This window comes from Dermacentor variabilis, chromosome 6 (genome assembly GCF_050947875.1).
Source record: "Dermacentor variabilis isolate Ectoservices chromosome 6, ASM5094787v1, whole genome shotgun sequence".
NCBI lineage: Eukaryota > Metazoa > Arthropoda > Arachnida > Ixodida > Ixodidae > Dermacentor > Dermacentor variabilis.
The window spans coordinates 72,782,708-72,854,796 of NC_134573.1; the positions used below are offsets into that span (position 1 = coordinate 72,782,708).

A 72,089-nucleotide genomic window follows, 5' to 3' on the forward strand; every position below is an offset into this window, starting at 1 on the left:
ACATTTGTTTACAGTCTGTGTGTGCTATCGCCAATCCCAGAGCTAACGATCGCCCTTCTACGATTTTCGCTCGACCCAGACACTTTTCCGCACGCTATCGCAACCCGACTGAGTGGTGAACTGCGGACGACCAGCCGATATGTTTCACCTGTCGCCGCATTGGACATGTCCCCCGACACTGTCGCCACTCGTGGCCCTCAAAACCTCGCACGCCGACCGACCTCAGCCGTTTTGATGGAAATATCCGCAATGTATCGCCCTCGTCCGGGTCTAACAGCGCCGCCAACTCTGTTCGGAACGCGTGGTACAGCCGCTCACCATCGCCACGTGGACACCAGTCTCGTTCACCGCAAGCACGTCGCCCATATTCTTGTTCGCCGCCGCTACGTTACCTTTCGTCCCCTGTGGCTTTTGGCCGCACCCTTTCGGAAAACTTGGAAATTCAGTCCTGGGAGGTGGTGCTGCATTGCCGCCCACTGCAGCAAATCCTCTGTCTGTGCATACAAGGAGGAATGTAATTGACGTCAAAATAGACGACGTGTCTGTCCAATCACTCGTCGATACTGGAGCCCACGTATCTGTGATGTATGCTAGTCTACGTAGACGGTTAAAGAAGGTCCTCACCCCAGCAGCTGCCCAAGTGCTTCGTGTGGCCGACGGCGGCGTGCTGGTTGCTCTTGGAATGTGTACCGCGCGTTTAATTATAGCCGGCCGCCCTACTTCTGTTCGCTTTGCTGAAATCGACAGCTGCCCTCACGATGTTATTCTCGGATTGCACTTTGCACTTTTTGTCCACTCATTCTGCTATCCGCGACTGCGCGACCGGCATTCTTTAGTTAGAACTGCCTGAACTCGCGGATGCCCCGAGTACAGCCCCACCGTGCTTGTGCTCGCTTCAAGATGGCGTCTGTCACCCGAGGCAGTTAATTTTATCACTTCGACCGCCCAACCACAGACTCTTGACGGTGAATATGTGCTTCATCCTCTCACCGACGTGCTTTTGAACCAGAACGTTGCTGTTCCGCATACGTCCGTCACGGTTACTATTAACAACGTCTTTCTTCCGCTTCTTAATTTCAGCCTGTGCCCTCAAGTGCTTCCGGCCGGTATGTTCTTGGCCAGCGTTTCTAGTGGTTGCGAACTCGACATTGAGAGCCTGAATGGCGAGAGTGGCTTATCGGCGCCAATTGCAGCTGACAGCTGTGGTTCCTTAACAGATGACTTCGCGAAAATGATTGCACCTGACCTCACTTCCACACAGGCCACGGGCATGCAATTACTACTTGAATCGTACATTGACATCTTTGTCAATGTCAATGTCAATTAGGTCAAACATCTGTTGTTTACCACCATATAAACACTGGAGATACGAATCCTATTCGTAGGCGTCCCTATCGTGTATCGCGTGCTGAACGTCGAGTCATCAAATTAGAAGTGGACAAAATGCTCCGCAAAAGGGTCATCGAGCCATCAGCCAGCCCTTAGGCTTCGCTTGTCGTCCTTGTGAAAAAAAGAGATGGTACCTGACGTTTTGGCGTTGATTATCGGCCCTTAAACAAGATCCCGCGAAAAGACGTCTACCCACACCACGCATCCATGAATCTTGGACTGCTTGCACGGAGTTAAATACTTATCGTCCATCGATCATCGATCCGGCTACCGGCAGATTTAAGTTGCTGAAATGGACCGCGAGAATACGGCCTTGATCACGCCGGCTGGTTTATATCAGTTCAAAGTCATGCTCTTTGGTCTATGCAATGCTCCCGCGCCATTTGAACGTATGATGAACTGTCTCCTGCGGCGCTACAAACGGGCCGCCTGTCTTTGTTACCTTGACGACGTCATTGTTTTTTCTCCTACCCTCGGCAGCCACCTTACCCGACTCGCTACAATTCTTGCGGTCTTCCGACAAGCCGGCCTTCAAAGGAACTGCACGAAATGTCAATTCGTGCGCCGTCAGAGGACCGTGTTGGGAAACATCGTTGACACATCCGGTGTCCAACCAGATCCGGAAAAGTTCGCGCCGTACGCAGTTTTCCTTTGCCACGTTCTGCCTCTGGCGTGCGCTGCTTCGTCGGTCTGTGTTATTACTTGCGCCGTTTCCTCAACAACTTCGCCGACGTTGCTCGGCCTTTGACAAATCTTCTAAAGAAGAACACGCCATTCTCATGGGGCCCGAAGCAGGCTCACGCGTTCGCCGCTCTCATCTGGTTTCTGACCACCCCTCCCACATTTGCCCACTTTGATCCTTCCTCACCGACCGAAGTCCAAACTGACGCAAGCGGCCACGGCGTTAGCGCTGTTCTAGCCCAAGACCAGACTGATACCGAGTGCGTGATAGCTTACGCCAACCGCCTGCTATCACCTGCCGAGAGAAATTGCTCCATCACCGAGCAGGAGTGCTTGGCTTTAGTTTGGGATGTCGCAATGTTCCGGCCATATTTGTGCGGCCGTATGTTTTAGATCGTCACAGACCACCGCGCACTCTGTCTTCCTTCCGGGACCCGACGGGACGGCTTGGTCGCTGGGCTTTGCAGCTCCAGGAATTTTCATTTAGTGTCGATTACAAGACTAGACGCCTCCACAAAGACGCTGACTGCCTCTCGCGTCACCCCGTGGTACCTCCCGATAATGTTGCGCATGATCCGGTGACCTGCGTGTAGGCTTTGACTGACATGACCGACATACGCGCTGAACAGCAACGCGACGCATCCTTACAGTCCATCTTTGCCGGAGTGCACTTTGGCAGCACCAACGGCACGCGCCGCATGTTCGTGCTGCACGGCGGCATCCTCTACCGCCGCTATCTCAACCCTGACGGCCCTGAGTTGCTGCCTGTTCATCTGCGACCCGTCGTTCTCGAACAACTTTACGATGCACTGACGGCGGGACACCTTGGTGTTTTGCGTACATACGAGCGCGTACGACGCCGGTTCTTCGGGCAGGGTCTCTACCGCTCTGTGCGTCGTTGTGCCGCAACTTGCGAATTGTTTCAGTGTTGGAAGAAACCTCCCCTGACACCTCTCGGACGACTCCACCCCTTGAAGTTCCCTCTGAACCGCTCTTTCGTGTAGGTCTTGACCTGCTTGGCCCTTTTTCGACAACGACTAGAGGGAACAAGTGAATCGGCGTCACTACTGATTACGCGACGCGCTACGCGATAACAAAGGGGTTACCGACCATTTGAGCTATTGACGTCGCCGATTTTCTCCTTCACGACGTCATTCTCCAGCATGGTGCAACCTCGACAGTTACTTACAGATCGCGGCCGCTCGTTCTTGTCTCGAGTTGTGGACGACCTCCTCAGCTCTTGTGCCACTGAGCACAAGCTGTCCACCGCCTACCACCCACAAACGAACGGTCTTACAAAACGTCTGAGTGCGCTCTGAAGTCAACGAACGCTCTTACGAAACTGAGTGCGCTCGTGAAGTCATCGATGGCGCTCGCATGGCACGTCAAGTCACGCAATATCGTTTATTTGCCTCACAGCATATGCAGAAAGAACTTTAACGACCACTGCCATCGCGACGTTAAGTTCGCAGAAGGTGCTTGAGTGCTCCTCTTGTCACCATATCTTCGGTTTAGCCTCTTCCAGGAGCTTCTCTCTCGCTACGCAGGGCCTTATGAAGTCCTACGCCAAGTTAACGACGTCAATTACGAGATTTCGCCACTAGACTGTGATGCATCCTCAAGTCAGACGCCTGTCGACGTCGTGCACGTTCCGCGGCTGTGAGCCATACTTCGCTCGCAATTTTTCGCCTGCTATGCGCCGAGACGCGCTTCGCCACCCGGGAGTCCTGTTACGGAAGGATGAGAGAAGAAGAAAATCGGAGACGCTGGCTGCTGCGTGTTGTTGGTGGTCAACAATCTTAGCTATTTTGACTCATCCTGTGCATATATTGTAAATATAGTTTTTATATACTCGCAACATCCCCGTAACTATATTAAATAAATTTTTCATATACGCTGCTCACATAAATGACTAAAGCAAGGGCGCTACAATAGACTTCGTGGAAACATTTGATGATTACACTTTGGCCTCGCTTACGCCAACACCCAGTACACTGCGAAATTCTCCACTAGCAAGCTAACACACTATAGCATAAAATCACGCTCTGACGAAATAGGCAGCGTAGGCTTTTGTGTAGCAGAAGAAAATGCACTTCATCACCACTGTAATCATGTGACAAATTTCATGATATCGGCACTTGTCATCCCAGCTATACAGAAACTACTCGCTTGAATATGTTGTAACTGGTATTTTACTGCGGGATGCGCCTGTGATTAAAGGTGGACTGGCACAATACGTTGTCTTTTGTAGAGTAGTATGAGCAGCTCAGTTTTGCCCAATCATGCTGCACGAAAACACGCTGTAGACACGCTGCTAGCAACGCGACAAGTAGCAGCTGACATGTAGCAGCTCAGCCAGAATGTCGCGGATAATTCGGCTATCCGAGGAGTAGTACTATAATTTAGCTTCAGGATGGTCAGTCTTATCGTATTTGCAGATGGCCCCGGCGAGATACCTTGAGTGTTCTATACCTTATGCTTCAAGGAATGCAAAACGCCGGTTCGAAGCTACGGTAATAATGCAGACCAGACGTTGTCTCTGTCCTTTTGTTTAGGCAAATTTCACCAGCTATGGCTTCTTAGTGGCTATGCTGTTAGCGTACAAAGAACGGGGTTGCAATATTTATCCAGTTCATGGCGGTCGCATTCAGATTTGGGCGTAATGCGAAAACCCTAGTGCACTTAGATTTACGTGGAAGATAAAGAACCCCTGGTGTTCCAAATTATTCCGGAGTCCTTCGCTACGACGTGCCTCATAATGAAATAGTTGTTCCGGTCCCAAATCTTCTAATTTAACTTCTAAACAAATTTTATCACAACTTTTATGCCATGCTAGGAGTATCCATGAAACTGCTTTATGTAGTCATGAGATACATGTCAATTCATCTAATAAAACGAAGCTAGATCTATGCCCGCCACCGTATGATTCTCAATCTAATTAAATATTTCTAGGGGTTTTTTGGCTTGATTTATTTAAATGTTATGAAAAATACAAAGCTCTGCTCAATTCATCCTGCCAGCAAAAAATTTCTGTTTATTCTGACGCTACGCCTCGTTCCTGACGTCAGTGGCACTTCTGGAGAGGCTGTGGACGCATCAGCACCCACAGGACATTCAATTGGTCTGAGGTCATCAATTCGAACACACGAGCTGCTTGAAGTTTGCACGCAATTCCTAGATTCACTCATAATATTGCACCTAATATAAAGTACACAAAGTAGGACTACTGGGATAAACCGAAGTAAATGGCGCAATTTCCACTAGTAGGATACATATTCCCGACGTGAGCGCAGCATATTTTTGTCGGACATGTCATCTGAAAATTCAAGCGACATGATTGCGACCTTCAACATACTGTCTACTTAATAAAACCTCGACAGCAACATTGTCGCTTTTTCATGTGAATTTTTCATAAATTAGAACAAGTTCCAGGACAGGCGCCGCCAGTAATAACTTTCCTGTATCCTCGATAGCGTCCGGAGAATCTGAGGTGCCCAGCGGTCGGATCGTCATCTAGGGCGTGCAGTATTTCTGGTTGCAGTGCCGACAGAACAATAAGGAGGTAGTTGGCGCGGACTGGTGAGAAGTTTTTCTTCAAGAGCAGGTCGTTTTGTAGCGTGAACGAATACGATCCGCGCTTAAATGCCCTAGGGACAACGCCGGTGTTTTCTTCCAAATATTCGACGAGGCCCTTTAGCTCCGGGTCTGCTCGTTGCTGTTTAGTAAAGTCTTCCTCGCTTATTATTCCGAGGAACACAACGCGTGATGCCATACAGGTAAGGACGGAATTTTGCTGTAGCCCTAATGATGGCGACGCATTCCTTTTCAGTCGTAGAATAATTGCCTTCTGCTTTAGAGAGCGACCGGCTAGTATAAGATATCACCCGTTCGAGTCCGGCTTTCCTCTGGACTAGGACGGCACCGAGACCTAGGCTACAGGCGTCAGTGTCGACTTCGGTATCTGTGTCCTCGTCGAAGTGCCGAAGTGCCGGCGGTGACTACATGCGTCTTTGAGTTGATGAAATGCCTCGGCGGTGGCGTTTTCCACTTCAACTCGACATCACATTTGGTTAGATGTGTTAGCGGCTCAGCGATGTCTGAAATGCTTTCACAAAGCGGCGGGCTGAACAGCGTCTAATTCTCCTGCAATCTGTTCCCAGGTTGGTTATACGACCTTTGTACAAGACTTTGTACCGTTTTATTCTAGCCGCAACTGCTGCCCAGCTATATTTTCCTGTTGCTCAATTCTATTGTCTTGTGCTAAAGAATGCCGTCAAACGCGGAATTATCCAAAAAAATTGATACGCTTTAATCCTTGTTCAATGCAAAGATGGAAACCTTGGTAAGCGTCCTAGCATCGAAAATCAAGGATCAACTGTCCGGCGAGGGCTTGAACCATCATATTACCCTCAGTGCGAGTGTCGAACACCTAAGCGGTGTCTTCGATGAATTGATGACGAAACAGGGCGAACTGCTTGCAGCGAACAAGGCCCTGACAGCACGCAATAACGAGCTTGAAAAGAAAGTCGCGCATCTCGAACAGTGTTCTCGAACGAATAATATTGAGATTAAGGGTGTCCCGTCCACCGATGGGGAGGATTGTGTCGCGATTCTCAAATTAATGGGCGACGTGATTGAATGTCCTGTTTCGCCCTCTGACCTAGACACCGTACATCGCGTGCCTACGAAGTCTGGCGAAAAAAACATAATTGCCCGCTTCTGCTGCCGCGACAAGAAAACCGAATTTCTGCGCAAAGCGAGAAAGGCTCGCCTACAAACTAACCAAACTGGTTTCTCAGGCTCCACTCCACCCCCAGCTCCAGTCTTTGTAAATGACCATTTAACTCCCGACAACAAGAGGCTTTCCGCGAAGGCACTCGCGCTAAAGAAGGATAGCAACTGGCAGTTCCTGTGGACAGATAATTGCCTCATTAAAGCTCGTAAGACCAGTGGCAGCAAAGTATTCCGCATTTCATCTGAGGCGGACCTGCGCATCTTCGCCTAACCGTCTTTCATTCATCTTTTCCTCGCGCGTGCGCACCTTAATATGCCATGTCTTTGATATCCCCACAAAGATTTAAGTATCAACTTTCAAATAATAATCGTTCACTGATCCATTTTAACGCTCCAAGCCTTAGGAGGAATCATGCTAACATTAGTAACTTTATCAACAATCTTGATCACTCTTTCTCGTTTATTTGTGTTTCTGAGACCTGGCTTTCTGACAACGACTTCAATTTATACGGTTTTCCATCTTACAGTTCTGAGTACTGTCATCGTTCGTCTAATAATCGTGGAGGTGCTGCTATTTTCATTGCTTCGGACGTCACTTACACCCGTAGGCACGACCTTTCAATAAATGTTAGTTCCTGTGAGGCTATTTGGATTGAGGCTGAAGAACCTTTCTTTGCACATAATCGGAAAAATCTTATTCTTGGTTCCATCTATCGCTCCCCGTCATCTTCTGTCACTGACTTCCTACTTGCTCTTGACGTCATACTTAACAAATTATCGTTCGAAAACAAGAATATTTTAATCGTTGGCGACATTAACATCAACTTACTCGATACAAATACCAGCGCATATTCTGCCTACTCGGACTGCTTTTTCGGATATGGCTACGAGTCGCTTATTAACTGCCATACCAGATGTAGCCATAACGGAACGCAAACACTTCTTGATCAAGTGTTATCTAACATAACACCGTCCCCTGTGTCGGGCGTAGTGCGTACTGATATAACCGATCATTTTCCCATTTTCGTTAAATTTAACAGTCTAATTCCAACCCCCAACCTCTCTTTCAGTACATAAGTATTTAACCAAGATACATTTAATGATACCATCAGCAATACTAATTGGACTCAGGTCAATCTATTGGAAGATCTGGCAGCAGCAGTTGATAAATTCTCTGCGTTGTTCTTACATGCCGTATCAATAAGCACCCGGACCGTTAGGTGTAAGAATAAATATAAGTATGCCTGCAACCCGTGGATGACGTCCGCATTACTGACCAGCTTAAGGAAGAAAGATAACCTATACAGGAAAACTAAACGGCAACCTTTTAACTCTAAGCTGGCTCTGCGTTATAAAAAATATTGTTATGTTCTTAACACGCTACTTAAACAGGCTAAAAGGCGCTACTATGATAATGAATTTAATAAACACAGCAATAATCCAAAAAAAACAATGGAAGCTTCTGAACGAATTCATGAATAAATCTTCTACGCCTGAACAATGTTCTAAAATTAACCTGAATGGTACAACACACCGCGAGCCCACTCATGTTGCCAATGCCTTTAGCGACTATTTTGCTCTGACACAAATAAATAACAACCCAGTCACTCAGCCAACTTTGTCTAGGTTACCTCACTCATTTTTTCTTTCCCCTGTTACTGTTCCAGAGGTGTATTTAACAATCTGTAGCCTTAAAAACACAAGTCCAGGTTTAGATAACATTTGCGCACACCATTTAAAGTTAGTTGCTAATATTATTTCTGAACCAATTTGTATCATAACTAATCGCATTTTCGAATCCGGCACTTTTCCTCTATGTCTAAAGATGGCTAAGCTTATTCCCGTATTTAAGAAGGGTACCAAAGACCTAATTTCTAACTACAGACCAATATCTATTCTTTCGTCTTTAAGTAAGATTATTGAACATTTATTATATAAACGTTTAAACAACTACCTTGAAAAATTTAGTATAATTAATCCCTGTCAGTTCGGATTCCGTTCCGGAAGTTCTACTTGCTTAGCATTGCTCTCTTTAACCGATTTTATTAAGAAATCTATAGATTGTGGTAAATTCGTTGGCTCTGTCTTTTTGGATTTCACCAAAGCTTTTGACACGATTAACCACAGCATTTTGTTCACTAAACTTGAAGCATACGGTATTACTGGTCCCGCTTTAACTATATTAAAAAGCTTTTTGTTGGATAGGCAGTACGTGGTTTTTGTAGCGGGTGCCCTTTCTCAAACTAAAATAATTAACTTAGGTGTGCCCCAGGGCTCCATTCTCGGTCCATTACTATTTATTATTTACATTAATGACTTACCCGACCTTTTAGATTCATCTCACTGCGTTTTACACGCCGATGACACCACCATATCATTATCAGACACATCGTTAATATCATTAACAACAAAGTTAAATGCTGCGCTAACTGACGTTGTAGAATCGTGTCTAAGTAATTACCTAATTATTAATCCAGAGAAAACTAAATATATTATATTTAATAGTGTTACAAGGTCCTAACTACTCCACTAGCGTTAACACTTGGTGCTCATCAAATTCCACCCGGTGACTTGGTTCTATTCCTCGGTGTTCTCCTGGACGCTAACCTCAAATTTGACTCCCACGTTAACAATATTAAGAAAAAAACGGCATTTGGCATTCGCGCTCTAATAAAAGCACGCGCCTTCTTTTCTCGCAAGGCTCTTTTATCACTTTACTTTGCTTTTATCTATAGTCATATTAACTATGGCATCGCTACCTGGGGCAACACGTACAATTGCCACCTGTCATCAGTTCAGCATTTACAAAATCAAGCCATTCGTATCCTTACTAGCAGTCCTCGTCAGTCAAATGCATCCATTTTGCTCCGTGAAAACCTCATTTTAACGACCGCGAACTTGTTTCAACATAATTTAACAATCTTATTTTTCAAGTTACTTAACAACCAATTGCTTTACGAATTCGTTAACCTAAATGATTTACATAACTACAATAGAACTAGGTTTGCCTTTAACAGAAATTTTTACTGCCTCGTGTCCGTACCAACTATGGTAAACTAACATCATCTTTCGCTGGCATATCTTTATGGAATCACTTACCATCTAACATAAAATCACTCACATCATTCTATGCCTTCAAAAAATCCCTTAAACAGTTCCTTTTGACGCAGTGACGCAATTATGGTTCCAAATGTTTTTTTTATTATCACTATTTCTCTTATGTTTTGCTGTTCACATGCTTGCTGCTGCCTTTAGTCGTTTTGTTCATAATGCTTCTTTTTATGTATTCTCATGTTTTTTGTGTCTGTTGAAATTTTGTATATGTATATTTCTAGCACACTTATATTTTTACTTCATGTTCATCTCGGCCTGCCGATCGATCACATTTTTCTCTATTTCGTTCTGTTACTCCTTTACATAATTTAAAAGTTCTGTTGTACGCCGATATTATTTTTATCTTTTGTTAGTAGTACTGTACATTGTAATCATAATCACTTTCCTGTTTCACTAGAGCTCTTCGTTTCTGTTAGTGTACATGCTATAAATTTTATTTCTGTCCTGCCACCTATGTAATTTTTTTTCTTATATTTACCCACCGAGGGTCCCGGTTACAGTCTTCGACTTTGGGACCCTCGTCTGTAAAACGAGAATGTAACCGTTTCTTTGATTGTAATGAATAAACTTAATTTGATTTGATTTGAAAGCGCCTGTAGTAGGCACACATGCCAAGGAATCTACGCACTGCCTTCTTGTCGATGGGCTGGTGGAACTTTGCGATGGCAGCTCTCTTCTGCGGGTCGGTGCGTACTCCAGCTTTGGTGATGACGTGGCCTGGGAACAGGAGCTCATCGTAAGCGAAGCGGCAATTTTCCAGCTTAAGAGTGAGCCCTGATGACTTGACACTCTCTAATACTGTCGCAAGCCGCCTAAGGTGATCGTCGAAATTTCCGGCGAAGACAACGATGTCATTCAAGTAAACAAGACACGTCTGCCACTTCAATCCCGTGTCCATGACGCGCTGAAACGTTGCAGGCGCCGAGCACAGCCCGAATGGCATGACCTTGAATTCGTAGAGGCCCTGTGGCGTGATGAAGGCCGTCTTTTGGTGATCTCTCTCGCAGATTTCTATTTTCCAGTAGCCAGACTTGAGGTCCGTCAACGAGAAGTATTTAGTGTTGCAGAGCCGATCCAATGTGTCGTCTATCCGTGGAAGGAGGTATACGTCCTTCTTTGTGATCTTGTTCAACCGACAATATTTCACGCAGAAACGTAGGGTTCCGTCCTTTTTCTTCAGCAGGACAACAGGGGATGCCCACGGGCTTTTCGACGGCTGGATGATGTCGTCGCGCAGCATTTCGTCGACTTGTTCTCTTATAGCTTCACGTTCTCGCGGCGAAACTCAGTAAGGGATCTGGCGGAGTGGTCGAGCGCACTCGTCGGTGATTATGCGATGCTTGGCGACTGGTGTTTGTCGAATCCTCGATGACGTCGAAAAGCAGTCTTTGTATCGTCGGAGAGGACTTCTGAGCTGTTGCTACTTACTCATGGGGAGGCTTGGATTTATGTCGAAGCCTGGTTCGGGAACTATGGTCGTCGGCGTAGATGTGGCAGAATCCGACAGGACAAAGTCATTGCTGGTTTCCACAATTTCCTCGATGTACCTGATTCTCGGGCACTTGCTGATGTGCTTGAACTCTTGGCTGAAGCTGGTTAGCTTCACATCTGCTTTCCCTCCGTGCAGTCGAGCTATCCCTCTAGCGACGCAAATTTCACGACCGAGTAGGAGATGTTGGTCACTCGCGATGACGCCGTCTACGTTAGCGGGTGTTTCGGTGCCGACGAAAGTTATAATGCTGGAGCGCGGCGGGATGCTCACTTGATCTTCGAGCACACTCAAGGCGTGGTCACTACAAGAGCTCTCCGAAGGTATCGCTTGATCTCCCGACAGCATTATCGATTTCGACTCGATGATTGCGCCTTGTTGGTTCAGAAAGTTCACGTCGAGAATGACGTCTCGTGAACACTGTTGGAGGATGACGAAGGTGGCAAGGTAAGTTCGGTCATGACCGGCAATTCTTGCCGTGCAAATTCCAGTCGGTGTATGACGTGCCCTCCAGCGGCCTGAATTGAGGGCCTTCCCATGCAGTTTTAGCTTGCTTCAACTCGGCGGCGATGTGTCCACTCACTACGGAGCAATCTGCCCCTGTGTCCACTAAGGCGGTGACTGCATGGCCATCAAGAAGCACGTCGAGGTCGGTGCTCCTTTGTCTTGTGTTACAGTTAGGTCTTGCCGTCGGATCACTGCTGCGTCGCGTTGACACAGCAGTCGTTGCGGCGTTGTTCAGGTTGTCTTTCGTCGGCGTATTGTTTGCTTCCAGACTTCGTCGGGATGGCGGCGTTTCGTTGTTATGTCGTCGAGACGTCCTTGTCAGCGGTGGAGGATCCTCGTCAGTTCAACATCAACTGCACCTCCATCGGTTGCTGCTTTTACATTTCCGGATATGGGCTCAGTGACCGGCCCCGGCTGGGCCACTGTATGGTCGGCGCTGCGGCGACAGCTACGTAGACGCCTAGCGTCACCAGGCCGCTAGGCGAATGTGGCTTGGTGACGGCGAACGGGACAGTCGTCGAAGGCTCCACTGAGTGGTGGTGAGGTAGTCGGCGATATCGCCAGGTCGTTCGCCATTCTGTGGCCCCGGCGCGTTAACGATGAACCCTCGCAGTCTTATCTCCGGGTATGGGCATCGGCGGTAGAGGTGACCCGCTTTCCCTCAGTGGCAAAAAAGGGTGGTGGTCAGGGTCGTGCCACACGCCTGTCTTCCTTGGGTAGCTTCGTTGGCGATGGGTGGGCGAGCTGGCGGTGGCGGTGGACGGCGGAACTCCGTCGTTACAGTGCTCGGGCGGGGGCGACCGCGGCGTAGGTCGTCGCTTCAGGCGGCCTGTGGAGATTTCGGCTGGCCTTCGGGAAGTTCCAGGGACCGCTGGATTTCTTCTCTCGCGACGTCTGCGATCGACGCAAGCTGAGGCTGGGATCTTGGGAACATCCTGTGATGTTCCTCTCGCGCGACCGCTCTATTAATCTCGCGTAGGCCTTCGGTGGCCAATGCTTGAACTTCGAAGTAGTTTGCTGCGCTTCGCAACCGTTGAATTGCCACTTTAGCATTAACAGAACATTCTTTATGCCTGTAGCCTCGTGAAGAAACTCTTCGACGCTTTTCGGTGAATTTCATATCATTCCGGCGAAACGTCCTTGCTTGACGCCACGCATGAGTAGGCGAAGCTTTTTCTCCTGGGACATGTCGACGTCGGCGTGGCGAAACAGGCGCGTTATTTTCTCGGTGAAGATCGCTATGTTTTCGTTGGGTAGTTGTACGCGGGCTTCTAGCATAGCTTCGGCCCTTTGCTTACGCACTACGCTCATAAAGGTCTGCAGGAAGGCTCTACGGAGCAGGTCCCACGTTGTCAGGGTCGACTCCCGGTTCTCAAACTACGTCCTGGCAGCGTCTTCTAAGGCGAATTATACAGGCCGCAGCTTGTCGTCGGAGTCCCATTTGCTGAAAGTAGTGATTCTTTCATATGTCTCGAGTCACGTTCCTGAACCCTCAGGCGATAATCCATGAAATGTTGGTGGGTCCCAATGTTGTTGCAGGAGAATGGGGGACGCTAGGGCAGCCATTGGGGTTTTTCACTTGGGCTTGATTCCTCTGGCCTTCTCGGAAGGAGGTTCGCATTCCGGTCGCACCATTGCTGCCTACGGCTTGCTCGCTGATCCTTGGCGACGTTAGTATTGTCTTCGGGTTTCGGACTTGGATCGCGGGTTTCGGTGGGCGTTCGGTATATGAACGCACTAGCACTTCCATCAAAGTGTCACGTAGATGTGACGGTGAAGAAGGCCGGAAAACTCTGAATAATGAAACTAGTGTTTCATTGGGCGAACCTGTGCCCTGAAAAGCAGGCTACACTCAAAGAACAACGATAGCGATGAACATACTCGGCGATCGTCGAAAATCTGATCAGCTGGTAAAGCGCGTCGGCTTTTACACATCAGTCGTAGAACGTTCCAGCGTAATTGCTGGGACCCGCGTGTCTTCCACAAAGTTCTACAATATTCGCGTCGCGCATACATGCAATCAGATAACACAAGGTTCGGTGACAGACAGCGGATGGAACCACATCGTGTAGGGCGTCGCAGACTAAGGTCAAGAGTGACAGATTTGAGGCCATACGTTTTAATGTTGGAACCATTGATGGCAGTGAGAAAAGGTGCGTCATGGTGATGCCTTCTGCGGTATTGCAAAGTCGAAGGAATGACACAATTTTCGGCACCAGTGGGTACAAGATAGCGAACTTTCGTGACAGGGTCGGTGACGTAGAAGAGACGGATTGATGTAGAGCCAGGAGCAACTAGCCATCATCAGTGACTTGCTGAATGTTTCCAGGAAAGTTGCAAGGCGGACGGCACTGCCGTGCACGAGTGTCAAATCTTGCGGGATACCAAAAAATAGACGGAGACGCAGGGCGTGACACGTTTTCGTCATGAGAGCAATCCCGATGCTGATGGTTAGTCGCCACAAAGCATAAGGCAGCCAACTGGTTAGTTAGCACCTCTACTTGGGCAGCCGGGTGCGTGATTGAGCTGTGTGGTTCTTCAAAGTAATGCAGTAACTGGGCTTGTGTCTCAACGGGTACATTACAATGGTGAACAGTGGATATCACAGAATAAAAAGAATCCACAATCTGGTCTGCCATCGTCGCTAAGGCCTCGACAGACGTCGTAGTAGGTGAGGCACATAAAATTAGGCATACCTGGTTCTGTAGACACTCGCAGGAGAGCTCTTGAAAGATTTTCGAGTCTGCTGATGATGGGCTGGGTCTCAGGAGTGGTGTCATGCGGCGAAGCAGCTAAGTCGGTTTTCTGTCACTAAGTTCCGCCGATGAGAGGAGCTGTTGAATCCGTCGGGACCGAGAGTCAGTGGGGCGCTGTAGTAACTCCTGCTTAAGGCTATCGTACTGCTCAGCAAAATGTCGTGGACTAAAGCAGCACTGGTCAGTTTACGTGTACTCACGACGTTGTCATACTTGGCCGCCTGAGATGGGGCTCGGTGACGACGAAACTTCGCCTCGATGTGGGCGAACAGTCCGATGGCCATAAATCAGGAAGTTGCAGTGCGCCGACGGAAGACGTTCCGTTTTCTTCCAGACATCTTTGGTCGGCAGCCGGTTCTATGCTGTCGAAAAGAAACATGGCAGATTTGTACAGTTGTGCTGTGGTATCACGTCCATCGTCACCAACTTGTAGGAAGAAGAGGCTAACAAAAATTGCATTTAATAAACAGATGACTGTGTTGATGTTGCCGCTGCCATCGTCGAGCCTATATGCCTGATGGCGCAAGTCCAGTTTCTTCTTCAGCCACCGCGGGGCTCTATTAGTACTGTCCACTACAATATAAAAGGCAACTAACAGCACAAATGACTTGATCGCCTTTAGAACAAAGGCGGAAGAAACCTACTGTGCTCCCCTCAGCCCTAGAATATTGCCTTCACTTGAGTGGCAAAGTAAGCCCAAGTGATTCTTATTAAAGAACGTAAACATTCAAAATTTCGAACATTACGGAGCATCTGCCATTTTCTGAGACATCCATTGCATATTCTGGAAATTTCGTCACAAGAAATTGTTCACAATAAGAGGCAATGACTTTGGTTGGTGCATAGACCTAGCTGGCAGAAACACCATAATATTCTTTCAAACGATGACATGCCCTGGCAATCTCGGCGTTATTAGGGATACATCAAGCGCTCACTTCATGTGAGGTTATTTGCTAGAACTATCGTTGAGGCGTCATCCGCTTTAATATTTTTTTTGGAGTGGACCGGAAGGGCTCTTATTCAGTTGCATTCTGTACAGAATAAAGAAAACTTTGGACCCTTAAAGGTGCTGCATTGTCTGATGGTTAACACCTTTTGCATTCAGTCTGTTAAGAATTTGTGGTAGTTGACAGCCAAATGTGGCAATACGGGTATTAGTTACAACATAGTTGAAAATTATGTAGTAGTTCAGACCTCCTCGAGCGAACGGAAATATCTGGCACAGGTGTATGATTGTGATAGTCGCTGAAGGTATTCAACCGTTTTTGTACCCCGGTCGCACCTTTCATCGTGTTTCATCAAAAAATGTCGCCAAAAAAGGAAAACCTGATTGGTCCATATTATTCAATGTTACCCATTTAAGGCTGCTTAGGGGGTTTTCCGACTTAGGTTTTTCCCACTAGGTGCCGTTTTTTCGCCCCGCCTTCTAAAAGAGATTGATAATTGTCATGTGTGCCAAAACGAACTTGTACGGTGAGCCGGCCTCAGCTTCTTCAAAAACAAACGCCATACCCTAGAAGGGGTAAAATAAAGTACCTGCTTATTTTACAAACATATCATGTGGCGCTGCTAGTAATACAAAAGCCTTGTGGTATAAAAAAACCTAATCAAATTCATGTCGGGAAGGCTACGTAGGCCTTTGCATTCCTGAACGCAACACCCTGTTTTTTTATTGTATTTTATGCTGCTACTACGGTTTCTCTCTCGGCCCATGTCGCTGATATCACTCCGTTTGTCTGAAGCTGTTCATTTTGCCTCTAATTAAATTCTTGGCTGAAAACGTTTTTAGAGGTGAAGTTATCTCTTTCTATTCGCGTGATGGGATGTCTACTTCATGTCATATGCACTTATATTTACAACAATATTTGTGTGGCAGAAAATCACTATCTCGTAACGCCTTGACAAGGCCTTTTCTATATCTAAGCACTCAACCGCGAAGTACATGTCATTCTGGTGGACGGAATAAGATGCACATGCAGGCACTGCGATATGTGAGCCGCCCTATATAAATAAGTTGTGTGGCAGTGATGCATATCGCTCATAATCAACTTTTTCTCAAATATAACCAAATCTATAGGTAGTGGAGCAGTATTCTTGTTTTTGATTTTGATACTGCAGCAATATTTTAAATAATATATAACAAAGGGTTATTTTTAATTAAAAGTGTTCTTACAGCTGCATGTAGTGTTATGATCATCATCGCACGGACTTACGCCCATCACAATAAAATATGCAAAACATATGATATTGAAAAGTATTATCTTCTATTGCTTCATTATTTAGGGATTTCCCATATGCCTTTTAAAGTACTTCGCAATGAATCAGTAGGAGGAAGTGATACAACATTGAAATTTCTTATGGCGTATTTAATTAAAGTATGTTTGATTCTTTGATAACACGAAAAATGAGTTTTCTTTTATCCAAGGACCGCTTTACACGAACAATCACATCTGAAATTTTCTACAAAAAGAGACAATATGTTTCGGTGTCTGCTATCTTCCGTGCCACAACGCGGAGAATATAAGGGACACTCAGTTCGATGTTACTTTCGGTAGGCCCAACTCTGGTAAAACAGCATGCAGCGCTTTTGCTTTCTGGTTGTTCACGTCATTGCTCTGCAGCTGCTGCTTGCAGCAGCTCAGGAAACCAGCGATGTTCCAGACAGCTTCAAGGTAACTATTGACCCTTGTACCGGTCGCACAGAGTAGAGCGGTACTTTGACATTACTTTGTAAAGATTCACTTGTAGCCTTGTTGGTTCGACATCTTTCTAGTGCTTAGCGCAGAACTTTGAGACAAGACGGCCAGATGCAAGCGCGACAATTTTGCTGTACAAGACGTAACGTAAGAAGTACGTAATGAGGAATTAAAAATGTATTCTGCTTTAACTGGTTGTTTAGGCTTTCGACCAGAGACAAAAACAGTTTAATTCGACCCCCTTTGTTCCTAGTCCTAGATATCTCTTTGAGCATTGTTCTCAATAGTAAGAGCTTTACATTATTATGGGCAATAAGAGCCCATTTCGCTATTTCTGGGCAAAATCAATAGTAAGACAAACACTTGTTACGACGTTCCGTACTTTCAATTTCGTCCACCGATGGTATAAGGAACGCTCTCACTTCTAACGCACGAAGGACCTACTCTAGTGTGGCTGACAGCTTTCTTTCATAAGCAAAAAACTTCTAAAGTAAGCAAAATTGGCAACGGCTGCAGAAGGATTAATTCGTGGGGCGAAAAGAACTGGCGCGCACCTGAGACCATGTTTCCGGCCGACAACTGATTTTAGCATGCTCCTTTTTGGTGGAGGACCTTCATGCTCGCCATAATGGATTTTATTTGCTTGGCGTGGTTGCAACTCGCGAGAAATAGAGCGCGTTGACTTCCCTTACATTATTTACGCATTCAATACCCAGGCACTAGACATGGACAACTTAAGCATGTCGTGGCGTGAAACTAGGAAAGCTCGCCTGTTTATTGTCTCTATCTTCTGTAGCAAGCATACTTAATAAGCTGCCACAAACAACTTTATTGATTATGACTTTCTAGAATAACCAATCATAAACACATTTCCTGGCCTTGTACGCAGATCTTCGAAAACTTCCCATTCGCTGTCGCGGTCTCTGACCAGGATAACGACACCATATACGAATGCCTGACGGCGAAGAGAATGTGGCTGGCACCAGAAGAAAAGAAGGGCGAATACATTTGGTTTTTTGGAGGCCATGGTGGCATACCGAAGTGAGTTTACCTTTCTTCATCTACAAGCATGTATACGACAAGTTCATTTATGGGCGAAACGATGTCTGATTGACCGAAGTTGTGCGAGCACACTCACAAGCCCGCCTCCCCCGCCCCTAAAGATATATCTGCGTATGTTTAGTTCATGTGCTTCCCCAGCATCCCGTGTAACATGCTACATTTTGCAATAAACGCATACCTAACGCAGATATTTTAAGGAGAATGTTAACGTCACAGTATCACCAACTTCTGTCAAATATATTTACAGTGTATGAAACAGCTACTTTTTGATGCCGATGTCTATGACGTTACATCCAAGAATTCGTGCATTTCAAAAACATACCTATCGAATGCGCTGTTTCTTTGGAAGGTATTTCTTCTGAATCAAATTTCACGTGATGGTGACTTTGAAGAACGCAGTAGCAATACTGTGATAGACAAAACAAACTTTTATAGGGCGAACCTGTGCCCACAAGAAGAGGCTACACTTATAGCACAACCATAGCGGCGAACACGGTCGGCGATCGTCGAAAACCTGCTCAACGGGTCAAGCGCGTCGGCTTTTATACATCAATCGTCGAATTTTCCAGAGTAATCGTTGGGACCCGCGTGCCTTCCACAAAGTTCTACACCATTCGCGTCAGGTGATAAAATCAGATAACATAAGGTTCGGCAACAACATATGGCAGATAGAAGCATCGATAACTTTCCATAAACTTCGAATACATGCAGGTGCGTCCCGCGCTGTGCGATAATATTTGTTAGGCGGCAAAACATGGTCGCCCGATAAAGATAAGTACACGTGTCAATATTCTCCACCCTGCCATTAAAACAATCCGAGCACAAAACCAGCGTTCGATTTAACGAAGTTTGGAGGAGGTATTACGAAAATTTGAATTGCAATATATTCAAGCCACATCGAAGCAATTATTCTGCTTTTAAAAGGAAATATTTTCGGTTTTTCTTGTGTTCGAGAATATCCGGCTCCACATTGTGGATGTTAATTTATTGATCCTTCTAATTTTTGTATGCAGACGGACAGTTGCGTTCTACGTATTCAATGGAAGCAGCCCTGACACAATTCGATTCACAGTGGGCTCAGGTAAGAACCCAGTGGCTACACAAATACTTTTGATATGATAAGCATTGTTAGCGAACTAGACGCACTGTTCGTTATCTATCTATCTATCTATCTATCTATCTATCTATCTATCTATCTATCTATCTATCTATCTATCTATCTATCTATCTATCTATCTATCTATCTATCTATCTATCTGTCTGTCTGTCTATCTATCTATCTATCTATCTATCTATCTATCTATCTATCTATCTATCTATCTATCTATCTATCTATCTATCCATTCATCCATCCCTCCATCCATCCATCCATCTATCCATCTATCTATCTATCTATCTATCTATCTATCTATCTATCTATCTATCTATCTATCTATCTATCTATCTATCTATCTATCCATCTATCTATCTATCTATCTATCTATCTATGTATCCATCTATCTAACCTTTTTCCGGCAACCTTGCGCCTCTGGGTCGCTCTAGGCGGAGTTTGTAGTCCGTCAGACTGCTGTGCTGAGGGAACAGAATTCGAAACCTCTAGTTGGATCCACTTGGTGCACTTTGTGGGTGCCATAGTGCACCTATTTTCTGTTCTTCAATGAAGCTATTTGACGGCGACTTCGTTCATTGCGAATGGGGCACTGGGCATATACCGCTGTTCAATGTATCTCTTCACGCTGACTTGAAGTACGGTGTTTGTGGCGCTCGGTGTGTGCTGCTGTTCAATGAGCCTCTCCGACACCGACTTCTGCCAGTGTGCAGTAGGAACAGTGCAGCGGTAGAAAAGCTCGACTGCATTTCTGTTATTCGTCTTCATGGTGGGTATTCTCGACCAGCCGAATGCGTCATTGGAAAACATTTGCAATTTTACCTATGCAGGGTGAAGCCCATCCATCTATGCGCCATAGCCGCTTTTTTGAAGTTGAGCCATCCTTTGACGTACGCGGCTGTTGACCCACTCGTAGCTCACACCAGTTCAGCTTCCACATTTTTCTCTCCCGTGGTTTCCGTTTCTGGTTCTTGCACTTCCGGTATTTTCGGTTCCTTAATTTTCCCTTCGTACACGCTCACTCATTACTGCAGTAGTAACGTCGCTTCCATCTAAAACCAGAAGCTGTGACTACGTTAGTTCTACCTGATGCGAGAACCTGAATGGTGAGTGGGGAAGGGGTGCGCAGATAGAGGGTAGGTTCGCGGCACTTATCCTAGTGGCGAAAACGTATATGGAAGGGCATTAGTGCTGGACACACTGCAACATACATCACACGTTTTTCCCATGGACAGTAGCCCAACGCTTTAGGAAGCTGCGCCACATTGTATTTGTCGCTAACTAAGGTCACTGGGTATTTTAACTCAGTGTGCCGCCATAGAACCATAAGCTTCTCCAAATGTTTTATTCAATGCTAAGTACGTTGCCTTCCACAGTCATCCTGAGATGGATTGCGCCAAAGGGTTTCTGCAGGGTCATAGCGCGCGATATTTCCAACATAGATCAGCTCAAAAGAAGCAATAGACAGAAGCACAGAGATGAAATAGTCAAATGCTCAATGATTTTGATGTTGCAGTTATTGTCTTTGTCTTAGGTCATCTGCCGCAGACGCTTTTTAATAATTCTGTGGAACCCAAAAGAATCACTCTGTTTAGCTCATGCCTTGGCGAGACCTTCTTCGTAGAGGCTTCATTGACATCGATGCCACTGTCTGGGCTTCGTTCCGCAACGCATATATGTCACAGGTCCTATTGCCTACAAATAAGCTTGTGCACGCGTAACTTACTAAACTATATTCAGAAGAGGATGTATCCTAAACAAACGCCCACAAAATGGTTGGCGGTCGCATGAAATGGCGCTGTGGTGCGAGTAAGTTTGGTTATTTTTCCTTGACGCTGCGGATAGTTGCAAAAGTTTTAGCAGACAGGACCTGCAGTAATTGAAGTGAATGTCATTCAAGTGGGTTACAATCCACGTACTTAGGAGTATCCATAAAGCAGTAGTGACTGACCAGACCGCCTCTCCCATAAAGCTAAACATTCCATGTAATAATGCGAACAATGCTTAACAAGTTCAGCCCAGTATTCTATAATGGTGATCTGGAGACCATCTGAATATTTTTGTAGACATATCCTGAATATAGTAAGTGTAAGAACATTCTTCAAATTTGAAGATAGTAAAGTTAAAAACTTGGCCAATTCTTAAGATTGTTAACCATCCCGAATGCAGAGGGATGGTCTGCAGATATTAATAAATGTCGCGAGGCCTGACTTGCCCCAGTCAGGGACGGTCTATTATCCTGCCTTTGAATATTTTCTTACTAGATAAAAATAATTCAATCAGGTTGGGTTCGTATAATACCTGCTAGGTTGCCAGCATATTATTCTTCTTAACCTTCGGTTTTAGTGTCATAAACAAAGAGATGGTTTCGGTAAGGCCATGCACTTGGTTGTATTCAGTGTATTTCTAGGTAGTTGTAGCGTCTTAGGCAGCAAGAAGTACTGTTGTGTGCTGCTTGGAATATTACAGCATAGTAAGCCTGCAAAATCTTCTGCTCTACTTTGTTGTACCTATGCACTGGCAGTCTGAGGCTCTCACAGGGTCAGTCGCCGTCAGCCCTAATTCCCCCTTTTTCCCTACTTTGTCCACTTGACAACTGACTGTAGGCGCAAAATACCCATAGATGGTTATGTTCACTCGTCAGCTGACTGTACAGTGCACATGCGCAAGAGTAGGCGCCGTTCTTCAATGAAACTCCTTGATGCCCATTTCGGTTTGTACCACTGAGTATGTGTCGCTCTTCAATCAACCTTCTTGAGGTCAACTTTTTAAGGTGATTGTTTAATGGGCGCCCTTCCTGCGTGTATGCACCGAAGGTACGCGGCACTGCATCTGTGCTGCTTTTCAATGAACGCCCCTGATGCGCGTTTGGGTATGTGCCCCTGGCTATGTGCCACTTGGGCAATGAGGTATGTGCCAGAAGGTATGTGCCCTAGTGACCACTAGGCGCGCGATGGTTTTGTCCGTCAACTTGGAAGTGAGATGTTCGGGACCAGGTCTTCCAAAATCACAGTGTAGATCGACTGCTCCATTTTAAAAGCAAGACACCTAACGCCAGTCCATGTAAACCGATTCCTACTCTCCTTCACTTCTCTGTTCATTTCCCCGTTGTCCCGTGTTACGGATCTTGTGCTTCCACTTCATGTTCATTACAACGCGTTTGAAACGTGCTGCAATCCCGAAGTAATGTGCGTCGGTATTTAGTGAAACTCTTTCATGCCAAGTTCGGTTCGTGGCCCTCGGTATGCGCCGCTGTGTACGCGCTGCTCGTCAATCAACGTTTTAGAGGCCGACTTTAATGACCGGAAAATGTGGGACGTTTCTATGTCTATGCGCTACAGCTACGGGGTACTGCGTACGTGATGCTTTTCAATGAACGCCCCAACACCAATTTGGGAGCGTGCCACTTGGGCTACACGGTGTCTGTTACAAGGTATTAGCCGTAGTTGCCACTGTGTAAGCGCCGCTCTTCAATGTACCTATTTGACACTAACATGCGTCACTAGCTATAACAACAAACCGAACCTTCCTCTCCACTCGGCATGAGTTTGCAACACGTCGCAAAGTAATAACCGATCGTTGTAGAGCAGTTGTATCTTTAATAACAACCATTCTCTTCCTAAGCAAGCATGGTTCGCATTAAGTAGATGTCAATTGTTTTCTTAAATTGATTTCACCCTTATGCATGATTGAGCAGCAGAAAGGTTAAATATTAAGAAGTTAATATATATTTAAGAAACGAACAGGAAAGAAAAGAATAGAAAGAAAATTGAGGAACCATATTTCTCGGTGAAGGTGGATGAACAGAGAAGCTGTGGAACATCACACAGGTCGAGACAACTGTACATGTATTTCTTTTCAACATTTCGTACTGGTGGTGAAAATAGCTTTGTGATTACTGTGATATAGACTGTTTGGTCCGATTACAACCTTAGGCAGAATCTTCGCCAAAGTTAAATCTATACACGACCGTTGTTGAATAGTTGAGCGACTCAGATGGGTGTGTCACTTCAAACGAAATTCTTCTAGCACGAGCTCAGTGAACCATTTATTTTCTGGTTTTGAAATGGCTGCATTCATGTGTCCAACAACAATCACAGGGCTATTGTCATCACGGCTAAGCAATGCAAGGTGCCTGGATGTGAGCTTCTGTAAATCACACTTAAGTGCGCCTGGAGTCCACCGAAGTGGTGATATGGCAATTTCTTATTTAGTTTGCATGGCACAGACACAGACATTGTCCTCTTGCGAGTCGAGGTTGTACAGTTGTAGAGACATCTTGTCCTCTCCGTATGCGGCAATGTGTCCTACTCGTGAGTACGTGCGCTGTTCACAAACAATTCCAGTGTACCCATCGTCATCAAACAATCCATTTGGACTAGAATAATGTCATAATCATCTTTTTATTATTATTATTATTATTATTATTATTATTATTATTATTATTATTACTATTATTATTATTATTATTGTTGTTGTTGTTGTTGTCGTTGTTGTTATTATTATTATTAGGGGTGGAGTGCTTGAAGCCCGCTTCACCTACGCCGTGAGTCGGACCGGTATTTCAATACACATTTGTGCTCACCACCGACACGAGAAATCCATTGGGCAGTTGAGATATACAGCTTAGCTGTATAAGATACAACTGTCTTGTGAATGCCAAGTTGGGGTAGCGCCAAGATGACGCTGACAAGTTGGTGTATTAACATTTACATTTTATCATTATCTCATTTTGTCTTCTTCACCTTCCATAGTTATCGGGCTTTTGCAAAGGGGTCTGCTCGGCATTTGGCTTCCCAACGTAGACAATGAAATATTAAAAAATAGTGAGCTACCTGCCGTGGTAGCATATTGGCTATGACGTTGTGCGGCTGAGCTTGAGGTCCCCAGTTTGACTTCGGCCGCGGCGGCCGCTTTTCTATGCAAGTGAAATGTAGAAACGCTCATGTACATAGGTTTAGGTGCAGGTTAAGAGACTTACAAGTAGTCCAAATAATCTGGCAATTGATGTGCCTCAATATACGATGGTCGTTTGGGCTCGCAAAATCCCCAGCATTCATATTTTCGGCAGTAGGTGTATTACACGAGTTGCTAAATGTGCAAGAATAACGATTCCATCAAGAAAATATGTAAAGGGCACTTAGTTATCCCTAGGTGGATAAATGCGAAAGCATGGTGGCTACCTGAAGCGCAGCGATGTCCTGTGGCATCACTGGCGGGTTCACTTGACTCGAGTGGCAATGTCAGCGGAATCGTCGCGACGTGACCAATGGTGTTCGTCACATGGTGCACACAACGAATGGACATGGGCTTGATTTACACCAACGGTCGAAGGTTCGACTCCCACCAAAGGTCGTGGCTTCCAGTGGCTTAACTAACTATACCTTCATGACTGTACCTTAACTAAACTCGCCTTAATTAACACCAAAGTCTGATGATAAGTGTGTCTTAATTACCTATAAGTTATTTTTATTTATTTGTTTTTTTTATTTTCAATACTGCTGCTCTCCTTTAAAAGCGCTGAAGTTGGGCAGTACAATAATTCATCTGTACAGTCCAGGAATTCAAAGTATTGGTAGTAAAAAACAACGACATAAGCAATGCAAGTTATACACACTGTACAAGTAATACCACGCTAAGATCAAACGGAATACTAAAAGAAAGAAAGAAAGGAAGAAAAGAAAAAGAAGGCAGGACACTTTGCGAGAAACGGGTAAGGAAAATAGCGATAGCACAGGCGTCACTAGAGGCAGGTAATAAAACAGAAGCAACTAAAATTAAACTTCGAGTGTTTCATAATAATTATGGCATACGAATAAGCTGCTGTTAATGAGGAGGTTTATTAAAATTTTCTAACATATATAGCAGCCTGTGCCCGCGTCCCTACATGCCATAGTTCCTCTTATTCACTAACAGTTTTTTCTATTTGTCACACAAATTCAGATAATGATTCAATGATGGTAATAGAGTATCAAGTTGGTTCCATTCTGCTATTGCGAGCGTGAAGAAAGAGTACTTAAACGTGTCATTTTTACATATTGTTACAAGCACGGGGAAAATGGATTTATTTAGGCGTGTGAGAGCAGGAACGGCAGGCTACGAAATACAGGAATGGCACCTGCACAGTCTTCGTTCTACTCTTCCCATCTCTTCTTGATGCCCGCGTCCCCTTTACGAGCTTGGACGTAACATATACCTCTCCTCGCAGACAAAGCCCACTGGGCGAGTCAACTAGCTTGTCGTGGCGTGTATGATTTCAACCGTGCGACATACGTGACTTGTGTTCTAGCAGAACGTCTACCAGTGTTCGTGAGGCGTGCGAGAGTATAGTTCCCTTCGCTTACTTTGTCGATGACAATATACGGTCCATCGTAGTTTGCCAGCAGCTTTTGGCGCAAATCGCGCTTCCTTGTTGGAGTCCAAAGCCAAACGAGTTCACCAGGGTGATATCTAACAGGCCGATGTCGTGCGTCCTAGCGGGATTTGGAGCTTTCTTGTGATGCCAAAGTCCGCAGACGCGCAAGTCTCCGAGCTTCTTCAGCGAGGCATAGCGTATCGGCGAGCGTCCAATTGCCGTGGTAGTAAAATGGGAGGACAGTGTCGAGCTTATACCGGGGCGGCCGAGCATATCCAAGGAAGAAGGGGCTGTAGCTGGTGTATCGGGCTTGGCGGTCTTGTAGGCGTAAGTAATAAACGGTAGAACTTCATCCCAATTCTTGTGATCGGAAGCAACATATATAGAAAGCATATTGGTGATTGTTCGATTAGTGCGCTTAGAGAGGCCGTTCATTTGCGAATGATATGGCGTCGATTGCCTGAAGTGCGAGTTACATAAACACACGAGCTCTTCCACGATATCCGCCGTGAACTGACGTCCCCGGTCGCTTATGATAACACCAGGCGGTCCATGTCGCAGAACAATTGCGAGAAGTAAGAAGAGCGACACTTCGATGGCAGTGGCTGATGGTATAGCCGCCGTCTCGAAATAGGGTGTGAAATAGTCGGCGCAGACTATTATCTAGCGGTTCCTCTTAAGTGACTGCGGAAAGCGACCCAACAGATCAATTCCAACTTGCCGAAAGGGTGAGCTGGGAGGCGGCACAGGTTGAAGGAGACAAGATGGGGCAGTGGTTGGCCGTTTCCGACATTGGCACTGTATGCAGCTGGTGACATATAACTCAACCGAATGTCGCATCCGGGGACAGTAAAAGCGTTCTTGAAGGAGATAAAGGGTGCGCACAGCGCCTAAGCGACCGGAGGTAGGGTCATCTTGCAGAGCCTGAAGGTCTGCTTGCCGGAGACGCTTCGGCACTACTAGAAGGAAGCGGGCACCCGTGCTTGAGCAGTTTCTTTGTACAGGAGCCCATGACATACACAGTAGCTGCTTGTTGCACTTGAATGGGCAGAAATGAAGAGTGACTCCAGTTTGTGTCTATCCGTTGTTCTGCTTTGAACGGATCACTATATGGAAAAGTGGATGTCACAGAAGCGCTGAGATTATCAAAATCCTCTGCGTCGCAGTCCGTCGTGGTTAGCGCCACACGGGAAAGGCAGTCTCTGTCAGCATGTTTTCGGCCATTCTTGTAGGAAACAGTGAAATTATATTCCTGCAACCTCAAAGCCCAGTGCGCCAGGCGACCACAAGGGTCGTGAAGGTTCACGAGCCAGCACAGGGAATGGTGGTCTGTCACGACTAGGAATGGGCGTCAGTACCAGTTTGAACGAAATCGCTGAACCGCAAAGATTACAGCTAGGCATTCTTTCTCTGTCACCGCTTATAGGTGTTCAGGTTTGCTTAATGAGCGGCTTGCATAAGCAATCACGTGCTGACGGTCGTCATAGCGTTGGACCAAGACGGCATCCAGACCAACGCCACTAGGATCTGTGTGGATTTCTGTCGGCGCAGTAGGACTGAGGTGGCGAAGGATAGGCTCGGGAGGTCAGCAGGAACTTCAATTGCCGAAATGCAAAACCGCGCTCGGGTGTCCACTCAAACCGTGCGTCTTTATGTAGCAGATTTGTCAGAGGATAAGCGACGTCAGCACAATCAGGAATAAATCGGCGAAAGTAAGAGCAAAGACCCAGAAAACTAGGAAGTTGCTCCACTGAATGCAGTGCACTGAATGCCTCAACAGCTGCCATCTTGAGGGGATCAGGCCTGATACTGTCTTTGTCAACAAGATGACCCAGCCCAAGGGTTTGATGGTCACCAAAGTTACATTTCTTGGAGTTCCAAACCAGGCCAGCGTTTTTGATGCAGTCGAGGACAATATCCAAGCGCGTATTGCGCTCATTGAATGCGCGCCCGAATATAACAACGTCGTCAAGTTAGCACATACAGATGTTCCCTTTTAACTCTCGCAGAATTATGTCCATGAACATTTCAAAGGTTGCTGGAGCGTTGCACAACCCAAATGGCCTCTTATTGAAATCGAATAATCCATCCGGGGTTATGAAGGCTGTTTTCTCCTTGTCTGCCGGGTGTATCGGGATTTGCCAGTATCCTGAGCCCAGGTACGCTGAAGAAAATAAGAGGCCGAATGAAGGCAATCAATTGCATCATCAATCCGGGGCAGCGGGCAGACATCCTTCTTAGTCACGGCGTTTATTCTTCGATAATCGACGCAAAATCTCCAGTTACCGTCTTTCTTTCTGACGAGTATGACCGGAGCTACCCAAGGACTCGAGGACTCATCCCATTTTTCATCACGTCACTCACTTGTTCCCTGATTATCTTGCGCTCGTTAGGCGACACGCGATAAGGCTGTTGCCTGATCGGGCGCGTAGATCCCGTGTCGATAGTATGGCGTGTTCGTGACTCGGGAATCGAGAACGCTTTGCCCGGCTGCGCAAAGTAAAACACTCACAGATGCTTAGAAAGCGTATCCACCAAGGTATGGCGCTCCCTTGTGCTGAGCGACTTGTTTATCATAGAGAGAAGCTTTTTGTCTAAGACGTGGCGAAGATCAGCAGGTTTACACGGCGGTTCTGTTAGTACGGTTACGGACGAAGACGTGTATTCTGTAAAGTAGGCGAGTTTCAAGCCAGCTGGAAGCAGGACGGGTTCTGCCGAGCAGTTGGCTGTCCACAAGCGAGCACGCCCGTTGCCGATGGATACCACACAGTGAGGGACAAAAACGTGCTTCTTCACACAATTTAGATGCATTGCCTCTACGGAGGCATCGAAACAGTCTAGAACTTCCCCGCGACATAAAACCGGCACGAACACAGAGGTGGACGGGGGCACAACAGTATCTGCAGATACACAAAGTTCACCTTGAATGCAAGTCTCCTTTAAGAGCACGAAAGAAACATGGCCATCACAACACTGTCGCAATAAGTCGATGCCCAAAATCGCTTGGTGCGTCGATCGGGGAATAACTACAAATTCCGTCGCGAAAACTCCACCAGCCAAGGATACTTCAGCAGTGCACGCACAAACAGGGCGCAACGACTCGCCGTTTACTCCACAAAACGTTGCAGCCTGGTCCCACCGAAATACTACTTTGCGCCCCAACCGACCTTTAAAACCGAGACTCATTACGGATACAGTTACTCCGGTATCCACTAAAGCCATTATAGGAACACCATAAACAAGTACATGCACTTTGTTCTTATAGCAACTCCGATGCAAGTATACTTGCATAGTAGTCGAGACAACATTCTCGTGTAGACTAGATGACCTGCGGTGGTTTCATGGTGGCATGCTTTTAGTAATTCTTTTCGAAGTGATACTTGCATCGGAGTCGCGACAACATTCTCGTGTAGCCTAGATGACCTGCGGTGGTTTCATGGTGGCATGCTTTTAGTAATTCTTTTCGAAGTGATACCGGTACGGCAAGCAGGTACTACTGGCCGAAGCTGCCCGCTGGTGTAAAACGCCACGTACAAGCGTGTGCGGACTGCCAAAGGTGCAAAGCGCCTCCGGGCAAGACCGCAGGTCTCTTACATTGGGTCCAGGTACCAGGTCAGTCATTTGCCCAACTTGGAATGGATTTTTTGGACTCATTTACAACTTCTGCAGCTGCGAATAGATGGATCATTGTTGCCATCGATTACTTGACGCGCTACGCGTAGACGAAAGCTACACAGCGGAGCATAGCAGGCGAAGCAGCTCATTTTTTCATTGAAAGTATCTTGCTTAGAAACGGCGCCCAAAAAGTAGTCATCAACAACGGGGGAACTGCTTTCACAGCCGAACTTCTTGACCCGCTTCTTAAACTCATTGCTACGAGCCACCGGAAAACAACCGCTCATCATCCCCAGAGGAACGGGCTAACCGAGCGTCCTAATACGACCCTCACAGATATGCTACGCACCTATGTCTACATAGGACATAAGAGCAGGAATGAGACCTTACGTAACATTCGCCTAGAATACCGCCCGACAGGAAACTACTGCAATGACACCATTCAGCTTGGTCAATGGTCACGAAGCCACCACGCTAGATACCATGCTGCCGCACGAGTTTGACGACCTACCTGCCGACGCTGACAAATTTACTCAGTGCGCCGAAGAATCCAGACGGCTAGCCCGCGTACGTGTCTGCATTCAGCAAGACCAAGATGTAAAACGATACGACCTTCAACACAAGTCCGTTTTTACACTCCCGGCGGAAAAGTATGAGTTTGGATACCCATACGCCGTCGTGGACTCTCCGAAAAACTCCTAAGATGGTACTTTGGGCCGCACAGAATTATCCGGCGCCTGAGCGACGGGAATTACGAGGTCGTTCCCGATACTCACAATAGCAGTAGTCGACTTAAGCACCTACCTGAAGTAGTGCATGCGGTACGGATGAAGCCGTACCTGTCGACCTAATTTTGCCTTATTTTTGGTCTCATTTATCTTGTGTATGAATCTGTCCTTTTGTACTCTGTCCCATTGTCCTGTTGGCCGGATCAAACTGCGCATCGGGACCATGCTTCCTAATAATCACTTCTAGATAATCAATTAATTTATTAAGATCACTATAATAAATAATTTCTCTCTATATGACGCAGGCGCCCACGAATAGTTTTATATTGCAATTGATGCTTGCGGTGATATCGGTAATATAGAGTAAGAACAGCAATAGCCCAAGAACAGACCCCTGAGGGACTGCGGATGTTACTGCGACCGTGTTAGAAAACATTTTTGCGTAAACCACAAATTGTGAGCGGTTACTTAAGAAACCTTTAATCCGAGCAGAAAGCTATCCTATAGCAAGAACATTTTGCACTTTAGGTATTAATTTGCTGTGACATACGCAGTGGAAAGCCTTGATAAATCGAGCAGAATCAAGTCAGCTTGACCGCGGTTAATAACTGTAACAGCAAGATCGTGGGCTAGTTCTGTTAGTTGAGTTACTGTCGATAGACCAGTGCGAAAACCGTGTTGGTTGGGAAAGAAAAATTAATGCGGTCTAGGAATACTGTCCTGTGCTTCAAGAATATGTGATCGAGAAGTTTATATGATGCGCTAGTTAGCGAAATAGGTGTGAAATTTGAAGGTAATATTTTGTCGCCTCCGTTGCGGATCGGGATTACCTTTGCGATTTTCCAATTGTAAGGTACATGTGAAATCGCGAGTAGTTTATGGAAAGCTAGGCCAAGATATTTACTACAGCACCTTGTATATTAAGTATATCGTCGAGGCCTTTACCGTTTATAGTTACCTACCTTGACAATTTACTGCAGCATAATTATTTCTGCCTTAATAAATACCAAAACACATGGGTTCGACTCCCGCCAAAGATCGAGGGTTCAACACCCACCAATGGTTGTGGGTTCGACTCTCACCAAGCTTCAAGGGTTCGATGACTTTTTGGATCATCAAGAACTACGCCGGATATTGCGCTTCATCAGCCTTATATGCCTTTCGCATTAAAAAAAAACAAACATGTTAAACAGTAGAAATTTCCGATTTTCTAAATAATGTTTCGCCACTAAGAACTACCTTCTGCCTTTCGGTATTTGTTCAATTTGTTTCCTGCGTTTTTTCCTTATTCTTATTTCATATACCGAGCTATTTTTCCTTCTCGATAGTCTTGGCGCCGGCCATTATTAATTCAAATGGGGCATGACATCCGGAACCAGCACCGCGGCTAAAAGAGACACCGCCGATTTCGGGCAGCCGAGTTTCTTTAACACGCTAGATATTTTTGGTGCAACCTCTGCATATGTTCACAAGTTTAATTTCTATTTTAGTAGACCGACTAGCTCCTAATTATACCAATTGCTATGTCTACTGGAATTATTAGATGAACTTTTTGTTTGCTTCAGGGAATAGATTGCGTGGAGTGTTATAGAGCGCGGAATGCGATGAATGCTTGTGTTCCACTGGCATACTTCAGCGCTACGCTTGTTCTTTTCTCCAGACGATGCACCCTCGGACCAGGCGACGTTTTACTACACAGATTACGAGAACTGCGCTATCCTCGACATTCCGTACAACGGACGCCGTGAGTACACTAAAAAAAATGTTGATTTTTTTTTGGCGCACAGCTTTCAATTTATTTTCTGAAGTAGACTTACTCGTAAATGCAATGAAGAGAAAGGATTCCAATTAAGTTCAATAGATGTGGTGAACCGTGTACGAACAAAGAAAACATTCATTTTCGAAAATTAGCATATGCCCTATATACAATATTTCTATTTGCGACGTGACACAGATCACATACCAAACTTGCATACTCACAATATCATAAGAGACATATTCGATAGGATCCCCACGCCTAATATGCAGGGTGTTCTTTTTTTCCTGAAGCAAGTTTTGAAATATTTAATTTAGTCGATGAGAAAGTGAATACTTCTACGGGGAATGGAAATGTCTATGTGAATAATTAACGTGTTCAGGCTAATTACATCTTAATTTATTTCTTCAGTCCACCTATTAAGTCGCCATGGCCAAAGTTTCTGCTGACGTTCCACAGAGCGTATTGTGGGCGCCCGTGTTTTGTCCTACAATGAGCCTTCGAGATTAGTTGGGCATTTCTGAAAATTTGTTTCCCGAATGTAATTTTTATGCAGGATTCCCACTGTATTTCAACGCTGTGGTTAAGCAGCGATGAGTAGTTGTGAAATACAAGACTATCCTTACAGCGTGGGCACCATTCTGCTGTGGAATCAGTTGTGCTGTTGACTTGACAAGCGTTCGAATTGTTATGTCCACATACATTGCGCGACTACGTCATTTGCTGGACAAAGCTTCCTCGCACGAATGAAATAGATTTGGTTAGTAATAGTTGCAGTTCGTGCATTGTGAATGAAACTTGACGATTGATGGAGCGACCGGCTGCGGATTGGGTCAGCATTCGAACCAGTGCTAGAGCCATGCGACGTTTTATTTCGGCGTTAGCCGCTGTTTCTTTTCTTTGAATAAAGTACAGGATGAAAATCAATCTTTCTTTGTTCGTTCTTGTTCGCTCCATAGTCTACGAGGCACTCGCTAGGTATACGGAAATTGTGTCGTCACAATTAGCCGTCGGATTGTATTTAGGCGATCTCCTTTAGATATCACTGCTTTACAGGGTTAGAAGGCAATGCCGAAACCCGAAGCTTATATGTATCGAGCTAATTTACCAACGCCAGCGATCGCTTTTCAAGCAACGCCCTTATACTGACAGGATGCTTACGCGGTTAAGGCATAGGGATTTCAGGCCTACTATATTTGAGCTGCGTGAGGACGATTACTGATGCTGACTAAATATATTGTAACGAGTGGCTCTGAGTTGTTTCGGGGCTGCGTGAGGTTCGCCGCGCACGAGCACTCTTGTGTTTCAATTCTTCGGCGAAGTGAGAAGATATTTAATTTACCCTCAAAATTCTCACATACCACTCCTCTTTGTCTTGGAAACGCACATACAACCAGAACCGTTCGCAACACATGCGCATACCGCGGCCGATGATATGCGTCCCATGTTTGTGCAGGCAAGAGAAATTTCCGGATAGTTCAGTTACCGCTGCCACGAAAGCTCCGAATTGGCTTTCCGCGATACCTTCATTTGAACTAACATGACATATATTTCAAGAAGAATGCGCTAAAAGATGTCCAAATCCTGCCACAGCACTTGACGGCAAGGCGTGCAAGCAGCGTCACGCAGGCTCGCACTATCCAGAGAGGACAGAAAGCTCGTCGGGCGCCCTTTCCACCTCACTGGATGAAAAGATTATATTGGGTCTACGGTTGTTTTTTTCAGTTGGCTAAATCTTCCCGTACATTTTCGCAAGCGGTCATTGTCTTTGTCAGGTAAACGACTTTGTTGAACTTGCAGCATAAGTCTTCTCCAGTGCTTGGGAAGACCAACACACCGTCAAGGCCATTGTGCGGGAAGGCGTCCAGAGCAGGCTGACTTCGTAGCAGCCTCAAGTGGCTTCAATTGCACACTTTTTCCACGACGAATTACAGAAGCACCGCTTAACCGGAAGCAATGCGGTACGTCACTGCCGCGAGCCATTCCGTTCACCATCCAAGCCCTAGTTTGTGGCCAGGATCGCCGCTATTGCGCCGTTAGCTGCGCCCTAGCCAACACGTTCGCCTATCAAACCGAGCACAGTCCTGAAGGCAACAGAAGTATTGAGCGCCGCAGCGCACCGGCCGCCATGCTGTCACAGCGGAAATCCGAGCCACGTGTCCTGCCAATGCCTATGCCTGGAGATGAGACGACAAGGCTCCGCCGTAGATGCACCGCGTCGAGAAGAAAGGGAAGGAGAAGGCAATATCACCGCCTACCTGGCACCTACCTTTCACCTGGCAGTAGTTCTGCGGAAACCGCCACGCCCTTTCCCTTGGCCTTTACCATGCCATCAATTGTCGACGCAATGCCAACCATACCGAAAGTCTAAAGAGTTGGCATGCATTATTGGTTATGTAACACACAAGCAGCACCAAGAAAAGGCAGACAATGATGCAGAGAAACAAACATGACAAGCGCTGCAGCGCTTGTCTTTAGTTTGTGCAGCTTGTAATTTTGCCATTTGTACATTTAAATTAGCCAGTGCAAGTCAACTAGCCTTCATCGGAAAAACTCTACGCATCAGTGGTTGGAGGGGCATTTGCTGTTCGTAGAAATTACGATGATCCTCCGCCGCTATTCAAGACGCTGCAAGAACCATCTCAACGAAATACGAACGGCACCTTGCCGTCGATAAAAAGCCTCGAAGCCAACAATATAACGGCAAAGGAAGACGCCACCTAACAGCAGCGGGCAGACGCGACGCAGCTGCGATTCGCCGCCATGACCTCGCTGCAGTGCAAAACTAAAAAAAAAAAAGCCCACCTCGACGGGCCTTTCGACGCCACATGGTTGCCACTTCAGATGACACAGGGACCAACTACTGTGATAAATGGACCTTTCTCCGCGATGTTAAAGAAACTGCAGGCTGTAGTTGAAGTCTTGGAAATTTGGATAGTAGGTGGTCACGTTAAAACCCGGGTGGGGATCTGCACATCAAGCATTGTTATCTCTCTAGGAGCCTTAGGCTTGCCGTCGCTTTTCTTTCTCTGTTGTCTTCTGAGCTCGTGGAGCTAGGATCCTAGCCTGGCAGGCATACTTCAGTCTTATTCTACAGCGCAGTCATAATAATGTATTGCATAGTTTGCATTAAACTTCATAATTCACCATTCATAAAAATCAGGCACTCCAGGTGAGGTTAGTAATCCTGTTGTAATGCTCTTGGTGCGTCATCCTCGTCAAGGACTTCCTACGTCAGCACGGCGCAGTCATTTCATCAGATTGGAGTCAACAGCGGTGTCCGTGGACACACACATACCATCGCATATGGAGGATCCTCGGCTCATGCCTTGAATGTACTGGAAAGCCGAGTGAGCGTCCCATCTCACTCCAGCGTCATGATTTCTTTCGGCACTATAACGCCCGCAGACGCGAAAGGTGTCGCCTAGGCATAATCATTTCCTACAAGAAAGTCAAATTTGTATCGAAAGGATAATCGCTCGATTGCGTGTGGCACAATCCAAGGTCATGCTTATTAAAACCGGCGAGAAATAGAAATACTTAAAAAGGCATTAGGTTCCCACAGATTCAAGACACCGTGAAAGCCAGCAATGCATTCGTCCTTTAGTATGCAGCGGCCTGTTTCACGATGACCTTAGTTCTTAGTTTGCGCAGATGAGTTTTGTGTCTTCTTTCTTTTTATTTTCGCCTCAGTGCTCACTGAAGTTGATAGTCGGTGTTTGTGTTGTCCACTTCTCCTCTCTTGTGTCCTGTCTGCACGTCTCACCTTTTCTTGCATATTGAATCCTTACCAACTGGCTCAGCTTTCTGTTGTCCTTAGTCCTGAAGTCAATGAGAGTTTAAATGCGGGCTTCTTAGTTGTTCATGTTGACATGAACGTGTGATAGCGCAATGAAATACACACAGGTAGTGCGTTTGTGCTTGCTCGTGTCCTTCTTCCCTGTCCGCAATACATTTTTCTCGTTTCAAGATGAGCCAGCAACAAGGCTTAATCGCCACTCACATTTAATTGATTTCTAATGCAACGTGCGTGCACTAGTTTGTGCCTTCTCGTTTTTTAGTTCCCTCTTCGCGCTACTACTCGTTAGTTCTTAAGATAACTTTACGCATCAGTTTGAGTTTTTCCATATGTGAACAGGAGCAGTTTCAAAGTATCCCGTAACGAAAAAATCTCTGCTCTAACGATAAATCATTGCGCAGTGGTCGACCAACACCAGTTGGTCAACCACTTCAAACAGCAGAATGCGCTCGACCACTCCGCAAAGGCCCGCAATTTGTATCTGTAGAGCAAAAAGAAGCCGTAAAGCAACGATTCTATAAATGCCGCGTCAGAAAATTATCAAGCCATCGAAGAGCCTGCGGGCTTCATCTGTAGTTTTAGTGAAGAACAATCCAACTCTGCCCTTCTGCGTCGATTACCATCACCTGAAAAAAAGGGAGTGTGCTCCCTCTCACGTATAGACGTCGTTGCCATCAGTTTTTCGTTGATGGCTCACAAGTCTGGCTATTGAAGTATAGAAGCTGACAACAGCGGTCGAGAGGAGACTACCTATATCGCTCCGAGCGGCCTCTATGAGTTGAAGTTCTCGCCATGAAGTGGTTCCACGGCAGCTGCCACTTTCCAATCCATGATGGGCTCGCTGTTGGCCCTCTAGAAAAGGCAGACTGCTAGCAGAAGCACTGAGTTCCTATTTTGCGTGTGCTTTGGAGCGCAACCCGAACGCTCTAATACGGCCACTAGAATATGCCGTTAGCAGCAGTGGCGAGGCAGTGAAACGACGTTCTCTCCGCACACATAACCAACTTGCGCGTGTACGCCCTCCGTCGTACGCGGTGTACTCCGTCCTCGCAAATTCATCGTCCCTAAACTGCCAAGAGAAAACAAGCGCGAAAAATCTTACATTCAATATATTGAAACGAATAAATCCAGGAAGATGTTGTTCTTGTCGCAAGCCGTCCTAGGCCCGCAAACATACTGTGAAACTTTCTTTCTTTCTCGGTTTATGAGTTTCTTTATTACGTGTAAGTTTTTTTGCGGTCGTTTTCTCTTTGGTGCTTAGAGAGGATGTTATTTGCGAGGACGAAGAACATTGCATACGAAGCAGGGCGTACACGGCTACGTTGCTCGTGTTTGTGCGATGAACGTTGTTTCAGTGCCTCACCATTGTTGCTAATGGCACACTAGAGTGGTCGTGTTAGAGCGCTGTGGTTCTCTACAGAGTGCACGCCAAATAGTAACTCAGTGCTTCTGTTAGCATAGGCGCACAGCAGTGACGATTACAAAGGAGATGCACTACTTCCATGCCCGGTTATTCCTGTACTGCAGCCTTAGAGCATTCTTCAACCATTATCGTAGCAAGGCCAGAGCGCTCTGAAACCACCACCTGAATATGCTACAAATTTTCCTTCGGTGAAAGGCGCACCTGCGTGTATCAATTCTATTTAGAGTAATTTAACCGATTCTATAGTGGAATAGATCTTCAATTCGATAATGTGGATAATTCGAATAGTGGCGCACGCTCTGGGATGTACGGCAGCAGAAACGGTTATGCTGCATTGTACGTAGAGTCGCTTATAAACAGCTGATGGCATTTGGTACCCACAACAGATTGCAAAGACCAATGACGATGCTCGCAGGTATCGTTGTGTTTCAGTTTTGCTCACTTTCCTGAGGAGACGTTAACACAAATAAGAGTTTCGCGAATGGCAGTTGAGTACCTGTCCGGTTCTCGGCCGTAACTACAGCTTGACAATAGGAATGGGCCTTCCCGCGTTCTCGCTCACGGCTTCGTTTCCCTCATTAATAGTTTATTTTTCCTTTAGCAGGATACCTTGTTCCAAATGCCATGGGGAGATGCATTTAAACACACACTGAAAGGGATTGAACAATCCATGTCCCGGTGCTTGTTTGGCTCCTCTTGATCACTTCAATATTCCGTCTTGTGAAGCCTTGGCTCGTTTATAGTGAAAAGACATATTGGGAAAAACCAACTCGAGTGCTGCCTCTGTCTAATTTGCCTCGTACAGTTTTACTTCATTTTGAAGCAATTGCTTTTAGACTTCACCTCGTGAAAAGCAAATGACTGGTCTAGGCAAACTGTGGTATAAAGTTTGTAAACAAGGATAAGGTGCGTCAGAAAGGGCTGGCCAACGTTTCGATAGGAGGACCTATCATCGTCAAAGGCGGCCTTTGACGAGGCCGCCTTTGACGAAGATAGGTCCTCCTATCGAAACGTTGGCCAGCCTTTCTGAGGCACCTTATCCCTGTTTACAAACTTTATACCACAGCGTTCTACGACATCTCCCAGCCCCTTTCTTGTTTTTGGTCTAGGAAGAGGTACCCTCGCCAATTTTTCATTCATTTGCGCTAGCCTGAGCTACGAAAACCAATTAGCTTGGGTTCCGACATCACATGCAAAGGACAGAATCGTTTGGATACCGAATTTTTCACACGGATATCTGGCGTTTGAATCTGTGCTATTGGTGATGAGTGCGCCCTCTCATAATTATTTTTCCTAATTGTTGAGTTGCTCTGTGCCAAGTGGATGAATGGCGCTGAAAACATCGCGATGTGCCTCCAAAAGAGCTACCGCTGTAAAGCAGGCAAATAATATGTCTCAAACTTGTTGCAATCTACTTTCTCGTAGCAGTAACTTGAAACCCGTAGCACCAGTGTTCCCAGAAACTTTGGCCTATATCTGAGTGAGTGTGTTTCACCTATAGTTCTTGACGTTTTTTTTAATTTGAATTGTAGACATACGCGTAACGAACTACTCTCGCTTTCAGAATGCATCCTGTGGACGAAAGAAACAGCCAAAGATGCGGTGCCCCCGAAATGCGTGGATGAGTTCATGAAATATTGTGGCGTCGGCGCCCCACTTTACAAAGACGACCTTTGCAGTGGTGATGAAGTCGCCGAATGGTGATGTACGTTAAGAACCAAGCAGAGTTGCAAGAAAACAGCTTTAGTAGGTAGATTCGCACTGAGTTTACGATCGGAAGCGATGTCGTCACATACTCAAAAGAAATATTCCTAGCTATGTTATGCTGAAGAATCACAAGTTAACAAAGCATGCACCTCTGTGCCTACTAGTTCACTCTTGTGAACGGAAGAAAGTGCGTTATGAAAAGGTGCGAGAATGGCAGATTTACAGGTCTGCCCGAATACGAGTGAAATGATGCCAACAACAAATCGAATTGATCATTGAATCTTCTTAAGTGATATTCCAATATAAAACGATCTTCTTTTGCCATAATAAACAACAAGGTTCCTATCGGTGAGTGTCAGGAAATTTTTTGAGAATATTACAATTCTCAAGTATTGTCAATTAAAATTTTAAATGAACATTCACACGAAAGACGCAGCTTCTACAGGCACTCGAAATACTTCATAGAGTTTAAAGGGCCGTGATATAGAAGCGAAAACACGGTTTTATTCTACTATATGTGCCCACGTTAAGCCTATCACAGTTTCGCTCCAATTTTATGTGTGGTTGTGCACATAAGAAAAGTAAATCTGTTCTTCAAAAATGAAAAATACTAAATTTGCGAAGACCGACCATTCGATTTATTAACCTAATTCAATGCAGAAATATTTCGGTCTCTTATTGATATCACGAATACTGACACATCTGTACGAAGTGATTTATTGTTCTGGCTGCCTCTGATCCTTACAAGCGTGGTCTAAGTTTTCTGTGCTCAGTCATGACATGAAAGGTTAAGATGAATCGCTCGCAGTCCTAATGCGCGTGCGGCAGCTCCTAATCCCCACTTGAGTGTAAAAAAAATATAGGGGGTGATCATTTTTAATGGTTCATAGAATTATCAAAGATAGCCTGTTGCAGCTAACATTATTCTACACATTGATATTGATTGTCCAGAAGCGGACATTACGTGCCCAATAACTCGAAACACATAGTCAAATAGTTCTCAGAAATTCACTGATTATCTTTTAAATTACTTTACCGCACATATTGTATTTTACGAATTGTGGCCCGTGAGTTTGCAAGGCGTATTCACTTCGAATGAATTTCCAGAATGATGCCGTTTCGGAGATATGCGCCATAAAACTTGCAGTAAATTTGAGTTGTTGCTCCGCTTATTTTTTACCGAGACGCTTTCTATACATTGAAGCACAAAAGCAACTAGAACGCAAATATATTGCGTTCCATACTTTGAGAAATAGCTCGAAACTAGTGTCATCCTGGAAACTCACGTCATGTAGATAGGCCTTAGAAGCTCACCAGCTACAATTCGCAAATTGCGATATATGCCGTCAAGTAAATAAATAAGAAGTTAATACGTAAATTTTTTTAATTAGGTGAATATGTGCTTTGATTTCTCCTGCTACTAACATTCGCCTTTTAGAATCTGCCACGGGCGATTTTTAAAACTTCCGTAAAACCAAATATGATCGCCCTGCATTTTGGACTAGTTAGTGAAGAATGGTGTTTTACCGGCGGACACATAGAAAGTGTCCGCAGGACACAGGATAGAGAGCAGGAGGCCATATATATTTTAATTCCATTAGACAGGCTGGAAAACGCAAACCATTTGTCACTCCAGTTGTTAGGCACCATTGCAACTGATATTGGTACCAGTGCTAATAAGGAATATACTTCTAGTAGTAGCTGACTTACTGCCTGTGTGAACTTGTAGCCTTTAGCTTCTTGATTTGCCCATAGTTGCGTATGTTATTAGAGAGCATGGTCGTAACACCGGTAGGTGTGCATTAATTAAATTTTAATTTTTGTTTCACACCTAGCAAATTGTAAGCGAGTATTTTTAAGTAAGCCCCTCTTCAGATGTCAAACGTTGTCAGATCGATGATAGATCACCTAACATGCTATAAGCAAGGATGTATGCAAGTTAAATTGTATGTCAACGCTTATCCCTTCACAATTTGCAGGAAGAAAAGAACCGAGCTAAGAGCCACCATGCTGAAAAGTACAACTCTTCGAATTCACCTTCAAGAACTTCAGCTGAGGCATATATGGAAATGTGTAATAAATTTTGAAGAACAAAAAAAGCTTACGCTACTGCGACGCATGCATTGTCCCGTTGTGTGACATGGAAGTGTGCTACGAGCTTTCGTTGGACTTACAGAGCTTAGTACTAATTCATCAATCACCAGTTGGCCCCCGACAACTATACATTTTGTTGCCTCAATTGTTCTATAAAAATAGTTTTTCAGTGGCTGCGCAATAATATCTTCTCTACCACAGCAGCTGACAAAACTACTTTTTGGAGAATGTTAGTAACGCTAGCCTATTGAAAATTTGCTCTTTGCTGGGAATGATGGAATGCATCATCCACAATCATGCTGGATTATGGTAATGGACATACTGAATGACGGGCAGTATGCTCGGTGACGGGCAGCATGCTGGGTGGCATGCTGGATATGACACCCAGGGACACGAGTGTCAGTGCTCCACCGAGTGGCCTACGTCATTGTTAGTGCTAGATTGCAGTGCTTCTACAATCTTTGCATCTCGTCTGCACAAAACTTCACAGCAGTGACCCATATGCGATGGTAGAATGTCTAGCACATTTATTTACAGAACAGGAGGCAAGAAAACAAATACAAGTACCCTATAGAATGCGGAGAAAAATACGTAAAAGTAATTCTATATCCCTTTAAATAGTTGCACTGAGAGAATAATTTATAATGTGCAATGCATATACAGTGACTATAATTATTGCCAATTAAGCTCAGTGAAAACTATGCATAGAAATTTAAAGAAACTTCTACCCATATGCACTTACAATTAAATGGTATACTTCTCAAAAATTATCCAAATTTCTATGCTATTAGGCTCACTTTACAAGGCCTATTTATTATTAAAGTTTTCCTGTAAAATCCGGTTCCATATTTAGCATACCGCACCATACGATGCCTTGCGATGTTTGTCTTAATATTTATTCATAAAAATCACTATATTTTCCGGTAAGTTCTGTTTTTCTTTCTTAATTAGAAAAATTTGCTACAACAACTTTGCAATGAAGTGCTCAGTGAAATGATTTTCTCTAAATTTATAAATAAAGAAGTACTAAAGCGCTAAATTTTCTCGCACGCGCTCTGATGCCCTAGCAACCAATTAATTTGTCAAGGCAAAATGCTAAGCCTGAGTTGCTTACGTTTTTATTTTAGGCTAAATGGCATCTCTGCCTGATGCCCACACCGTACTTGTAATGAAATTTAGAAATGTTGTGTAAGCTCCAACCAGTTCACAGCCAGTCACACCCTCTGATCCTCTCGAGAGATACAGCACTGCTTGAGAAAGAGAAAGTAGTTTTTACACCAAGGAAAATTCTTTGGTAGCATAGCTGTCTATGGATTGAATGCCGGGAGTTTTCCTTCTCCGTCGATATAAAAACCATTCCATGGATTTCGAAGCGAGAAGGGCCTAACTCCTTTGCACGATGAGCTAAACGAGAACAAGGTAAAAGCGGGAGCCCACGTTTCGACAAGTGAACTTGTCTTTTTCGTGGTGGGATACGCTTTCCTCGGCACAGTATATATAGGTAGGCTTCTTCGAAAGGGGAGATGGGGTAAGGTGGGCTGTGCTAAATTTAAAGCTAGAGGCAACAACACTTAGTTTGGTTGCTTAGTGTTCCATCCTTCCTCCCTTCCTTTCTTTTTTCTTTTATTTGCCATATTTTTTTATTTTTTTTCACTAGAACCTTTTTCTGCCACTCCTTTCATTATCTTTTTCGGATACACGATGGCCCACTACCGCCAGCGAAGCAGGTAATAGAGAGGTGCTGTGCACGCCGTTCACACGCCAGCTGACACACGGCCGTGTCACCGGCCTCCGTGTAAAGCACTCCTTCATTCTAAATTCTACACCCTCACCGCTAACACACCTTCAGTCGTTCTGCACCCACCTGCCTTACCCCATCTTTCTTTTTACAAGAACCTTACCTATATATACTGTGAAAGGATATGTCGCCTTGAAAAACACAAATCCACTTGTTGAAACGTTGGCTCCCCCTTTTACCTTGTTCTCGTTTTGCTCGTCGTCTTGAATTTCCACATCCCGCCTTCACCGTGTTTGCCCGGTATCTAGTTAGGAATGACACGCACAACGTACAGCACAGCACTTGGAGCCCTATAACGTAAAACTATTCCAATATGTTTTTATTCCAATCTCCTGTCGTCATGTTTGCGTAACCGCCGACGCAAGCATCGGGCGGTCATCCGCAAGGCTGCCTGAACAGGCCAAAAACACGCTCTCCTTGTTCGTAGGAAGTCACTTTTGTTTGTTTCAAAAACGAATAACGTTGCCTACACTGTGCGGCTTGTCTTATCTAATTCACTGACAAGAGACGAGGAGCACGCTGAAGTGGAGAGGGATTCGACGGTGCAGAGCCACTGCACTGCATATCGATAATTGCATGAAGAGGGTGGTGACGTCTGCGATTGGTCCGCTTTCCCTTACTTAACTGGCGGTGGCTGGTCTAAACTCGCGGCGGCGGGCAACGGAAGCTTAAGAATGACACTAAAACGAATCCTCAGCAAAGAAGAGCCAGTAAAACGCGCTAGTAAACGTTCCGAAAGTGCTCGAGAACATTACACGGGTACGCAAAAAGTTTTATTATACGCAAATAAACCCATGCTCTCCAGCAGGAGTGAGTCGCCAGTGCCTCAGGGTTCAGTGCCAGCCATCTTTTATTCCTTTCCGAACGGGGCAGTCTGCTGCTATTCAGAAGAAAATTCAGTTTTGTTCGGCATATTAATGCACCTTTAACGCGTACACGTCACTTTCACGCGGGGAGTTGTGCGGTTTTGTGACGTCGCGGGACAGGCCGGTGAAGTGGTCCAGGCCGAAATCTTTTGACCAATAGCCAAAGGCTAATGGCGAAAAGGCGTCGAATCAAAAATAACTATTTTTCATTTGCTCGGTCAAATCATGCATAATCAGTGTGTACACATCATATCAGATGGGGGAGCTATCGCGGTTTTCGTGACGTCGCGTGACAGACAGGTGAAGTGGGAGTGGCCCAAAAAAGTTTTCACCAATCACGGAGGGCGGATTGCAGAATTGGAACACAAAAGTTTGGAATAGTTTTACGTTATAGCGCCCTTGTTTCAATAAAGAAAAGGCACACGATAAGCATCCAAACCACGTGATTGATGATAGGCGCGTGTAAAGAATGCAAATGAAGATAGCCCTCTCTCGCATGTGTTCCCAGAAAGACTGCTGCTATTTAAGCTGCCGTAGCAATAGCAGAGCACGAAGTGGGGAGTGACGTCACTAGCCTGCTAACAATGGGAAGCAAGTATAGCTCCTCGGATACGTTTCTCGAGTGCGGGTGCATACGCTGACAACGCATCGGCAACCTACAAAGTCTTTCATATATGAAATGTAAAAAGCAGCCTGCAGGCTGCTCTCAACAGCTTCGTTGATCGACCGCTTCAAAGAGTAGATTGATGTTTGGTGTACAATTTTTTTATGACATCAATAAAACATTTTCATCCAGTGAAGTAACCCATAACCAGTTTTGTGTCATTAAATACTGGTAGCAAAAAGAAGTGTGTCTAACTGTGCATTAAATGTAACAGGAAATAGCAGGCACGTCCAGTGGCTTTAGTGTATGGGCTGCAAACAAAATTATGGCGCACCTCTGTTTAAAAGTAATTTTTAAAGAAGTGATACACGCACCATATAAGCAGTTTCAGTGAGCCCGAGTAATGTATTTCGGCAAGTGCAAAACGAGGTACAGGTTGCGCCAGCCAACCAGGAGAGCTGACCTATTATGTGCACCTGAGCACATTGTTAGCGATTTTGATAGCGAAACACCGGTTTGTATCTATGCAACACTTTAGTTGTGCTATGAGGCTATCAATATATAAACAATGAATATAGAAGTACATGACCTTGACCATCATAAGAACCACAAAGGAATGCAAACACCATGTGGAGACACGTAGACTGGACGGGCGCTAGACATCAACTGAAGGGATTAAGGAAAAAGAAAAGAGCAAAGCACATAATTGTGCAGAAACATGCGAAAAGCAGCAGAAGCGAAGATGTCGCTCAAAAGAATTCCAGCGCCACATGAGATACCTTTTTTCTTTAGCATCCAAGACTAAGCAAGGAGTGGTGACACATTTGTCAGTTTCCTTGCTAATGTATAGGGCGTCGAAGATTTTTCTAGCTTGATCGTTGAAAATCTTAGCAGGACATAGCAGCCTTGAAGTCAGGCATGCACAAGCACTGGCGCCAATGATCTGCCAAATGTCCGCCCCCTGCCAATGACAACAACTGCGCAATACTCTGTAAATCTTTCATTGACGCATCGGCCGGTCTGGCCAAGATGGCATTTTACACATATAAGTGGCCGCCTGTGCACTTTGGACTTAGCACTCCTCAAAACGTGTAGTGTGATTTGCTGTGGAGCCCGCCTTCGCAGCAGCATTGAGGATATTGCACGTACGTGCAAGCTTACCGGGCGTCTCGGACCGTGGCCGCACCCATCCCTGACATGAAATGATACTCGTGCATTAGTGCAATACTTGAAGTGCATCGGCTTAAGAGACCGTTTATAGTGTCCCTTTGCTTAGTGTCCCGCCCACAACCACTCAGTGCTCACTTTCTCGTCTTTTCTTTTTTTATTCCCCTTTCCCCTACTCCCAGTGTAGGGTAGTAAACCGGATGCTTTTCTGGTTGACCTCCCTGCTTTTCCTGTCCTTGCTTTCTCTGCCTCTCTCTCTTACCGGGCGTCAAAAATACGACCAGGACACTGCATTTCTAAGCCACCTTCATGATCCTGTGACACAAGTCATGAACGTATTGCACTACCACAGGCTTTTTGGTTTCAAGTTGATTGTGGCATGTGTGGCTCCCTAAAGTTACTTCTTTAATCAGGCTTCCTGCTATAGAAGCCAAGATGCAGTGGGAAAGCCAACATTGCGCAGGCGCAACACTTGGAACTTTAGTGCTGTAGTCCTGTATGCAAGTTGATGGCCTTAGGAGTTCTTGCGAGTTTTTTACAATACCTTTTTTCAAAATCTCTGAATGGGCCAAATTGTAGCTAAGGACTGGTTTTTGGGACCGTAGATGGTATCTTCAGTACATCCCACCATCATGTAAATTGTTGCTGATATCGAGATACTGGAGGCTCAACATTAAGGTAACTCAGAGACGAATTTTAGCTCTTTGCCACAAGGATAAAGAACACCAAAGAGTTGGGTCACAGAATCTTCAAAATGCTCAGGCCTCAGATTCTTTAGGATGACGAAGTAATGATCAACATATCTGAAAATGGGCAATGCCTTAGCCGCACGTACTGTGTCAAGGCATGGGAAAGTACGTATCTCACAGAAGAATCAAACATCCCTTAAAATAGGAGCAATACATGATCGAGTTCCACCACCCTCCTTCTGAACAACAAGGCTGTGATTAAAAGTGACCCCTGCGAAGTACAGGTAAAATCTTATATTCCATAATGTTCTCAATGGTCAAACCTGTAGAATTTTGAAAGACAACAGGACCAAATTTATCGATGTTTTGCGGCCAGCGCGGAAATGTAGGCTGTGTGGAATACGATAAAAAAGACATACTACTTCAATATAAAAGGTGTATGGTGGCTGCAGAAGATACTCATACTAGGAAACAACCTACGGCACTCTGCGAATAACACACGAGGTAAGGGTCATACACTTAAAGCATTTCGAGATGGTTTTGTGAAAATTTAGACCAGGTGTCTTTCCATGAATCTTTCTGTCATAAACATGCCTGAATATCATCCCCCATTTGTACGTTTTTATGGAGAGAAACATCCACGAGTTCCTTTCTTGCAACAGTTGATCTTATCGCAAAGAGCCAAAGCTATCTTCTCTAATTCTTTCTGTGAGCCCTTGACAGACATGAACTTCTTTTATATGGCTTGTTGAGCTTTTCCGAGAACAGTACCTTAGGAAGTGCTATGAATCCACTCTCTTAATGAGGCACCAGTGGTGTTTAGTTACTTCAAAAGTTTAATAGTGTCCCAAACCTGAAAGTTGGCGTTACTACACAGTCATCAAGACTGATGACATTCAACGCCTTCTGAAAGAACTCTTTACTCGTAAAAAGCGAAACTTAGCCTTACTGGTGTCTCAAAACGAAAGTGGATTAGTGGTGCTTCCGAAGGTAGTATTCTCGGAAACAGCTCAACAAGCAATATCAAAGAATTTTTTGCCCGTTAAATGCTCACAGAAAGAATTATTGAAGAAACGTTTGGCTTTATGTGATGAGATGAACTTGCAATGACTCAACAAGACCACAGGTAATAGAAAAAAGAATCTCCGGGATATGTTTATCGCCGTAAACACGAACAAAGAGGCGGTGCCATTCAGGCCGATACTGACTGAAAAAGATTCGTGGCAAGGCACCTTCTCTATATTCTTGCAAATAATCTTAAACTGCTCGAATTGTATAACCCTTACCTCGTGCCCAATTCATAAAGTATCTTAGATTATCTTTCCAAGTAGGAGTATCTCCTGCAGCCGCTATACTCCTTTTCACATGATGTAGCAGACCTTCCTCTGCAGCAATCGTTCGTAATCACAACCCCGTCGCACAAAAGGAGATATTTGCTCGGGCCACGTATTTCTCCTCTTTAAGTGATCTGTTCTTATTGTTCTCAGAGAAACATATTTCCACATGCCTTGACACAGCATGCGCAGGTATGATTTTGCATATTTTCAGATATATTGATGATATATCTGATGACTCAGAGAGAATCGCATCGATGTTGCGTCATTGGCAGGGGGTGAACATTTGACAGATTACGGCAGGTGGTGCTCCTGCAAGCCTGACTTTCACGGCACCCTCATCATGCGCAGATTTGTGAAAAAAGATAGAAAAATCTTCATGACCTCGTATATTAGCAACGAAACTGATACTTATGTGATGACTCCTTCCCTGGTCTTGCATGAGAAGGAAAAATCATATCTAAAGCTGTATTGAAATTCTCTCAAGTGTAAACTGCGCCTTCTGCATCTTTTTGCAGGTTTCTGTGGAATATATGTCTTGCTGTTTTTTTTTCTCGTTGACCTTTCAGTTGATGCCTAGCGCTCGTTCATTCTATGTATGTGTCTATGTATGTTCCTTTGCGTTTCTCATGATGTCCAAGTTCACCTATCACTAACTAGCTCTACCTTCTGCATTGATCATAAGTACATATTAGCAGAATTTATAAAAAGCCAGAGTAGTAAGCTATACTTACCGGAAGTGACAAATGGTAAAAATGTTCTGGCTAAAAACAAGATTTCACGTTTCTCAACGCTGACTGACACTTAACTCAGCAATTAGAAGTGCGTTCATGTTTAACTTCTGAGTGCAACACAAAAAACAGAAGGGAGACAACATAACACAAAAGCTACCAATTCATCATTTATTTTCATGCAAGGATTTTAAACAGAATATTTACAGTGTGTGTGCGCTTGTACTGTACAAGCGTCATTTAAAATGAAGTGCGCAAGTTGCAATACAAATGTACAAAAACATTATAAACAGGACGTACTTCAATAAAAATAGAATAAATAAGCACGGAGTGATTGCTATTCCACCTCTTTAATAGAGCATTCCATTTTGTAATGCAATCATAATGACCACTGGCTAACACATGCCCCATATTTTGACGTAGTTTGCCTCAGTGACTGTGTTAATTCATCGGTTGCCTTAGGTGAACAAAACAGATGAAGAATCTAAATCTGGCGTGTATCACCAGTCGTGCCAACGCATCATGCATCGACCAAGTATACACACGGTCGAATATAAAACCACTGAGGGACACAAGACAGGTTTAGTGGAACCTTTAACCAAATTTCCCTTCCCTACACATCATTGGCCACGTCTGACACATCGCAAGCAGCTCCTCGCCCGTTCATGCCCCTTCAAGTTCGGGGGCCAGTATTCAATCAGTTCAGTGCATGGGTCAAGCCATCGCAGCATCAGTGCAACAAAGAGGCGTCTCACAGGCCGCGTCGTCTGGCCAGGGAAGACGATGTTCAAAGCTGGGCAAGAAGCCACCAAGCTTGTTAAGCCATGAAAGTGACTCAGCACACACGTTCAGCAGTGCAGCCGTTTTGATTACGTGTATTTATACTAGGTGGGGCCTCTTCCGCTCTGCCGAGGTTTCTGGTACCTACTCACGCATGCCAAACGGTACTCAAAGTGACAGGGTCAGTGGTGATACTCAAAGTGCGGAGAAAGCATTTGTTGCTACGTGAGTGTCGCGGTACCATTTTCGTTTGTGCATAACTTTGGCCAAGGCCGACATTTCTGAAGCTCGTTTATTTTCTGTCCTGGCGAAACTGTTCAGCATGCGTCTTCATAACCCCAGCGCTCACTACTCACAGAATAACGGCACTGTTGGGAGTCTGCATCGACAACTGAAAGCATCACTGACTGCCAGGCTCGACAGTGCGAAGTGCGAGAGCGCTACCTCGGAGTCAGTGCAGCCGAGATGATCTATGCGTCAGCAATCCGCGTTCTGACAACCCCCACGTATGACCCGCGGTTACCCTGGGACACAACCACGCACGTCTTTCTGCGGCACAACTCTATCAAGCCGCCATTGACTCTTCCTCTGGAAGCTCCTTTCTGTGGTTTCACGTTCTGTGAAAATGTTGAAGATTGACGTTCGCGGCAAAGAAGGTTCAGTGTCACAAGACATCGTGAAACAAGCCTATCATGAACAATAGCTCTCCATTATTTTCGCCATTCACATATACGCCGCCAGGAGGGGGGAACCCTTGTAGCGACAGTCTTTCCCTTCGTCGTCCCCGCTGTCGGGGTATTTCCCGAGTGTACTTTCGTGTAACCAAGGCGGCTGCCCGACTGGAGCGCCACTACTACCAGCTTTTACTCCTGAATAAAACTAGTCGACTCTCCGTTCTCAGGCTGTCTAAACGTGTATTCCTTGCTGCATCAGCCAAACTATTATATAATGTTTTTCACAACGTCATTCAAACATTGCGCGCGAAACAGCGACAGTTTGTTAAAACGAGGTTTAAAGGCGGTATTATGAGTATGCGGTTTCTAGTATATTGACGCAACTATATTGACGCAACGCGAAGCAATACAAAAACAAGTGAAGACGATGCTAGAAGATGGCGTTATTCGACCATCTAATAGTCCGTGGGCATCACCTGTAGTTTTAGTGAAGAAGAAGGACGGTAGCCTGCGCTTCTGCGTCGACTATCGGAAGCTCAATCAGGTCACAAAGAAGGACGTTTATCCACTGCCGCGTATTGATGATTCCTTGGATAGGTTGCGAAACTCGTGCTACTTTTCCTCCATGGACTTGAAAAGCGGTTATTGGCAGATCGAAGTGGATGAGAGAGACCGTGAGAAAACAGCCTTTGTGACGCCTGACGGACTTTATGAATTTCAGGTACTTCCTTTCGGTTTGTGTTCGGCGCCAGCAACATTTCAGCGTCTAATGGACACTGTGCTCTCCGGACTCAAATGGCAAACATGCCTGGTGTACTTGGATGACGTGATTGTCTTTTCCGCAACGTTCGACGAACACTTACGAAGGCTGAAAACTGTTTTTGAAGCGATACGCTCTGCCGGTCTTACTTTGAAGCCTGAGAAGTGCCATTTTGGTTTTCATGAGCTCCAATTCCTCGGTCACGTCGTCAGTAGCCAAGGAGTCCGACCTGATCCGGATAAAATTGCCGCCGTCGCTAATTTCCCGATTCCATCAGACAAAAAAGCCGTGCGACGTTTTCTTGGACTCTGTGCATATTACCGGCGATTTATTGCGAATTTCTCGCGTATCGCGTGGCCGTTAACTCAGCTCACCCGAGAAGATATGCCTTTTACTTGGGGCGAAGACCAGCAGCGGGCATTCCACGAGCTCCGGCAACGCATGCAATCGCCTCCGGTATTAGCACACTTCGATGAGGAAGCCCCGACGATATTGCATACAGACGCTAGTAATGTCGGTCTAGGGGCGGTGCTAGTACAATGGCAGGGCGACAGCGAAAAGGTGATTGCTTACGCCAGTAGGACACTATCCCGAGCCGAAGCTAACTACTCCACCACTGAAAAAGAATGCCTCGCAATGGTATGGGCAGTTCTGAAATTTCGTCCGTATTTGTATGGTCGGTCTTTCACCGTCGTTAGTGACCACCATTCCCTCTGCTGGCTCATTAATTTGAAAGATCCTTCCGGCCGGCTCGCACGCTGGAGTCTTCGACTCCAAGAGTTCGACTTTGTTGTTACATACAAGTCGGGAAAACGGCACGCAGACGCCGACTGCCTTTCTCGGTCTCCTGTTGAGCCGGCAGCACAAGACGATGACGACACGGTTTTTCTGGCACTCGTGGATACTGCCGATCATTCACGCCAGCAACGGGATGACATTGAATTGCTGCCGCTTATTGATTACCTCGAAGGACGAACCAACCGCGTGCCGAGGCTCTTTGCAAGAGGGGTGGCATCATACTGCTTGCGTCGCAACGTCCTCTACAAGAAGAACTTCTCGCCTAGCGGCAGCAACTACTTACTTGTTGTTCCATCACCGCTTCGACGTGAAATCTTACACGCCTGCCACAACGAGCCGACTGCTGGGCACTTGGGCTACACTCGCACATTGGCACGGATTCGGCAGAATTACTACTGGCCGAGACTTACTGCGGTCGTTAAACGTTACGTTCAGACATGTCTGGATTGCCAACGTCGTAAACCGCCATCCGTCAAACCAGCCGGCTTACTGCACCCTGTTGACGTACCGGCCACACCATTTGCACAAGTAGGCATGGACTTTCTGGGCCCCTTCCCAACGTCTACTACTGGTAATAGGTGGATAATCGTTGCCACGGATTATCTCACTAGATATGCCGAGTCACGTGCCCTGCAACGGGCAACAGCAGATGAAGCGGCACGATTTTTTCTGGAATCCATCGTTTTAAGGCATGGCGCTCCCGCAGTAGTCGTCACGGACAGAGGTACTGCGTTCATGGCCCAGTTTTTAGATATTGTTCTACGTCTAAGTGGTACCGCCCACCGGAAGACAACAGCGTATCACCCTCAAACGAACGGACTGACAGAACGACTCAATAGGACATTGGCTGATATGATAAGCATGTACGTAGATGTAGAGCATAGGAACTGGGACGAGGTTTTACCTTATGTCACCTTCGCGTACAATACCGCTCGTCAAGAGACCACTCGCAAGACGCCCTTCAGTCTCGTATACGGCCGTGAGGTTACAACTACATTAGACGCAATGCTCCCTCATGAATTTGACGACAACGAGACGGGTGCTGAAGAGATAACCCACCGAGCAGAGGCAGCTAGGCAGCTTGCGCGTCTGCGAATCCACGAACAGCAGGACATTGACGCCAGACGCTACAATCTTCGGCACCAAGCCGTAACATACAACATCGGCGACAAAGTGTGGGTCTGGACACCTATTCGACAGCGTGGGCTCTCTGAAAAGCTCCTACGTAAATACTTCGGGCCCTACATAGTTCTCCGACGCATCAGTGACGTCAACTACGAAGTCGTTCCAGACAGCTCGCACTGTTCAAAGCGCCGACGGCATTTACCCGAGGTCGTTCACGTGCTGCGTATGAAGCCGTACTATGAGGACTGCCAAGACTGCGCAGTTCTTTACCGCTGCTTTCCAAGCCTCTATCATCGGGACGATGATCTTTTCTAAAGGGGGAGCAAATGACGCAACTATATTTGGCAGAACGATAATTCAGCGGGTATGCGCCAGTGGGGACGACGCTGAAGTAGCGCGGGTTTTTAGGTGAAGCGGGGGAAAACGAAGAAGACGTTGTTGTTGTTCCCTTGGACGACTGATAAAGTGCGTTTCTTGGCGGTGCTGCTACGCATACTCGTTGATCCCACGTCGTTACAATATTAAGGTTTCGTCGAAGAAAATATTTTATCATCAAATGAAATATGGTTACGGCGAAGGGAAAGAAGACGGGGACATTAACAAGAGGAAGACGAAGACTGGCCATTGCCTGAAGGCCATGTACGCCAGTTGTAAATATACATTATTTTACACTCGTGGGCCTGCTTTCTTCCTGTAACATTGTGGGGGAAGGTGCGGACTACAATCACGGAAGTTCGCAGCGGACGTCATCTACCTGCCGCCACAACGGTAAATCGACCGACACCAGTGGCAACGCCTCAATAGCCCGTGCCAAAGGTCATCCTCACCCATCCGCGGGACCCGGGGACATTTTGTGGCACGCACAACGCGTATGTCGAGGACTGGCCTACAATGTACGAGTGAGTGTGCGATAACAACAGGTTGGATCTAACAATGATGCTGCAAAACCAGATATTTTATCTCAGAGGAACTTCAAAGCAATGGTGCAATCCACATGAAGCTAACCTAACGACCTGGGATGTCTGCAAAGAAAAAATCCGAGACCAGTTTGGCAGATCACTTGGTCGCCAGCTGGCAGCAAAAAAAAGAGCTTGTGTGCCACAGAATCCTATGTCCTGCACATACAGGATGTGCCAGCCCTCTGTCGCAAGGCTGATAACAACATGACTGAGGCAGACAAGATTGGCCACATACAAAGCGGTATTGCAGACGATGCCTTCAATCTCCTGATGTGTAACGATTGTGCCCCTGTGGATGCAACTATAAAGGAGTGCCGGCGCTCCGAACAAGCGAAGCGCCGCTGCGGCGCTCAAACTTTTGACAGATTGTCCAATACCGCCGAGACATCTTGCGAAGGCCCACCGCGGTTCGTTCAGCCGACAGGGTGGGAAGATATAGCGCACATCGTTCGCCGTAGTCTTGAGGCCATGGCTCCGGCTCCAGTTCGTTCCGACTGTCGGGGAAACCATGCCTGCTATCTCCCTCATACAAGCGGTCATTCGGGAGGAAATAGCAAGTTTGGGCATTCCATCTCTTTGCACGGTCGGCCATACAAACACCTACCAGATTTCTTCGTCCGCTCGCTCCAAGACGCAAAGCTCTTCGCCACTCCCTCGCAACCTAGCTGACTGGCGCACAACAGATGATAAACCCATCTGTTTTAATTGCCCCGGTATTGGAGTTGAAGCTGCAACTCCGACCCGGCCCACACATTCTCTGTTGACCCTGCCTACAAGTGGGAACTCACTGGACATTGAAGGTGATGGCGTTCCGATTACATCTGTCGTTAACACAGGAGCGAAGCTTTCAGTTATGCGCGCTGCTCTCCGCCGAAGGCTCAAAAAGGTTCTTACGCCCGCCATAATATGCACTGCGCGAGTCGCTTAGGGGAGTACTTCACCTGTTCTTGGAATGTGCACAGCACGTATAACCATTCGAGGCCATTATGCCGTTGTTTTATTGATCGTCCTTGAGCACTGTCTGCACGACCAAATTCTCGGCCTCGACTTGATTTCGAAACCGTCTGCCCAAATTGGCTGCTCTGCAGGTGTTGCACAGTTGCATCTATCGCTTCCTGCCGACGCAACAACTTGTGCTTCACAGCGCTTATGTTCTGCTGAGTTTGCAAGGCTGTCTCCACAGGCGGCTATAGATGTCCTCCTGACGCCCTATCCTCCCTTACCTAAAGGCGAATACGTCGTGTCACCGCTTACTGACGTGGTTTTGGCACGCAATATTGCCCTACCGAGCACCTTAATCCGGATCCGCGAAAACTGTGCTCGCGTGCCTTTTCTCAATATTGGATTTTCGTCGCATCTGCTGCCACACGGTATCCCCATAGCGCATTCACTCCTTTCGAAGAGTTTGAGATTTTTTCTTTGACCTCTGAATCCTTCCTCAGTACCAACGGACCTTTGTCACCCACTCCTTTGTACTCGACGCCTGCGCATGATGTTTGTAAGATGATTGCCCCTGACCTTCCTTCCCAGGAAACAACAGCACTTCGTCAGCTCCTGTCATCTTATCGGGATATCTTTGATTTGGACGAATGTCCACTGGGCCAGACATCTGTTCCCACGCATGGCATGAACACCGGCGACGCCAGCCCCATTCATAGGCCGCCATATCATGTCTCCGCAACAGAAAGGGTTATACAGAAAGAAGTAGACAGGATGACGGACAAGGACATTATTGAACCTTCCAGTAGCCCGTGGGTATCACCGGTTGTCTTAGCAATAAAAAAGACAACTTGTGGCGCTTCTGCGTTAACTATTGTCACGTCAACAGAGTAACAAAGAGGGATGTGTATCCCTTGTCACATTGATGTCGCTCTTGACTGCCTTCAGAGATCCCAATAATTTTCATCAATTGAACTTCGCTCCGGCTATTGGCAGATTATCATCGATGAGATGGATCGCGAGAAAACCGCTTTCGTCATACAGGACGGCCTGTACCAATTTAAAGTAATGCCCTTGGGATTTTGCAATGCGCCAGCTACATTCGGGCACATGATTGACTCTCTCTTGTGCGGCTTGAAGTGATCTACATACCTCTGTTACCTCGACGATGCGATTGTGTTTTCGCCGAAGTTTGAGAGCCAGCTGCGGTGCTTCACAACCATACTCTCAATGTTTCGCACGGCTGGCCTTCGGCTAAACTCCTCCAAGTGCCATTTCGGTCGCCGTGAAATTATCATGCTCGGCCACCTCGAAAACGCCACCTGAATCCAACCTGATCCAGAGAAAGTTGACGCCATGTGAAATTTTTCTGCACCTTGTTCAACAAATGATATCCGTAGTTTTCTAGGCATATGCTCTTATTTCCGGTGATTTGTAGAAAATTATTTCCGACATCGCTCACCCTCTCATTAACCTTTCTTAAGAAAGATGTCTCTTTCAAATGGGGACCACTGCAGGAGAAAGCCTTCTCTGCCCTTAGTGAGCGGCTTACAACTTCCCCGATTCTGTCACACTTTGGCCTTTTTGCACCCACTGAAGTACGAACTGACACGAGTGGTCATGGCATCGCCGCAGTCCTTGCTCAGCGTCAACAGTGCCAAGACCATGTCATCGCTTATGCCAGCCTCCTTCTTTCCACGGCCGAGCGAAATTACGCCATTACTGAGAGGAAATGTCTCGTGCTCGTATGGGTGGTCGCGAAATTTCAACCGTACCTTTTCGGTCGGAGCTTCTGCGTCGTAACTGAACGCCTTTTGCTGGTCCTCCTCTTCGAAGGACCCAACTGGACGACTTGCACGTTGGGCAATGTTTCTAGAATAATATACATCTTCTATCATGTAAAAGTCACGGCACCTGCATAAAGACGCTAACTGCCTGTCAGCACTATAGGGCGTTAATGATAGTAAATTAAATTTCTATATGGGCTGCACACTTGTTTCACTAACACAAGGACATTGCAATATACTACGTGCAAACATTTCAAGATTAAAATTTGGCCCTGCTTTCACCAGCGCTTAGCAAACTGCGAAGTTCTCCCCTACTAAGCTACACAATCTGGCAGAAAAAAGAAACGTTGGCAATTGTGTACGAGAAACAAATGGACTTGATGAGCAGTTTGCGGCATGGTCCATTTCATGATATAGCATCAGCCATCCTAAGTATGCATAAAGTGCTCGCATGAAAATGTTCTGTTAATTTACTGCGTGATGCGACTGTTATTGAAGCTGGAATCGCACGATACCTTGAATTCTCTGGAGTAGTATGGTGCAGATCAGTTCAACCCAATCACGCAGCACGGAAGCACGTTGTAGATGCGCTGCTATCAGCGCGACATGTAGCTGCTTAGCCACAAACTCAATGATATCGACGATCCGACGAGCAGTACTAATCTAGCTTCATAAGGTTCGCTCGGGAAAAAGATCTTGTGTATTTTAAACATTATGCTTCAAGGAATGGAAAACCAAGGTTGGAAGCTACAATAATAATGCTGACCAGATGTTGCATTGCATGGCAACAGTAGCCGTGAAACGGTTCTTTGAAGTAGTCAGTATTACGGCAATTCAAGGGCGAAAACGGAGCCATAGCCATGCCGTACCATATATTTCTCACTTAACTCAAACATTGTTCAGAACTTGTTATGAAAAAGACAAAGCTCAGCTGAATTTTCCTGCGAGTAAAAATTGCACTTTGTTATAACATTACGCTTTCTTATTGACATCAGCGCCAGTACTGGAAGAAGCTGCGAAAACATCCGTAGCCTCGGGTCATTCAAATGGTCTGATATCGTCAATATGAAAATGCGTGCTGCTTGATGTCTGCATGCAATTTCGAGATTCACTTTGAGACGTTTACAATAATAATGCTGGAAATGGAAGCCCATTGCGCAATTTTCTACTTGCAAGGGGTATATTGGTACGGCTAAACGAAGAGATGCGTCAGTCAAAAAAAGACGATTTGACGTGTGGAGGTGGATTCTTTCCCGACAGTCATCTTGTTTATGCCTCGTTACGGCTCTTGTGAATATTGTAAGTACATCTTTATATGTGACTTCTGCAATGTAGCAAATTAGTGAGAGGTGCGGCCTGCCCACGAGAAACAACAGCGGAGTTCTTCAGTGGCGGTCACCTTGGACTGGAAAATATGATGGACGAAACAGGACCCCAAGTAGCGCGGCCCACATCAACGCCTGCAACCCCGGTGGTTGTGCTGGCTCTGCCGCTGGATCCAGGAATGTTCCAAGGCACCCACCACCTCGACGTGGAAGATTGGTTCACCTTGTATGAGTGTATAGGTGCCCACAATTAGTTGGATCTGATGATTATGTTGGCTAACTTGGTCTTCTACCTACAAGGCACGGCGAAGCTTTGGTATGACAACCACGAGTAAGAGCTCCACGACTGGGACACGTGCAAACAGAAGTTGAGGGATTTGTTCGGCAGTCCTGCGGGACGGACGAGCACCGCTAAGAAAGAACTACCGACCAGCGCCCAAATGTATACAGAATCATACGTCCCTTACATGCAGGACGTGCTAGCCCTGTGACGTAACGTCGACATCGATATCGTGAGTCAGACAAGTTTGGCCATGTACTGAAGGGGCTCACTGACGGTGCTTTGAGCCTGCTTACGTGCTAAAAATGTGAAACAGTGCAGGACATCATAAAAGAGTGTCTACGCTTTGAGCAGGCAAAGAGCCGCCACATTTCCACGGCCTTCGCACGTCTGCCGAACGCGGCTGCGACATCCTTGTGTGACGACAGGCTAGGAGTGCAGCGACCATCGTCATCAGACGACCTGACGCGTATAGTACGTCGAGAAATTGAAGCCATGGCTCCTGAAGCCCTTTATTTCCTCTATAGTGAGTCGAAAAACTTGCCTAAGAACCATTAGTGCATGCAATGGTCAGTGAAGAACTCGTTGTATTGTTGTATGTGCCACTGCTGCTTTAGAGCTGTTTCATATTCCAGGTCCATCGATTGGTCCGCGGTATGTGCGCCCTACCGAAGTGCAGCTGAGTGGCGAACCTCACACGATCGGCCAATCTGGTTTGACTGACGACGTATCGGTCACGTTGCATCGCCATTCTAACAATCGTACTGTTTCCTCCCCTCTGGAACCGCCACTCCCTAGTTCTTATCGCCCCGAACAAAGCGAGCATCGTTACCAGCCTCCACTGGCACCGCCGCAGCCAAACAATGACGTTCTTGCTCCTTGCAACAGTCCCTCGCCGTCATTCGGACGTCACCAGTCCCGTTCGCCACTAGCTCGACGCCCACCGTCACCAATGCAGCCCCGAGGCCCGTCTCCTGAAAATTAAGCGATGCAGCTGCCGGAGGTGATGCTGTTTTGACGACTCTACCGCAAGACCCTCTGATCACTTTGCGGACCAAACAGAACTTGCTGGACGTTTTGGCCCATGGCGTCCGTGCCCTAGCACTCATTAACACTTGCGCGCACGTATCCGTGGTGACTGTCCAATTGCGCCGAAACCTGAACAAAGTTCTCACACCCGCTGCATCAAGCACCCTCCCCTTCGCCGACGGAGGGAGGTTTCCCTTGCGTAGCATGTTGAGAGCTCGTATTGGCATGGCGGGGTGCCTAACAACAGTTTTGTTTGTTCTTTTGGCAGAAAGTCCTTATGACATTATGCTGGGGTTAGTCTTTTAATCTTCCCATTAAGCCGTCTTTGATTGCGCGTCTAGTGCTATTCAGCTTGAACTGCCCCACGGCTGCTATAGTCCACTAGTCGCACAACTACTGATATTCTCTCCCGAAGACATCCCCATGTCGCCTCAAGTCACTGCGTACATCACACTATTGCAATTCCCACGTATTTCTGAGGGCGTCTGTGTACTATATCCCACCACTGACATACTGCGTGAAAAAAATCTGGCACCTCCCCATACAATGCTCACTGTTACAGGCCATGAGACTTCGCTCCCTCTCCTTAATTTTAACTGCTCGACTCAAATTGTTCCCAGAGGCCTGTCTTTGGGTGACATCTCGCCTCTGAACGATTTCGAAATATTGGCTCTTGACGCTGAAATTCCGCCGCTCACTACAGGAACATCTGATTCACCAACTCACAAAAGACCAACTTAGCATAATGATTGCACCGTGTGTTCTTCCGGTAGAAACTTCTGACCTCCGCCGTCCCTTGGAAGCTTACTCTGACATTTTGTTTTACTTTCTTTTTACCTAGACATCGGTGGTCACTCTTTGTATTTACACTGGAGACACAGAATCCGATACGCCGCCGGCCAAACTCTATTTCACATGCCGAACAAGGGATGCAACGAAAAGTCGATAAGATGTTGACTAAAAGTGTTATTCAGCCAACTTGCAGTCCGTGGGCGTCCCCTATGGTCCTTATCAAGAAGGACGGTAATTGGAAATATTGTGTGGATACAGACACCTCAAAAAAATCACGCACGAGGATATCTACGCTTTGCCACGTACTGATGAGGCGTTGTACTGTTTGCATCGAGCCAAGTACTTGTCATCGATGGACCTCCGATCTGGCGTTTGGCAAATTTCTGTAGATTCCATAGACCGTTAGAAAACTGCCTTCATAACACCTGACGGCCCCTACCAATTCAAGATTATGCCGTTCGGTCTTTCTGATGCCCCGGCAGCTTTCGAAAAAATGGTAGCCTCCTTACTTCGCGCCTTTAAATTATCTAGATATCTGTGTTATCAAGACGATGTCACGTTCTTTTCACCAAGTTTCACGAGTCATCTAACGCATCTATCGGCTATTCTAGCTGTTTCCCGATGCGCCGGCCTGTAATTGAGTTCCTCCGAGTGCCAGTTTGGACGTCGCCAAACTACCGTTCTTGGCCATCCCGTCAGTGCCGGTGGCGTTCAACCCGACCCGGACAACATTCGCGCTGTCCAGAAGTTTCCTGATCCGTCTTCCACATCAGATCTTAGAAGCTTTGGTGTTGTTGTTTATATGCTCGTATTTTCGTGGTCTTGTCGAGAATTTCGCCGAAAACGCTCATCCACTCACCGACTTACTTAAGAAGGATGTCGGTTTCACATGGGGCCTTGCTCAAACCAAAGCATTCTCCGGCCTCGTACGCTTGCTCACCGCTCCCCCCCCCCCCCTGCGGGCATATTATGATCCACCTGCCGGCACTGACGGGTGATGAATCAGTGGCCACGCTTCAGTTACCAGACTTCAGCCTAAATTACCCCCCTTCCGCCTCCGCGGCCCGAACCCGTGCACGGGCCGCCCTGCTTTCTGCTCCGATCCCCCCGCTACCCGTTGGTGGCCCTGGAGATCCCGCACCACCTGCTTTATAATAACCTCAGAGGCTTTCATTTGCCGGTTACATGTGCCCTCCTGAAGCAGTGCTTGTAAAAAATGCAATCTACCGTGGCGACGACAATAGCGACCCGCGACTTATACAACCAACACCCGTGAGAAACTTGCCCCTTCAGACACAGCGATCACCAAATGGGGAATCTGTGCCCAATGCCTCACCGCGTGGGCTGCCAGCGGCGGAGCGTAAAAAACGCGACCGCTCTTTCTCATGCGTGTATGTCCAGGCGACAAAAGTATTGAACGCACGCTTAGAAACCTCCGTAGTGCCTAGCAGAGTCATATGTTGAAGGAGGAAAAGCTCGCAGATTTTCTTTCTCGCGCCTGCTCTTACTCGCGCCTGCGCACCTACAGATGGCGATCCCTCTAATGAATGTCTCGTGTCTGATAGTGTGTTGATTTGGCTTGTCTCTTTGTTTGGTCCGATGTACGACTTTAGAAAATTATTGCACCTTTGGCGTGAATTGTTGATAACAACATTAAACCCATGAAGATCCGGAATCGGAAATCCAAAGCACTACTTTGGAAACCTCAATGCACCTTTCACATCAAAAGTTTATGAGAACTTCATACCCATAAAGTTCCGGAATTTAAATCTATGCACTCCGTAGATTACGCAGCCTCCGCGATATGCCACCACGAGCCCGCTCGTCATCAAAACGCCCTTGAAACTTTGTGCTCGGATGAGGCTCCTTGAGTTATGTGAGTTGTGTGAGTTATGCGAGTTATGATGAGGCTCCTTGAGTTATGCAGAAAAGAACGTGTGCTGTGAGTAGACCAGAGCATTTGGAAAGATGATGCCACACTCTTGGAGGGAACATCAAATTATTTCCTTATTGCACAAACATATCATGGCCCCACTGTCAGTAATTACAGTTGGCTCTCGGTAAAAAAAGAACACACACATTTTGGACAAGGTACATATGCCTGTGCTGTGACCGTTATTTGTTATTTTATGAGCTTCTTGGTACTGCTATTCGTTTCTCTCTCCGCATATGTCGCACAGATCAAGCGGTTTGTTTGAAGCGTTCATTTATCCTTTTGTGATAATCTTCACGGGAAAATTTTTTGACATGCGGTTATCGTTGTGCGGTATTTTAATTTCATGTCCCCTTTGTGTCATTGCCCCTTATTTTGCAGCAATCTGAGTGCGGCCGAAAACAAGTGTCACATAACGGTTGTGATACGCCCAATTCTATAAATGAGCACTCAACCGCGAAGTTCATGTCATTCTGACGGAAGCAGCAGCAGTCTGATGCGGACACAGGGATAAGTGACCTGTCCAATATAAATAAGTCATGCGACAGGGCTCACTATAAGGCAAAAAAAAAAACACTTTTTCCTCAGCCATAAGGTACTCTTCAGGTAGTGTAGCAATAATTTTGGTTACAATCCTTCATTAGGATAAACTAAACGGTTTATTTTAACCGCCTGCAAAGCGACCTGACAGGTACACTTAATACGTTTTTCAACGTTCGACCTAGTTCGGTCCACCACAATCACACTTGCAGTAATTATAGATTAAAATTATATTCCCTTCTATTTCTCCACATATAGCCATCTTTTCTCTTTTCGAAACAACGTCGTTTTCTGGTCAGTGTGACGAAGTGACACTAAAGTGGGATTTCACCCAGGGTTCCTAATTACTGTAAACTGGATCTTTGACAACACCGCAAATGGGTGTTATTTTAAATGGAGATTGAAGTACCCGCATGCCACTCACGTATGCAATTTTCTAAAAAATAATGAATACGGTGCCATGTCTGCATACCCTGCAGGCCACAACGGGGAGAATATAAGAGACGCTCAGTAGCAGGTTACCATCAGTAGCGCCTGCTTTGCCACAATAGCATGAAACGCGTTTGCTTTCTGGTTGTTCTCGTTGTCCCTTTGCAGCTGTCGCTTGCAGCAGCTCAAGAAACGAACGATGTTCCAGACAGCTTCAAGGTAAATATTCACGCAAGTACCGGTCACACGGTGTGGTGCCGAGCCTTCATAGCACTTTGCAAGGGTTCACATCCGGCATTGTCTGTTGCATGTCTTTCCCTGTGCTTAGCGCAGAAACTTTACACGAGACGGACGTGAGAAGATAAACAGGCAAGTGCGACAACCTTGCTAAGGCGACCAAGGCGTAGCCAGGAATAAAAAAAATATTTTGCTCAGTCTCCCTGTTGCTTCTATCACCCTAATTAAGAGAGACGGAGACATTTTAGTCTCTTACAAATTTGAGCCCCAGTGGTGGATATCCATCTCAGCTGTTTCTCAGTATCCAGGATAATAAGGACGTTAACTGATGATGAACAAAAAATTTTGTTTTGCCATTTCATTGCAAAACAAGGCTCAGACGAATACTCCATTTGATGCCCCGTACCTTAATTTTCTTTCAGCGATGGAATTCAAGAACTTATCACATGTATCGCCCAGAGAATTCACTCAAGTGCACCTTGTTTGCGATCTTTAAACACCAGAAAATTGGTGCAATGGGCAAAATTGCCAAAAGCTATCGAATGATTGACTCGGGGGGTGAAGAGAATTGAAGCGCACTGGTGACCATTATTCCGGTTTTATCGTGCTGCTTTTGGGTGAAGGACGCGCATACTCTCCATAATGAGTTTTGTTTACGTAATGCGTTTGCAACTTGCGGAAGAATACAACGCATAATCATCTCTTACAGAATTTCCTCTTTAAGTACAGAGGTAGCACAGGCGCCGACAACTTCAGCATGTTATGGCGTGAAACTAAGAAAGCTGTCCTGTTAATTTCATCTTGGTTTTGAGTTGGAAGCATACTTTTCAAGCTGGGACAAGCAATCTGGCTCATGTCGACTCTGTAGAATATTTAACCAACATATACGTATATACGTCTTGTACGCAGATCTTCGAAAACTTCCCATTCGCTGTCGCTGTCTCCGACCAGGACAACGACACCATATACGAATGCTTGACGGCGAAGAGAATGTGGCTAACACCAGAAGAAAAGAAGGGAGAATACATTTGGTTTTTTGGAGCACATGGCGGCAAATCAAAGTGAGTTTACCTTTCTCGCTGTACGCGCATGTACAGGCAAGTTCATCTCTGCGCAAAGTGATGTTTGCTCGAAAGAATTCACTAAAGCACAAACACAAACGCAAATCTATCTGGGCATGTTTAGTTCACATGCTCCCTCAGCACGCCTCGTATTGGACCACATTTTGAAATAAACGTATTATAGTTAATCTGAAGCTTTGTACAAAACGATAAGATCATCATATGCAGATTGTGAGTCAACGACGATGTAATCAGTGGGGAGGCTTTCAACCAGCTCGCGTGAATTGAGTATATTATCCGTCAGCGCATGCAACATTTGTGATTTCGATTTTCTAAGGTGGCATTCGCAAATCGGGGAATTCATAAAGCGTACCTTCCGATTGCGTAAATTCGTTTCAGGTATTTCTTCTCTATCGTATTATGTGCTATGTTACTCAAATAATGTGCGCACAAAGCTACAGTTAGATTTAGTGGAACTTGGAGGAAGTATTACGACAATGTGGCTTCGAGTATATTAAGGCCACATCGAAGCAAATATTCCTCAATCAAAAAGAATTTTTTAAATGTTTTTCTTATGTTCAGAATTATGTTTCTTCACCATATGAATATACATTCATTCCTCTTTATAACTGCATTTCTAGACGAACAGTTAGCTTCTACGTATTTGAAGGAAACAGTCCTGACACCTTCCGGTTCACAGTGGAAACAGGTAAGAACCCAGTGGATGCATAAGTAATGTTACATACTATTAACTGTCTTAGCGCAGTTGGCGGACTTTCCGGGGTCTGTCCGTCCGTCCATCCGTCCGTCCGTCTGTCCGTTCATCCATCCGTCCATCAGTCTGTCTGTCTGTCTGTCTGTCTGTCTGTCTGTCTGTCTGTCTGTCTGTCTGTCTGTCTGTCTGTCTGTCTGTCTGTCTGTCTGTCTGTCTGTCTGTCTGTCTGTCTGTCTGTCTGTCTGTCTGTCTGTCTGTCTGTCTGTCTGTCTGATGGGCTATGACTCTAACCGTTTTCCGCCAACCATGCGTCTCTGGGTAACACTTGGTGGAGTTTATAGTGCGTCGAAGCGCTGTGCTGAGGGAACAGAGATTGAAACCATCGTCGAGTCAACTTGGGTCACCATGCATGTGTCATAGTGTACCTCTTTGACAGTGACGGGATTCCTAGAGATGCCGTACTGGTTATACACCGCTCTGTAATAAATACCTTGATGCTGACCTCAAGTACCGTGATGTCGCACTCAGTTTGTGTTTCTCTTCAATGAGCCCATTCGATACCGACTTTTGTGACTTGGTTTGCGCCAGCAGGTGTGTGCCGCTTTGACACCAATTTCAGTAACTAGTTACCTACCACTGGCAATGTGCCGCTGTATAACGATGAAAAAACATTTTTTGTTTGAAATTTCTCCGATGTTTGGCCGAATCCAATCTTTACCGAGCAGGAACATTAGAGCTACGCTAATAAATGGCGAAGCATGTGTAGTAGGAAGCAGCATGCAGTAGCAACAGTGGACCGGTAGAGGAGCTCGGCAGCGTTTCGATCAGTCGACTTCGCGAAGGGTGTTTTTCACCAGCCGAATGCCATTACAAATCTCTTGAAATTTCTCCCGTGCTGGAAAAAGCCCTTCCATCCGTGCGCCACTACGGCCTTTGCTAAGTTCTCACATTCATAGCTTACACCAATTTCGCTTCACTATATTTCTCTACCGGGGTTTCCATTCCGAGTTGTTACCCTTTGGCATTCTCGGTTTCCTAATTTTTGGTCGTTACACGCCTGTGCATTAATGCATTAGTGACGACGCTTCCGCCTAAAGCCTGAAGCTGGGAACATGTAAGTTCGGCCTGACGCCGGAACCTGACGCGTGAGCGAGGAATGAGCCCGCAGAAGGAGGGTTGGTTAGAGTTTCTGATCGTGGTAGCGAACACGTATGTGGGTAACCATTAATGCTAAGCCCAATGGAACACACCTCGCAGGGGTTACTCAAGGACAGTATCCCAATCCTTTAGCAAGCTGGCCCACAAATGCACTGCGTATGGGCTGGTCTTAATGCACCTCTCACCAATGTGGGTCACTCATTATGTGCCACTTCATGTGCAGCCAGCGAGGACGCAGGCAGAGGTGCGCTACAAATATCGTCTGGAAGGCGACGCGCTGACTTCTTGGCAGAGCCACTAGATGACACAGGGAGTCAAGAAAAAGAGCACGAGACTGCTGCACGATGCGTTTCTCAGTGCGTGTATCGGTGCGCCATCCGTTATAGAGGCCATGCGTGGGCTTCGGGTAGCGCCGATCGATCACATAGTGTTTATAGGAAAGCGCTAGTGCGGAGTCCCGCTGCAGCACACATCTCATACATAAGGGTTCTGGTGGTGGTAATGCGTTGTGTAGTTATATTGATTCAATTCTTAGTGCAGTACACTCGACCGTCATTCTGACATGGTTTGGGACAAATTTTTCGTTTAACATCGCACATTACGCCATTTTGGACAACCGAGCGGTTTTCAAATCACTTTTCAAGTTTTAAAAACATAGGCCTAGGCTGCCAACGTCTCCGAAAAAAGATATTACAGGGCTGAATCATTGACTTGCTATTGCGCTTTAGTTGAGATGGCTTTGTTGCTTGCATGCGGAAACTGTTAAAAAGATTAAGGTACAGGGTCAAAATAAATAACCACAGCGGCCAAGGCCTATATGTGTGCGCAATATCCTCGCGAATAAATGGAACATGAACGAATGAGCCAATTCCACCGTTAGTAGCCAGTTATCAAGATTGGAGTCAGGCATTAATCAGAAGGCAGCTGGCCCATGCCGTCGTCCAACTTATCCACGCTGAGGTCGTTGTTGAAGAGAAGGACTGCTTCTCATCGAAAACGAGGAATACGGGTTTATTTACAGTATCTACATAAGAACGTTGCAGTTTATCAGTCTAGCATGACTGAGAGAAAAAGCACACTGAGCAACCGCACAACAGCGGTTTCTAAACACTCGGTCCTCCCTCGATCCCAAGGTGAGGGAAACATTCGACCAGGCACCGTAGACGAGCCGCGTCTTTGCGCGAGGGCTTATACAAAGACACTTCCGCACAGGTTCACGGTACCCAACAGAGGTCAGACGGTCTTCGCAGAACTCGGGGCTGACGTCAGGAACGGTGCGTGGGAAGGGGCCTCGAACTACGTTCCGTCGGGGACTCCCTTACTCACTGCTGACCGGGTCTGCGGTGGCGTGTTCCGTCACAAAGCCTGGCTCGTCGAACTCATCTCGGCAATGCCTCGACGCAGAGTGGCGGACGCAACGTTTTTTCCTTGGTACACAGTAGACTTAGTGACGCCGTTCGGCTTTCCAGGAAAAGTCGCTGCCGCTGTCGCACCTGCCTGGCAAAACTTGCATGTCAGCGGGCCGTTCTTCACAGGATTAAAACAACACTTTTGTTTAGAGCGCAACCCTTAGGCGCCCTTCTTTTTTGAGTGTCTGCGTCTCTCGGCGTAACCGAGTGAAGGAGCGCAGCGAAGAATGAAAGCGCGAGAGTGGAGTGCAGCGGGGGATGAAAAACGGCGATAGCGATAAAAGAACGAGGAAGAAAGCGGAGGAGGATGGTATGGCGAAAGCGTGAGAAGAAAAGTGTACTGCCACGCATGACATTCTGCGGCGCCGCTCACTACGAGAGGGCGCCATTGTAGCACGTGTCGTCTGTTCACTGATGCCGCCATGAATAAGGCACGCGCCGAGCTCATCCACTGATACCATATGTTGAAACAAAGGGCTGCATGAGCGGATGTCTCTCTGCGCGGATGGTGTGAATCACGCTAGTGAGTCACCCATGCGCTGCCTTTGGCATTTTCCGGATTAGCTAGGTAGTAGCACAACGCTTCGCTCTGCTTCTATAGTGCTGCACGAGACAGATTCAGCGCGACACCCAATATGCCGCAGGTATCTGCTGCGCTCAAATTTCGCATTGAAGATTACCGTATCCGTTGCTTACATTTTTCTGCCGTATTTGCTACCTTATGGAATGCACTCATGCATTGTGCTTCTTCAATGTATCTAGCTCGCCGACTATCTGAGACGGGCTGCTACCTTGCGGTACGGTATCGGGGAGGAGTGGTCTACCTTTTATTTCACGCTGTGGGTTTCGCTAGTACTTTATATAGCATGGTTATTGTTAAGTGCTACCGAGTGTGGGAGATCGGCTGTGGCAGATAGCCCGATTATATTCTTTTAGCTGTTCTACTCGAAGAGGGAGGTATTATTTGTGCGTAAAATTGTAAGACATAATTGGCTGATTACGAAAATATCACTAATTATATTTTGCTTATTACTTTACAGGAAAAATTAAAATTTCCAAATTCTAGATGGAGCTGCTCAAGGCTCAGAATAACTTGAGTTCCGAGATAGTAATTCCCGAACTTTGCGAAGAAGTGCCTAGGCGGTCCAGTTACTTTGGGGCTTCAATTCATATAAAAGGTTAAAAAAAACAAAGCTCATGTGGAACGACACAACATTTTTTTCTAAGAATATGAAGCCTCAGACCTCGAAAGCGGTGTCATCCTAGAAATTCATTCCAAGTGAATACATCATGAAAGTTCACCGGTTACCGTTCGCAAATTGCAATATCTGCCGTAAACAATTAGGAAGTAAATTACAAAATTTCTGTGAATTAGTTGAATATGTGTTTTCTGTCTCGTACAATCTCACCCTGTTTGAATGTCGTGCTGAAGGACAAGAATTGTGCTGTCTAGCGCATACACATTTTAATAATGTAGAACTTTAAAAGTTTCGCTCTGCATAGTCTGCGTCGTTACAAGACCTCGCGGTTCATCGTCACTTTGTTGACATGAATACCACTCGCTAGGCTTATTTCAGGGGCTTTTATACATGAGACGCTGTGTAGCCTAAAAATAAGGTTGTGCACCCATATTAATCTAGCTGTATGCAGAAGAGCATGTACACCGAATAAGACCATAAGGAACTTTTGACGCCAGCGTGAAATGGCGATGGTGTGCGAGTAATTATGCTGATGTTATGCGAGTTAATGGCGGCATGGTAACAATACAAAAAATTTTGTACTACTTGGTTTCACCATCTGATTGGCAGCCTCAGAAGTAAGTCATCGCCAGCCGCAATTCCCCCTTTTCTTTCTGAGCAGAACCTTCAAACTTACAAAAGACGATCTCGCCACTACAAACTACCTTCTTTTTTGATATTTGCTTCGATTTGAGCCCATTGGCTAAAGGAGGAAGCGTCGTTTATGGGCTTGCGATTGTGTTTAATACACGACAGTTCCTTGCTGCACATCGAAATCTGTATTTCGCAAGCTGAGTGTACATATTTCTCCACAAACCACCTCCTAAATGTACGAACTCATTTGTCCACTGTAAACATTTTGTGAACCCTTTGCCTGCTTTATCAAATGGATTGAGTGGTATAGTATGTTGAATATGACGAATGTTTGCATCTGAGCGCAAGAAATGCACACCATGAGTCCTCTTTTCTCCAGACGATGGACCTTCAAACGAGGCGAAGTTCTATTACACCGACTACGAGAACTGCGCTATCCTCGACATTCCTTACAGCGGACGTCGTGAGTACACTGGGAAAAAAATTGCATTTTTGGACACGCAGCTTAGGATTTATTTCTGAAGTAGAATGACTCTTAAATACAAACAAAAGAAGTGATTCACATTGAGTTGGAGATTTTTTATTGTGAACAGTGGCTGAAAAATGAAACATGAGTAAATCCATTCCGTGAAGGTGGAGGACCAGCGAAGGTGTTGAAAGCCACCACTACAACTGCTGAGGGTGGTATGGAATGCGTTATGGCTTTAGAGCAGTGGTTGTAGTGCTCTGTTTTGTAAATGTAGGAATGGGAGTAATAGTTATTTTCACAGGACACTGCGGCCCATACGGTGCTGCAACGACATTCAAATCAGTTAGGCTGGTTACTTTATTTACGAGAGGCTAGAGATGTCACACCCCAAGTCAAAAGCTGGTTTCGGCGTGGCAGTTTGAGCAACAGTAATCTTTATCGGAAAACGTTTGCAGGGAGCGCTACGTGCTTCTGTTTTCTGTCAGGCGCACCCTGTCGTCAGTTGTGTTGTTTGGATGCGTTTCTTTTTTAGCTTTTTCTTTACTGAAACGTATGCGCTTGCGTTTATTGTATGCGTGATTTTCTATGTTTCTGTCTCCTTCTCTCTGAAGAATAGGCAGGCGACATGCCCATTCCGGTGGCAGTTGCCAGCCTGCTCCTCGCTTCGCCTTTCCTTTCAAGTGTATATATGTTCTGAAAACCAAACAAAGAACGCGTGCACTGTTCGTGCACTTTGCTGAGCGCTGGCAACCTCTGCCTTACGGGAGTATGAGCCATCGCATTTTTGTTTGCTTACGGGGGCATGAGGCATTGGTAACGACATTTATTTACTTGCTGCTCTGTATGTTGTATGCGTCCTTACAAAGAATGTAAGCACTGCTCGCTTGATATTGCCAGAGTCCTTCCATGTTTTTTCTGGTCACGAAACTGCCGCCTCAGTTTCATATAGCGCCAGCGCCCGCCGCTAGAGGCGCAACCGTGCATGAGAGGGCATGCGAACGCCGCTACCGCTGTGGTTGTGTGTGGGGCAGCCTCGGTATTCTAGCTTTCTCAACTTCCTCAACGATCGCTTTAGTTTCACGTGACTATTTTTAACATTGAATATAATTAAATTACTGCCTGAGCGTGTCTTCTGCGATGATATCAGAGCACGGGACGAAAAAAAAAAGCCGCTCATAACATGGAGCTTGCGGCGGTGTCAGACCAAAAAGAAGAAAGATCTGGAATTTTAAGAGCCAGAACCGCGATACGATTATGAGGCACGCCGTAGTGGGGGACTCGGGATTAGTTTTGACCACCTGGGATCCTTTAAAATGCACTTAAATTAAATAAACGGGTGTTTTGCATTTCGCCCCCGTCGAAGTGCGTCCGCTGTACACGGCCGGGCGGTCCCGGTCCGGATTTCTTCGTCATCGCCGTTCGCCTCAACGCTTCGGTGGGCTCCGCTTTTTAATATTTGCCTTAAATTAAACACCGCGCATTCGCAACAAAACGCCAGTGGTCCCACTTATCACCAGAGGAGTAAGCGCCAATTCTCCGTTGCGCATAGCGCCAGATTGTTCGCCGAGCACAGCTGTTCAGTTTCTGTTAAACTGTGGCATAGAAGGACTCTGTGGGCAGTATCTTATAACGAGATCAAAAGAATGAAATTGCTATTGCAAAGGGCTGCTACCGTAGAATACTTAATGACAAAGAAAAGGGAACTGAGCTGCTCCATGCGCTTAAGATTTCTTGCAAAGCGATGTCATTTCTGAATAAGATTTAGGTAGAATTAATGCAAGACGAACTTCGCTACTAAATGTCTTCCTAGACAATCACATGTAAGAAGACAAGACAGACAGACAGACCTGTCCTGTCTTCTTACATGTGATTGTCTAGAAAGCGCAACCAATGTTTCCTATTACAATGAACCAACTTGCCCAATAACGCATCCTGCTAAATGCCTTCGGTGCGGCTTTTAACAACGGATTAAGGCGAACCTGAAGTGTTAGGACCTGACCAGTTGAAACTAGCTGTAATTAGGCAATTGCCTTAGCAAGCAGTCGTTTAGAAGCGTCAGTAAGCCCAGCACTTCATTGCTCGTGGTTTCGACGCGGAAACGACGAGACTAGGTATTTTGGTTCTTAATTCGCAACTATTTACAATATGTTAAAATGTTGCAATCACCGGTCCTGATATTCTTATCATGGTCGAAAAATGAAAAAAGAAACTTTATAATTCGATTAAGAAAATAAATAAAACGTGTCGGTGCAAAAACAAAATACAAGCACGATCATTTATTTATCATGTAAAACAAGCGGAGCGAAATACAGATAGCACGGAGGCGTCAGGTCACAAATGGTCCACCATTCACAATGCAAGAAGTTTGTTAAAAGCATGACACTGATATAATACGCATAAAGAAATAAGATCAAACGTGAGAGGTATGCATTGGGAGGCAGGAAACAAACACCAGCAAACGAATGGCAATAAGTACAGAATGCATAGTCGATTGTTTCTATAAACAAGAAAGTGTAAAGCATAAGCATTTCATAACACACGGCTAAAGAACTCTCAAACGAACACAAGTAGCCACATCACAAATACAGCAATTTTTTTTAAATGGCTTGTTAGAGATACCACCTTTCTACTTCTTCAGCTGTTACTTAAACATGCAGACAAAACTTGCTCAGCAAATCACAATACAAATGTAGCTAACAGTGTGCTAATAACCTTCTTACTCATAGCAGCTTATAGACTTAAAAGTACGTGCAATTGAAGAATTGTAGCCCATCATTAGCCAAGACTAAAGGACAATGGAAAATAAAACAATGCATATTATTCTGTTTTAACACTTGCATTTAAAGGAATTCTAAT

At 45.8% G+C, this 72,089-nt stretch overlaps 2 protein-coding genes across 3 annotated transcripts in view; both read left to right on the plus strand.

Moving 5' to 3' along the window:
• The first annotated feature begins 17,206 nt into the window (after positions 1 to 17,206).
• Positions 17,207 to 41,029, plus strand: LOC142584211 (uncharacterized). Its single transcript, XM_075694369.1, has 6 exons — positions 17,207 to 17,342; positions 18,256 to 18,407; positions 19,442 to 19,509; positions 31,895 to 31,978; positions 38,777 to 38,917; positions 40,899 to 41,029. Exons 1-5 carry the CDS (start codon positions 17,247 to 17,249, stop codon positions 38,914 to 38,916), a joined length of 540 nt encoding a protein of 179 aa, XP_075550484.1. The 5' UTR covers positions 17,207 to 17,246; the 3' UTR covers position 38,917; positions 40,899 to 41,029.
• Positions 41,030 to 62,466: 21,437 nt separating this feature from the next.
• LOC142584212 (uncharacterized) overlaps positions 62,467 to 72,089 on the plus strand; it is a 13,416-nt gene continuing 3,793 nt past the window's right edge. For both annotated transcript variants that reach the window (XM_075694370.1, XM_075694371.1), the window contains exons 1-4: positions 62,467 to 62,571; positions 63,499 to 63,650; positions 64,292 to 64,359; positions 69,144 to 69,227. In XM_075694370.1, coding sequence (XP_075550485.1) covers positions 62,476 to 62,571; positions 63,499 to 63,650; positions 64,292 to 64,359; positions 69,144 to 69,227 — 400 coding nt within the window. In that variant the 5' untranslated portion in view covers positions 62,467 to 62,475. The remainder of the gene's footprint in view (positions 62,572 to 63,498; positions 63,651 to 64,291; positions 64,360 to 69,143; positions 69,228 to 72,089) is intronic.

Coding starts and splice junctions, on each gene's coding strand:
- LOC142584211 (XM_075694369.1), top strand. CDS start 17,247: ATGCAGCGCTTTTGCTTTCTGGTTGTTCACGTCATTGCTCTGCAGCTG. Junction 17,343..18,255: donor ATGTTCCAGACAGCTTCAAG/GTAACTATTGAC, acceptor CCTTGTACGCAG/ATCTTCGAAAACTTCCCATT. Junction 18,408..19,441: donor GGCCATGGTGGCATACCGAA/GTGAGTTTACCT, acceptor TTTTGTATGCAG/ACGGACAGTTGCGTTCTACG.